General features: G+C 42.7%; 1 pseudogene across 1 annotated transcript; it reads left to right on the top strand.

The window, feature by feature from the left end:
* The first annotated feature begins 21,888 nt into the window (after positions 1 to 21,888).
* LOC311130976 (intestinal-type alkaline phosphatase 1-like) lies at positions 21,889 to 34,076 on the top strand (annotated as a pseudogene). The gene is made up of 11 exons: positions 21,889 to 21,936; positions 22,243 to 22,423; positions 23,152 to 23,267; positions 28,025 to 28,209; positions 30,778 to 30,954; positions 31,180 to 31,346; positions 31,698 to 31,773; positions 32,085 to 32,222; positions 33,044 to 33,276; positions 33,474 to 33,590; positions 33,812 to 34,076. The product of its transcript is annotated as an intestinal-type alkaline phosphatase 1-like (transcript).
* Positions 34,077 to 72,089: the final 38,013 nt, after the last annotated feature.

Raw genomic sequence — 72,089 nt, forward strand, 5'->3', positions numbered from 1 at the left:
GTATGGAACATTTCTGGGATATTTTATTTCAGCTCATGAGACATGGGACCAACACTTTACGTGTTGCGTTTATATGTTTGTTCAGTATATAACCACACCATGCACAATGGCTAAATGTGATTTCATATGGTTGATGATGCAGAGAGGACCAGGAGTGGACAGAAGGTAACAGGTAGACTAGCTAGCTATACCTAGGCTGAATGGATGGACTGGTTTTGCAAATGCAAAAATGAGCATTGCATACCCAAATACCTAAAAACCTGCCAATTGTTGGCAAATGATGAATGGACAACCTTAATTACATAACGTTGTTACGTCGTAGCAACAAAAATAGTATGTCGTGACAATATAATATTGTTTGTTTGGATGCAGTCATCGGTCAGCAGGTCTATGAGAAGATCAAGAATTCAAGTTCAGTAGACCCAGACACACCTTCGGGGCTAGTCAAAAAAAAGTAAGTTTCGATATCCAACTCCACTTTGGGAGGAGAGGCAACGAGGGAAACAAATTTAAAGCACGACTCCTTCTGCATAAAAGAATATGAAAACTATGCTACAATGATGTATAACGAGCAAACCAAGAACCATAAAGTAAGTCCCCAACAAGAGGAACAAGGAGAGCGGTCAGGGGTTCAAGTTTGAGCAGCCCAGAGATCGACTCTGTCCTGTCACATCACATCACTGAAGAAGTACCTCTCCCTTCTCCCCCCAACCCCCCCCGCCTTCTTTCTCCACCCGAAGTGAAACTTTCAGAGCAAGGAGAGAGTGTGGTTCACTCGAGAGTCCATGGGAAAAAACATACTCGCTACAATATAGCCCAAAATATGTACAGTGAGGGAAAAAAGTATTTGATCCCCTGCTGATTTTGTACGTTTGCCCACTGACAAAGAAATGATCAGTCTACAATTTTAATGGTAGGTTTATTTGAACAGTGAGAGCCAGAATAACAACAAAAAAATCCAGAAAAACACATGTCAAAAATGTTATAAATTGATTTGCATTTTAATGAGGGAAATAAGTATTTGACCCCTCTGCAAAACATGACTTAGTACTTGCTGGCAAAACCCTTGTTGGCAATCACAGAGGTCAGACGTTTCTTGTAGTTTCCAACCAGGTTTGTACACAATTCAGGAGGGATTTTGTCCCACTCCTCTTTGCAGATCTTCTCCAAGTCATTAAGGTTTCGAGCCTGACGTTTGTCAACTCGAACCTTCAGCTCCCTCCACAGATTTTCTATGGGATTAAGGTCTAGAGACTGGCTAGGCCACTCCAGGACCTTAATGTGCTTCTTCTTGAGCCACTCCTTTGTTGCCTTGGCCGTGTGTTTTGGGTCATTGTCATGCTGGAATACCCATTCACGACCCATTTTCAATGCCCTGGCTGAGGGAAGGAGGTTCTCACCCAAGATTTGACGGTACATGGCCCCGTCCATCGTCCCTTTGATGCGGTGAAGTTGTCCTGTCCCTTTAGCAGAAAAACACCCCCAAAGCATAATGTTTCCACCTCCATGTTTGACGGTTGGGATGGTGTTCTTGGGGTCATAGGCAGCTTTCCTCCTCCTCCAAACACGGCGAGTTGAGTTGATGTCAAAGAGCTCCATTTTGGTCTCATCTGACCACAACACTTTCACCCAGTTCTCCTCTGAATCATTCAGATGTTCATTGGCAAACTTCAGACGGGCATGTATATGTGCTTTCTTGAGCAGGGGGACCTTGCGGGCGCTGCAGGATTTCAGTCCTTCATGGCGTAGTGTGTTAACAATTGTTTTCTTGGTGACTATGGTCCCAGCTGCCTTGAGATCATTGACAAGATCCTCCCATGTAGTTCTGGGCTGATTCCTCACCGTTCTCATGATCATTGCAACTCCACGAGGTGAGATCTTGCATGGAGCCCCAGGCCAAGGGAGATTGACAGTGCTTTTGTGTTTCTTCCATTTGCGAGTAATCGCACCAACTGTTGTCACCTTCTCACCAAGCTGCTTGGCGATGGTCTTGTAGCCCATTCCAGCCTTGTGTAGGTCTACAATCTTGTCCCTGACATCCTTGGAGAGCTCTTTGGTCTTGGCCATGGTGGAGAGTTTGGAATCTGATTGATTGATTGCTTCTGTGGACAGGTGTATTTTATACAGGTAACAAGCTGAGATTAGGAGCACTCCCTTTAAGAGTGTGCTCCTAATCTCAGCTCGTTACCTGTATAAAAGACACCTGTCCACAGAAATGTTTCTGATTGAGAGGGGGTCAAATATTTATTTCCCTCATTAAAATGCATATCAATTTATAACATTTTTGACTTGAGATTTTCTGGATTTTTTTGTTGTTATTCTGTCTCTCACTGTTCAAATATACCTACCATTAAAATTATAGACTGATCATTTCTTTGTCAGTGGGCAAACGTACAAAATCAGCAGGGGATCAAATACTTTTTTCCCTCACTGTAAGGAAGACTCTGAAGCTCGCTCATACAAAAGTTATGATGCGGGCCTGGAGGCAAGGAAAATAATGTCTTTGAGTGGCCATTGGTGTGAGAGCTCACTCAGGAGTTTTTGGCAGCCTAACATGGAGAACAGAATGCGCTGGAGTACCATTTTAGCTGGCAACGATTTGAGTGGGATGTCCCATTTTCCGCCAAAGAAGAGACAAGCACTGGCTGTAACCAACCAGTGCCAGCACCATGGACAGTTCTTCCACTTGTGTGCCATCAACGGAAACGTCACTATTAACGTCACCAACTAGTTTGGTTAGCTTGGATTGGCCAACCATAATAGTTGTTGCCAATGTAGGCCTATTGGATATTTATTAAATCATTTATTGAATTTCTTGTCTCACATCATCATTGAATCTCTGCTAGCTAGCTACATGCCAATCATTTGTTTAGTATAGCAACATCGAATGAATAGAATGATTAGAATTAACGACTGGGTCAAAACATGAAAAATTAACTAATGACCAGCCCGCTTGGGTAGCAACTTCAGAATGCAAAAACAAATTTACTCAGCAGGAAGGTCTGATTTCACTATTATTAAAACAAGACCCAGATGGCAAATATTAAGATCCAGTCTATCATAAAGACTGGAGGCCTCTTACACTTCAATGTTGTGATGCAAAAATACTAGTGAAATGCATAGCACTCAGAATTAAAAAGGTTTTACCTGGTATTGTTCATCCTGATCAGACAGGTTTTTTACATGGACGATACATTGGAGATAATATACGACAACTACTAGAAATAATAGAACATCATGAAAAATCGAAGAAACCAGGCCTGGTATTTATAGCGGATTTTGAAAAGGCCTTTGATAAAGTAAGACAGGATTTTATTTATAAATGCCTGGCTTTTTTCAATTTCGGTGATTCTCTTATAAAATGGGTAAAAGTAATGTATAGCAACCCCAGGTGTTAAACAGTAAATAGCGGCTACTTCTCAGAGAGTTTTGAATTGTCAAGAGGAGTTAAACAAGGGTGTCGACTGTCACCATATCTATTTGTTATGGACATCGAAATGCTAGCTATTAAAATCAGATCAAATAACAACATTAGAGGATTAGAAATCCAAGTCTTAAAAACAAAGGCGTCCATGTATGCCGATGACTCAAGTTTTATATTAAGTCCACAAGCTAGATCCCTGCAATGTCTCATTGAATATCTAGATAACTTTTCTGGACTCTCTGGACTAAAACCTAATTATGATAAATGTACAATATTAGGTATTTGATCTTTAAAAAAATACAACTTTTACATTACCCTGCAGTTTACCGATAAAATGGGCTGACGGTGAGGTAGACATGCTTGGTATTCATATCACAAAATATATAAATGAGCTCTCCACAACGAATTTCATTAGAAAACTTGTAAAAATAGACACAATCCTGCAACCATGGAGAGGTAAATACCTGTCTATTTATGGAAAAATTGCCCTGATTAACTCCTTATTCATATCTCAGTTTATTCGCTTACTTATGGCGCTGCCTACTCCTGATGAATCGTTTTTCAAATCATATGAGCAAAAAATATTTAGCTTTATCTGGGATGCTAAACCAGACAAGATAAAGTGTGCCTATCTACAGTGGGGAGAACAAGTATTTGATACACTGCCGATTTTGCGGGTTTTCCTACTTACAAAGCATGTAGAGGTCTGTAATTTTTATCATAGTGTCACGCTCGTCATAAAGATTGGACAAAGGCGCAGCGTGATATGCGTACATCTTTTTAATAGTGTACTTTTCCAACACGATACAATAACAAAACAACCAAACGATACGTGAAGTCCTCGGTTAACAAAACAAACCTACACGGAACAAGATCCCACGAAACACAAGTGCACAACAGGCTGTCTAAGTATGGTTCCCAATCAGAGACAACAAGCAACAGCTGATTCTCGTTGCCTCTGAATGAGAACCACCCCGGCCAACATAGAAAACACATGAACTAGAAACTGAACATAGAACACAAAACATAGACCCTACACACCCTGGCTCAACATATAAGAGTCCCCAGAGCCAGGGCGTGACAGTACCCCCCTGGCTCTGGGGTACAGCAGCTGACCGGTACCTGACCAGGCACCGGTGAAACAGGCACGGGCTGTGCCGGACTGACGACGCGCACCACAGGCTTGGTGCGGGGAGCAGGGACGGGCCGGACCGGGCTGGCGACGCGCACCACAGGCTTGGTGCAGGGAGCAGGAATGGGCCGGACCGGGCTGACGAAGCGCACCACTGGCTTGGTGCGGGGAGCAGGAACAGGCCGGGCCGGGCTGACGACGCGCACCATTGGCTTGGTGCGGGGAGCAGGAATGGGCCGGACCGGGCTGACGAAGCGCACCACTGGCTTGGTGCGGGGAGCAGGAACAGGACAGGCCGGGCTGACGACGCGCACCATAGGCTTGGTGCGGGGAGCAGGAACAGGCCGGGCCAGGCTGGCGACGCGCACCATTGGCTTGGTGCGGGGAGCAGGAACGGGCCGGGCCGGGCTGGCGACGCGCACCATTGACTTGGTGCGAGGGACAGGAACAGGCCGGGCCGGGCTGGCGACGCACACCATTGGCTTGGTGTGAGGGGCAGGAACAGGCCGGGCCGGGCTGGCGACGCGCACCATAGGCTTGGTGCGAGGGGCAGGAACAGACCGGACCGGGCTGGTGACGCGCACCATTGGCTTGGTGCGAGGGGCAGGAACAGGCCGGGCCGGGCTGGCGACGCGCACCATTGGCTTGGTGTGAGGGGCAGGAACAGGCCGGGCCGGGCTGGCGACGCGCATCACAGGCTTGGTGCGAGGGACAGGAACAGGCCGGACCGTACTGGGAACACACACCACTGGCCTTGTGTGGGGATCAGGAACGGGCCGGACCGGACTGGTAACACACCTCAGTACCTCTCGCCGTGCCTCTACACTCTCCTTCCCTCTACTGACCAATGGCCCCCGTAACCTGGTGGCCTTCTCTCCTGGTCCACAAACTCGCCCTTTATCTGCCTCCAGCAGCCCCGTCGTCCATGCCGTGTGCCCCCCAAAATGTTTTTATTGGGGGTGCCTCTCGTCTGTCCGACGACGACACTGTTGGCGCCGTACCTCCTCTCTCGCCAGGGCTTTAACGTTAGCCCATGGCCCTTTGCCCGCGAACATATCCTCCCAGGACCACCATTGGCCCACCTGGGCCATCGCCAACCTCTCCAGCTCCTTACCCAGCGTTTGCTCCTGGAAACGCTGCTTGGTCCCGTTTTGGTGGGATCTTCTGTCACGCTCGTCATAAAGATTGGACCAAGGCGCAGCGTGATATGCGTACATCTTTTTAATAGTGTACTTTTCCAACACGATACAATAACAAAACAACCAAACGATACGTGAAGTCCTCGGTTAACAAAACAAACCTACACGGAACAAGATCCCACAAAACACAAGTGCACAACAGGCTGCCTAAGTATGGTTCCCAATCAGAGACAACAAGCAACAGCTGATTCTCGTTGCCTCTGATTGAGAACCACCCCGGCCAACATAGAAAACACATGAACTAGAAACTGAACATAGAACACAAAACATAGACCCTACACACCCTGGCTCAACATATAAAAGTCCCCAGAGCCAGGGCTTGACACATAGGTACACTTCAACTGTGAGAGACGGAATCTAAAAAAAATCCAGAAAATCACATTGTATGATTTTTAAGTAATTAATTTGCATTTTATTGCATGACATAAGTATTTGATACATTAGAAAAGCAGAACTGAATATTTGGTACAGAGACCTTTGTTTGCAATTACAGAGATCATACGTTTCCTGTAGGTCTTGACCAGGTTTGCACACACTGCAGCAGGGATTTTGGCCCACTCCTCCATACAGACCTTCTCCAGATCCTTCAGGTTTCGGGGCTGTCGCTGGGCAATACGGACTTTCAGGTCCCTCCAAAGATTTTCTATTGGGTTCAGGTCTGGAGACTGGCTAGGCCACTCCAGGACCTTGAGATGCTTCTTACAGAGCCACTCCTTAGTTGCCCTGGCTGTGTGTTTCGGGTCGTTGGCATGCTGGAAGACCCAGCCACGACCCATCTTCAATGCTCTTACTGAGGGAAGGAGGTTGTTGGCCAAGATCTCGCGATACATGGACCCATCCATCCTCCCCTCAATACGGTGCAGTCGTCCTGTCCCCTTTGCAGAAATCATCCCCAAAGACTGATGTTTCCACCTCCATGCTTCACGGTTGGGATGGTGTTCCTGGGGTTGTACTCACCCTTCTTCTTCCTCCAAACACGGCGAGTGGAGTTTAGACCAAAAAGCTCTATTTTTGTCTCATCAGACCACATGACCTTCTCCCATTCGTCCTCTGGATCATCCAGATGGTCATTGGCAAACTTCAGACGGGCCTGGACATGCGCTGGCTTGAGCAGGGGGACCTTGTGTGCGCTGCAGGATTTTAATCCATGACGGCGTAGTGTGTTACTAATGGTTTTCTTTGAGACTTTGGTCCCAGCTCTCTTCAGGTCATTGACCAGGTCCTGCTGTGTAGTTCTGGGCTGATCCCTCACCTTCCTCATGATCATTGATTCCCCACGAAGTGAGATCTTGCATGGAGCCCCAGACCGAGGATGATTGACCGTCATCTTGAACTTCTTCCATTTTCTAATAATTGTGCCAACAGTTGTTGCCTTCTCACCAAGCTGCTTGCCTATTGTCCTGTAGCCCATCCCAGCCTTGTGCAGGTCTACAATTTTATCCCTGATGTCCTTACACAGCTCTCTGGTCTTGGCCATTGTGGAGAGGTTGGAGTCTGTTAGATTGAGTGTGTGGACAGGTGTCTTTTATACAGGTAACAAGTTCAAACAGGTGCAGTTAATACAGGTAATGAGTGGAGAACAGGAGGGCTTCTTAAAGAAAAACTAACAGGTCTGTGAGAGCCGGAATTCTTACTGGTTGGTAGGTGATCAAATACTTATGTCATGCAATAAAATGCAAATTAATTACTTAAAAATCATACAAAGTGATTTTCTGGATTTTTGTTTTAGATTCCGTCTCTCACAGTTGAAGTGTACCTATGATAAAAATGACAGACCTCTACATGCTTTGTAAGTAGGAAAACCTGCAAAATCGGCAGTGTATCAAATACTTGTTCTCCCCACTGTATATAATGAATATGAATTGGGTGGATTGAGATTATTAAATATAAAAGCACTAAACCTCTCTAAAAGCGTCACTTATTCAAAAGTTTTACTTGAACCCTAAATGGTTCTCAAGTAGATTACTAAGAAAAGCTCATCCATTGTTTAAAAATTGCCTTTTTGCCTTTGTGCAGATTGCCACGTCACATTTTCGATTAATTGAAAATGATACTTTTTTCAAAGTATCTCTCTTTTTCAAACAAGCATTGCAGAGCTGGGTACAATTTCAATTTCATCCCCTGAAAAGATACATGAAATATTACAAATATTATGGCTGAACTCAAATGTGCTGGTTGATAAAGCCCAGTATTTATGGGAAAGATGTTTGAAAAGGGTATTTTGTTTTTAAATGATATTGTAAATTTGAATGGTAGAGTTATGTCTTTCATGGAGTTATCATAATTGTATGGGAAGGTCTGCTCAATCAAAGATTACAACCAATTGATTACAGCATTACCCCAGAAATGGAGGAGGCAGGTGGCAGTGGGAGGAGGTAGGGAACTGGTCTGTCTTTCCAATATAAAGGATCAAAACTGGCGGAGGAATAAAAATATCATGAATAGGAAAGTATACCAGTTTCATTTGAGGACCAGGATGTGCCATACAAATAGCCACATTTTTGATGTACCGATTCCATGGTACAGGGTGTATGAGTTGATATATAAAACGACTCAACATTCAAGACTTTTCAGCTAAAATTATTATATAGAATTCCTGCCACCAACAAAATGTTGAATATTTGGGGCATACAATCATCGAAGCTCTGCAGATTTTGTTGTGAGGATACAGAATCAATAGACCATATATTTTGGTATTGCCCTCAGAGTAGCCTGTTTCTGGTCTCAGGTTCAGGAATGGCTGAAAATGCATAACATTGATCTAAAATTGACCCTAGAAAGTCAATTACTAATGTACTAATACTCTTAGTAAAAGTATTTATCTTCAACTTGCAATCTGTGGATTCTATTCGATTAGAAAGATTGAAATTGTATGTTAAACATCACAGCAAAGTTGAAAGATACAGTTGAAGTCGGAAGTTTACATACACCTTAGCCAAATACATTTCAACTCAGTTTTTCACAATTCCTGACATTTAATTCTAGTAAAAAATCCATGTCTTAGGTCAGTTAGGATCACCACTTTATTTTAAGAATGTGAAATGTCAGATTTATTTCAGCTTTTATATCTTTCAGCACATTCCCAGTGGGTCAGAAGTTTACATACACTCAATTAGTATTTGGTAACATTTCCTTTAAATTGTTTAACTTGGGTCAAATGTTTCGGGTAACCTTCCACAAGCTTCCCACAATAAGTTGGGTGAATTTTGGCCCATTCCTCCTGACAGAGCTGGTGTAACTGAGTCAGGTTTGTATGCCTCTTTGCTCGCACACGCTTTTTCAGTTCTGCCCACAAATGTTCTATAGGATTGAGGTCAGGGCTTTTTGATGGCCACTCCAATACCTTGACTTTTTTGTCCTTAAGCCATTTTGCCACAACTTTGGAAGTATGCTTGGGGTCATTGTCCATTTGGAAGACCCATTTGTGACCAAGCTTTAACTTCCTGACTGATGTCTTGAGATGTTTCAATATATCCACATAATTTTCCTTCCTCATGATGCCATCTATTTTGTTAAGTGCACCAGTCCCTCCTGCAGCAAAGCACCCCCACAGCATGATGCTGCCACCCCGTGCTTCACGGTTGGGATGGTGTTCTTCGGCTTGCAAGTCACCTCCTTTTTCCTCCAAACATAACGATGGTCATTATGGCCAAACAGTTCTATTTTTGTTTCATCAGACCAGAGGACATTTCTCCAAAAAGTAATTTCTTCGTCCCCATGTGCAGTTGCAAACCGTAGTCTGGATTTTTTATGGTGGTTTTGGAGCAGTGGCTTCTTCCTTGCTGAGCGGCCTTTCAGGTTATGTCGATATAGGACTCGTTTTACTGTGGATATAGATACTTTTGTACCTGTTTCCTCCAGCATCTTCACAAGGTCCTTTGCTGTTGTTCTGGGATTGATTTGCACTTTTCACACCAAAGTATTTTCATCTCTAGGAGACAGAACGCGTCTTTTGCTGAGCGGTATGATGGCTGCGTGGTCCCATGTTGTTTATACTCACGTACTATTGTTTGTACAGATGAACGTGGTACCTTCAGGCGTTTGGAAATTGCTCCCAAGGATGAACCAGACTTGTGGAGGTCTACAATTTTTTTTCTGAGGTCTTGGCTGATTTATTTTGATTTTCCCATGATGTCAAGCAAAGAGGCACTGAGTTTGAAGGTAGGCCTTGAAATACATCCACAGCTGGGCGGGGGATGGAATGACGGTCAAAGATAAAAGTAAAGAATATATATATAACAAAATATAACAAAACAGTTTGAATGACACTGAGTGGCAGCGTTGTTACAGCTAATGCCTGTTTGTCTGAGGCTGATGCCGTGCAGGTGTTTGTACACATGCATATACACACACTCTCATTCAAATGCACACATGTGCACGTACACGGACACACACACACGTAAATAGTGCCATACATGCACTCAAACATATTCTGTTGGGCTTGCTGTTATGATTTTTGTTGTCCTTGATGTCTTTTGTTTTTTGCATTGTTGTTTTCTGTCTTTCTCTGTTGTTCATTTTGTTGGTTGTTGGTGCATTGGGGAAGGGGCTTGGGGACGGGGATCTTGGTGGTCTTGGTGGTGGGGAATGTCATTATTTCATTTTTCTCGAGGGGTGGGGGGGGGGGGGGGGGTTTGGGGGGCGGGATGCGGACTGTGGTGGGTTTTGGATCGCTGGTTCGTGTCCCCGTTTTTGACCTTGTGGTAGATGTGTCGACTTGCCCTTGAGCAGGGCGTTCACCCTGGTTAATTTTGTGTGTCGCTCTGGATGGGAGTCTGTCAGAAGAAAAACGTTTTTTAAAAACAACATATTTACTTGTTATAATAGTATTTTTTATTAAAAACATTTATTTGTATTTTTATAAATATGTTGGCAACTGTTTTATAAAAGCAATAATGCTCTCGAACCCAGCACAGGCCTAAGAACAGCCCTTGACTGAAGTTGTCACACGATCATTTCCAGATTCTCAGGCATTATTGCTTAACTCTTTTTTTGTTGTGTTGCTGATGTATGCACCTAAATCATTCAATAGGTAGGTGCATACATCAAGATGGCGCCGACAGACAGCTCTGCTTCTAGCTCCTAAGCAACTTTGCAATATTTTGTTTTTTTGTGTGTTATTTCTTACATTATTAATCCAGAACGTTTTTTGTGTTATTATTTAGTACAGCCGGAAAGAACTTTGGATATCAGAGCAATGATAACTCACCAGCATTACGACCAGGAATACGACTTCCCCAATTGGATTCTTTGTTCGTACCCCCCAGGGCAATTGAATTTATCCCAGAGGCTTGCTCCTCCCTTCCTATTGGCAGAAACTTAAACAGAAAGTACCCGTGCTAAGGTCTCCTGAGTGGCGCAGTGGTCTAAGGCACTGCATCGCAGTGCTAACTGTGCTACTAGAGATCCTGGTTCAAATCCAGGCTCTGTCGCAGCCGGCCGCGACCGGGAGACTCATGGGCGGCGCACAATTGGCCCAGCGTCGTCCAGGGTAGGGGAGGGAATGGCTGGTAGGGATGTAGCTCAGTTGATAGAGCATGGCGTTTGCAACGCCAGGGTTGTGGGTTCGATTCCCACGGGGGGGCAGTATAAAAAAAATAAAAAAAAATATGTATTCACTAACTGTAAGTCGCTCTGGATAAGAGCGTCTGCTAAATGACTAAAATGTAAAATGTAATGTAAATGTAAGGTCTATTCAACGCTGGTCTGATCAATCGGAATCCATGCTTCAAGATTGTTTTGATCACGCGGACTGGGATATGTTCCGGGTAGCCTCTGAGAATAACATTGACGTACAGTGGGGAAAAAAAGTATTTAGTCAGCCACCAATTGTGCAAGTTCTCCCACTTAAAAAGATGAGAGAGGCCTGTAATTTTCATCATAGGTACACGTCAACTATTACAGACAAAATGAGAATTTTTTTTCCAGAAAATCACATTGTAGGATTTTTTATGAATTTATTTGCAAATTATGGTGGAATTATTTGGTCAATAACAAAAGATTCTCAATACTTTGTTATATACCCGTTGTTGGCAATGACACAGGTCAAACGTTTTCTATAAGTCTTCACAAGGTTTTCACACACTGTTGCTGGTATTTTGGCCCATTCCTCCATGCAGATCTCCTCTAGAGCAGTGATGTTTTGGGGCTGTCGCTGGGCAACACGGACTTTCAACTCCCTCCAAAGATTTTCTATGGGGTTGAGATCTGGAGACTGGCTAGGCCACTCCAGGACCTTGAAATGCTTCTTACGAAGCCACTCCTTCATTGCCCGGGCGGTGTGTTTGGGATCATTGTCATGCTGAAAGACCCAGCCACGTTTCATCTTCAATGCCCTTCCTGATGGAAGGAGGTTTTCACTCAAAATCTCACGATACATGGCCCCATTCATTCTTTCCTTTACACGGATCAGTCGTCCTGGTCCCTTTGCAGAAAAACAGCCCCAAAGCATGATGTTTCCACCCCCATGCTTCACAGTAGGTATGGTGTTCTTTGGATGCAACTCAGCATTCTTTGTCCTCCAAACACAACGAGTTGAGTTTTTACCAAAAAGTTATATTTTGGTTTCATCTGACCATATGACATTCTCCCAATCCTCTTCTGGATCATCCAAATGCACTCTAGCAAACTTCAGACGGGCTGTTAAGGAGCCTTTTGGTCCTAGACTTGGCGCTCCGGTACAGCTTGCCGTGCGGTAGCAGAGAGAACAGTCTATGACTTGGGTGACTGGAGTCTTTGACAATTGTTTGGCTTTTTCCTCTGACACCTCCTAGTATAGAGGTCCTGGATGACTGGGCCGTACGCACTACCCTCTGTAGCACCTTACGGTCTGATGCCGAGCAGTTGCCATACCAGGCGGTGATGCAACCGGTCAGGATGCTCTCGATGGTGCAGCTGTAGAACTTTTTGAGGATCTGGGGACCCATGCAAAATCTTTTCAGTGTCCTGAGGGGGAAAAGGTGTTGTCGTGCCCTCTTCACGACTGTCTTGGTGTGTGTTATCATGAGTTTCTGGTATTGAGAAGATGCAAGAGAGTATGTTACACAGATGGAGATTGGATTCAGTCATTATTTAATGGTCACAATATTGGATTCAATGACAGGGGGTGGCCTCCTGCCTTCTGAACGACTTCCATACAAAATCTCTCAGCTTATATAATGCCCTTCCAATCTACTTTTATCTTACACAGTTGCTAACCATCATTGATTATCACTCATCTACCACCATATCATCCACCTCCTTCGTGTCATGTGGCACTGACCTTCTGTTACTCACTCATGACACCAATAACACGTCTTGTCCTTGTTCTCTGTCCACATACAGATTATGATCTCTCCATACATTAATGAATCTTGTATCACAAATCATCATAACAGTGTGTTTGGACCATGATAGTTCGTTGGTGATGTGGACACCAAGGAACTTGAAACTCTCGACCCGCTCCACTACAGCCCCGTCGATGTTAATTTGGGCCTGTTCGGCCCGCCTTTTCTTGTAGTCCACGATCAGCTCCTTTGTCTTGCTCACATTGAGGGAGAGGGTGTTGTCCTGGGACCACACTGCCAGGTCTCTGACCTCCTCCCTATAGGCTGTCTCATCTTTGTCGGTGATCAGGCCTACCACTGTTGTCTCGTCAGCAAACTTAATGATGGTGTTGGAGTCGTGTTTGGCCACGCAGTCGTAGGTGAACAGGGAGTACAGGAGGGGACTAAGCACGCACTCCTGAAAGCCCCCATTGTTGAGGATCAGCGTGGCAGACATGTTGTTGCCTACCCTCAGGAAGTCCAGGATCCATTTGCAGAGGGAGGTGTTTAGTCCCAGGGTCCTTAGCTTAGTGATGAGCTTTGTGGGCACTATGGTGTTGAACGCTGAGCTGTAGTCAATGAACAGCATTCTCACATAGGTGTTCCTTTTGTCCAGGTGGGCAAGGGCAGTGTGGAGTGCGATTGAGATTGCATCATCTGTAGATCTGTTGGGGCAGTATGCGAATTGGAGTGCGTCTAGGGTATCCGGGATGAGGCTGTTGATGTGAGCCATGACCAGCCTTTCAAAGCACTTCATGGCTACCGACGTGAGTGCTACGGGGCATGAATTATTTAGGCAGGTGACATTCGCTTCCTTGGGCACTTACAGACTCGGTCAGGGAGAGGTTGAAAATGTCAGTGAAGACACTTGCCAGTTGGTCCGCGCATGCTTTGAGTACACGTTCTGGTAATCCGTCTGGCCCCGCGGCTTTGTGAATGTTGACCTGTTTCAAAGGTCTTGCTCACATCAGCTACCGAGAGCGTTATCGCACAGTCGTCTGGAACAGCTGGTGCTCTCATGCATGCTTCAGTGTTGCTTGCCTCGACATGAGCATAAAAGGCATTTAGCTCATCTGGTAGGCTCGCGTCACTGGGCAGCTCGCAGCTGGTTTTCCCTTTGTAGTCCGTAATAGTTTTCAAGCCCTGCCAAATAGACACACACCCCCGCCCCTCGTCTTACCTGACGTAGTTTCTCTGTCCTGCCGATGCATGGAAAATCCCGCCAGCTCTATATTTTCCGTGTCGTCGTTCAGCCACGACTCGGTGAAACATAAGATATTACAGTTTTTAATGTCCCGTTGTAGGATATTTCTGATCGTAGATCATCAATTTTTTCCCCCCAATGATTGCACGTAGGCCAATAGAACGGATGGTAGTGGAGGTTTACGAATTCTCAGAAGGCAGCCCGATGTCCGCCCCCTTTTTCTCCGTCTTTTATTCACGCAAATGACGGGGATTTGGGCCCGTTCCCGAGAAAGCAGTATATCCTTTGCGTCGGACTCGTTAAAGAAAAAATCTTCGTCCAGTTCGAGGTGAGTAATTGCTGTTCTGATGTCCAGAAGTTATTTTCAGTCATAAGAGACGGTAGCAGCAACATTATGTACACAATAAGTGAACTTTTTTTTTTACAAACAACGCGAAAAAACTAACAAAATAGCACAGTTGGTTAGAAGCCCTTAAAACGGCAGCCTCCTTTGTCAGGTTTGTTTGTCTCTTTGTCCCTGTGTTTCTAAGTGTGTGTGTGTGTGTGTGTGTGTGTGTGTGTGTGTGTGTGTGTGTGTGTGTGTGTGCGTGTGTGTGTGTGTACAGTACGACTGCTTGTGCCTATTTCTTTCTCTCCATCTCATGAAACCACAGTGTCCCTATTCAGTTCCTCTGAAACCAATTCAAAGAAGAACCTTATAGCTGCAAAGACCCAATCTCTGACAAACCGACAGAATATACCTGACTGTCGTGTCCAAGAAGAAAGAGAACAATCAACAATCTGACTTCAAGTGTGCTGCTGTGGTGGAAAGAGAGATGGGGGGATGGGCCAGCTTGCTTTCAAAGTACTGGGATATTTCTGAAATGAATGTAATTTAAAAAATATATTTTAATTTTCGTATTGCTTCCTTTCCCTCTCTTTTATACAATAAGATGAGGGGCTAGGCATGGAAGTGGGGGGAAGGAGGCTAGCTAGTTTTTACGTCCACCATTTATGATTTCTGTATTCCCCAGCCATTGTTGTGGAAGGGGTTTTAAGAGGCAGATTGCAGGACTTGTGTTTAGTGTAACAGAGAGATGGACATAAGGATTAGGCAAAGAGAGGACCAAGAGACTCTGAGGACCAAGATATTGTACAGACCAAGATACTGTACGGACCAAGATACTGTATAGACCAAGATATCTATAGACGAAGATACTGTACTGTCCCAGGGAACAAGGGGCAAGATGAGGCTGGTGGCACTGTGCCTGCTAGTCATCAGTGGATGCTGCTGCTGCTCTGTGGATGGAGATTCAGGTGAGTGTTGCATCTTGGTTAATGTTTTAATGGGCACACAACCATACCGAATAGAAAACATGCTATTCTTAGTGCAGCGGAGAACACGTGAATTTCTAATGTGAGTATAGATACTGTAGAGGAAAAAGAGGGCAACTGAGAAAATAGTGTCATCCACGATATGGTGTTCACGTTATTATGATGTGCATTCAGGATGTACACACAGAACATATTGGGCTACTAAAATAGCTCAGCTGGTAGAGCACGGCGCTTGTAACGCGAAGGTAGTGGGTTCGATCCCCGGGACCACCCATACACAAAAATGTATGCACGCATGACTGTAAGTCGCTTTGGATAAAAGCGTCTGCTAAATGGCATATTATATTATATTATTATAAAATTAATGGGCACTTCCTAATAAGTCATAAACAAATTATGTATTTACAGTAATACCATGTTATCACACTTGATTATTCTCATGTCATAGTATGCAATGGCATCCAAAACAAACTATTAAGCATTATCACACACATCTACTGTAAGTTAACCTTATTAGGATGCAGTAGAACTCCACTGTAAACCCCAAGGCATTTTTAACTCAAATACTTCTAGTAAGTTGTACTCAAAGTCAATGAAAAGTAATTATTACTTAAAATGTTTATGTGCTACTGACTCAAAACGAATGAGAAGTCACATCAAGTAAATGTTTTAAAGTAATGATAACAAACTTTTTTTCCAGAATGCTTTACTTCAGGTAGATTTTTTGGAATTGTTTTTAATATGTATTTTTGCATGTACATTGATTGATTAATCTTATGCTACACAAAGATACATAACATACATTTTTCTAAACTAATCCAATCATTAAGTTTGGTTTTGTTGCACCCGTTACTGAAATGGTTGTTCCAGTTTATATGGCTTAGGTACAGTAGTCGCCTAAAGGAAGAACCACGGTATGACGCAACTTTTAAAGGAAGAACCACTGTAGTCGCCTAACCCTGGCAGTCACTATGAACTGTTGGATATCCTAACTCTGGCTGGATTCCAAAAGGAATTACACATCACGTTGCAAGCTAGCGTAATGTGCCTTGCAGGTAGAGTTGCAAAATTCTGGTAAGATTCCTGGAAATCCTTCAGCCAGGAGTTTTAGAAAATCTGGGAATTTTGGGAAAGTTACTGGAATTCTGCAACCCCACTTACAGGCCAGATGTGGGCTGTAAACCATGAGTTTCAGGCCACTGAGTTTGGGTATATTTAATGTAGACGCAGGGAGTCAGGAAGATTTTAGATTTTAGTCATTTAGCAGACGCTCTTATCCAGAGCGACTTACAGTTAGTGCATACATTTTTCATACTGGCCCCCCGTGGGAATCGAACCCACAACCCTGGTGATGCAAGCGCCATGCTCTACCAACTGAGCTACAGGAGGCCTGGTGCAGGTGCAGTTGGAGAGTTTAATATAAATGAACACGTAACGATTAAAAAAACAAGGACTGCGTCTGAACATGGAAACAGAGACAATAACACCTGATTGGAAATAACAACGGAGTGCTATAAATAGGGTGAGTAATCAGGGAAGTGATAAGTTCCAGGTGTGCCTGATGATGCGCAGGTGTGCGTAATGAAGGGTTGCCAGGACCGGTGGTTAGTAAATTGGTGACATCGTACGCTGGAGGTGAGGAGCAGGAGTAGACGTGAGAGTAAAGCTAGGGCTCAAGATAAGGCCTCATGAGATATGTAATGTAATAAATAGATTCATTATAATGATAGCATATGCCTAGAAACTCACTTGGTGAATGCCACAGGACTGAACATTTATGAATTCAACAACCATGTCTCTGTCACTAACGTATGCAGTCATGGGTTGTAACTCTACACTTCACTCAAAAAGGCAAGGCACACTGGGAAATTATATTGGAGGCGTGGCTTAGTGTGGGCATTATAAAAAAAATTCTCAAGCTGACACAACTAAAATCTGGACCACTACACAGTCACAGTGACTCTATCGGTTTAAGTAATGACTACAAAATCAGTTTAAGTAACTGTACTCAGATATATACTGAACAAAAATATAAACGCAACATGCAACAATTTCAAAGATTTTCCTGTTACAGTACATATAGGGAAAACAGTCAATTGAAATAAATTAATTAGGCCCTAATCTATGGATTTGACATGACTGGGCAGGGGTGCAGACATGGGTGGGCCTGGGAGGGCATAGGCCCACCCACTGGGAAGCCAGGCCCAGCCAATCAGAATGAGTCTTTCCCCACAAAAGGGCTTTATTACAGACAGAAATACTCCACAGCCTTTTGTTGACCCCAGCATTAGGTGCATCTGTGTAATGATCATGCTGTTTAATAAGCCTCTTGATATGCCACACCTGTCAGGTGGATGGATTATCTTGGCAAAGGAGAAATGCTCACTAACAGGGATATAAACACATTTGTGCACATCATTTGAGAGAAATAAGCTTTTGTGCAAATGGAAAATTTCTGGGATTTTTATTTCAGCTCACGAAACATGTTGCGTTTCCTCAAAGGTTTTGAGTAATGACAGCACATTTTCCTTCATGGGAACCACTAAACTCAAATCACTTCTGTAGCTCCTTAAGCCCTTAGACCAACCATTGTTTGATCTTGAGGAGTAGTCTCTTGCCTCTCAAAGTTTGGTGCGGGACTTTGCCTCTTGGTGCCTCTTTTATAATTGTCCACCAATCAAGCTCTCTTGCAGCTGTAAAAGTCCTCCTCTCTTTTACAAGCACCCAACTGTAGTATGGCCGTGAGATCTGCTGTCCTGCACATCAATGTCATTACGTCATTTATGGCCCCGTTTATTCGACTTATTGATTTGGATTTATGGCATTATTCATCTGTCTATTTAGGTGAATATGAGCGTCACCTCGTGACTGAGCCAAAATAGATCACAGACATCTGGGACAGGGGTTCGACTAATCATTCCAATAGCTCTCTGTTTCTCTCTTGCTTTCGCTTTCACTCACATTGTATCTTTCTCTCTCTCCATCCCTCTCCATATATCTCTCCGTTGCTCTCTCTTTCCCTCTCTATATACAGTGCTGCTTGAAAGTATGTGAACCCTACAGGGCTCGTAATTATTTTGCTATAAAACATTAAAATAAACATGAAATCCTTATCTAAACCCCAATTCGTAATAAAGACATTCCAAGTAAATGACAGAAACAAAAAATACATATTTTCATTGTTTATTTAACAAAAGTGGTTTAACATAAACTCTGATTTGATGTGTGCAAAAATATGTGAGCCCCTTCAGTCAATAGCTTGTGGCACCTCCATTAGCAGCGATAACTTGGACTCAATGTCTCCTATAGCCAGTAATCAGTCTCTGACATCTGTTTTGAGGGATTTTTGCTCCTCCTCCTTACATAACTCAGCCAATTGAGTGAGGTTTCAGGGGTGTCTGGCATGAACTGAATGCTTCAGGTCCTGCCACAGCATCTCCATTGGATTTAGGTCATGACTTGGCCAATCCAAAACACAAATCTTCTTTCTCCCGAGCCATTCTTTGGTAGATTTGCTTGAATGCTTTGGGTCGTTGTCTTGTTGGAAGACCCATTTTCGGCCCAGCTTTAGCTCCTTGACTGATGGCCTGACGTTCCGTTCAAGAATCTCCTGGTATACCTCAGAATTCATGGTTCCTTTAATGATGTGGAGTCATCCAGGTCCAGAGGAAGAAAAGCAGCCCCAGATCTTGATATTCCCACCACCATGCTTGACTGTTGGTATAATGTTATTTTTGGTGGTAGGCAGTGTTGGGTTTTCACCAAACATAGCAGTGTTGATTGTGACGTAAAAGGTCAATTTTGGATTCATCGGTCCAGAGAATGGACTTCCAGAAACCTTCAGGTTTGTCCAGGTGGTCTCTGGCAAAGTTAAGACGGACAGTTTGGTTCTTTTTTGACAGCAGAGGCCTCTTCCTAGCAACCCTCCTATGAATGGCATTTCAAATCAGTGTTCTGCTTATTGTTGAAGCATGCACAGTTACCTGAGATGCAGCAAGGGAGTTCTGCAAATCTCTAGATGTTATGTTTGGGTTGGCTTTTACTTGATTTATTATTGTTCTTGTGGCTTTTGGGGATATTTTGGAAGGGCATACACTTCTAAGCCGAGTTGCTGTCATGTTAAATGCTCTCCATTTGTAAATGATTTGCCTCACAGTGGACTGATGGAACTCAAATATTTTTTAGATTATTTTATAGCCTTCCCCAGACTTAAATGCTCTCACTACCCTTGTCCTGATGTCCTCTGAGATATCCTTTCCTCTCGGCATGGTGTGTTTTGCATTCACCTGGATGGGTAACACCAAACTAACCAGGTTTCTTATCTCTATTTATTAGAGTCCCACCCAAACTCTTTCCTAACAATCTCTCCTTTGATTGGTTCATTTGGTAGCTAATTATTTACCCACCTGATTCTACTTACCTACTTGATTTAACCAATGCAACTTGGGTTTCACTTATTTTTGCACCAGCACTAATTACTTTTTAGTTTTATTTTTCTACTACACGCATGATTTCTTCTACAACAACATATTGTATTGGTAAATATAAACCTGTTATGTCAGATCAAAAAGACCGGTTCTGATTAAATGAAGATTTCATGGTAAAAACTGAAAAAATCTGTAATTGCACAAGGGGTTCATATAATTCCAAGCAGCACTATATCTCTCCTTTTCTCTCTCCCTCTCTTACATACACACACACACAGACACTCTGTTTCATAATTTCGCTCTCCATCTGTCTTTTCATTGCTCTCTCTCTCTCACTCTTTCTCTCTTCATCTGTCTATCCTGCTTCCTTTCTTTGCCAACGTCTATTACCTGACAAACAACCTCCCTTTAACAATCTACTTCAAAAGAAGAAGAAAGGCTTTGCCCCATTGAAAAATTGATGTGTAGTTTGTCTGTGCTACCCACATCTATGGTCTGCCGACAACCTGAAACTAAACATTGTAACCAAGGAGCATAATCTGGCTAACCACTGTAATTCAAAGGATCGTAGGCCAGTACAATGTAATGTGGCAATTATCCACTGTAATTTTCCCCTACTTTTAATGGTGTCTACAGTGTACTCAGGTACTGTAATGGAGTTGTCAAAAGAAGTGTTGATAAGAAGTATAATTAGGTTTGTGTGTGTGCGTGCGTGAATTACTATCAATACAGAACAACTACAAAAAATACACACACATTCAGTTAGCTGACACTGAACATCAGTTGAGACACCTTAAATAACAAACAGCAATTCAGCTACTGTAACGACGGTTTATGTGAAACACGATACTTAAGTTAGTTTCCATGACAGCCAACTATGTCACTCTCCACAGTAATACACTGAGTGTACAAAACATTAGGAATGACAAAGACCAGCATTTCCCAAACTTGGTGCACGTTTTGGTTTTTGCCCTAACACTACACAACTGATTCAAATTATCAAAGCTTGATGATTAGTTGATTATTTGAATCAGCTGTTTAGTGCTAGGACAAAAAACAAAACGTGCACCCCTTGGGGTCCTGAGGACCAAGTTTGGGAAACCCTGACATAGACTGACCAGGCGAATCCAGGTGAAAGCTATGATCCCTTATTGATGTCACCTGTTATATCCACTTCAATCAGTATAGATGAAGGGGTGGAGACAGGTTAAAGAAGGATTTTTAAGCCTTGAGACATGGATTGTGTATGTGTGCCATTCAGAGGGTGAATGGGCAAGACAAATTATTTAAGTGCCTTTGAACGGGGTATGGTAGTAGGTGCCAAGCGCACTGGTTTGAGTGTGTCAAGAACTGCAACGCTGCTGGGTTTTTCACACTCAATAGTTTCCCGTGTGTATCAAGAATGGTCCACCACCCAAAGGACATCCAGCCAACTTGACACAACAGTGGGAAGCATTGGAGTCAACATGGGCTAGCATCCTCTGGAATGCTTTCGACACCTTGTAGAGTCCATGTCCCAACGAATTGAGGCTGTTCTGAGGGCAAAAGGTGTGCAACTCAATATTAGGAAGGTGTTCCTAATGTTTTGTACACTCAATGTAGACTCTTGAATCATGAGCATGTTGACAAGTTAATCATGATAGATTTACCACTGTAAGTCACCAGTCATCTGCTCAAGAAGTCAGACTCTTGATGACTGCAGTACTCTTCATATGCTTTAGGTAGAAAACAGCCTGCAAAAACGTCCTGAGTAAACATGCTTTCTAAGTAAGTATGACCGAGGCATAATATGATTGTGGAGAAAAAGCTCTGTTAAGACCGACAGGGCCACTGGTACACTTGTCTTGATGGAAACCCATAGACTCTCTCAGCAACCTCATAACAATGGACAGACGTGCCTCCACAAACTCAGAGACTCCAAAGTTTGCTCTGGTATTTTGGTTGGTTGTGCGCATAGAAATATAATTTCTTGAACAGACATCCTCCTCGTTCAAATCAATGTTCTGTGATACGTTACAGACAGTCTCCGCTACATCAAGGAAGAAAATTGCAACCCACTTTACATTCCGTTTACTTCCCATCAAAAACTGCCAAATTTACTGGATTATTAGTGAGTTTTTGGGTGAAAATGGACCATTTTCCAACATGAAAAGCACGGCTCGCATCATGACTCAATCATGATATCCCCAAGAATGAGAATGGTGTACTACACATTCTCACATCTGACTCTTTTTCCAGGGCAGAAATGAAAAGAGTATTTTGCGATTTGCATTACATCGATACCATTACAAATTGGGCAGCAGGTTTTCAATTGGGCAGCAGGTTTTCAAATTGGGCAGCAGGTATGTCTATGGCTCCGCGCTAAGTCTCCGCCCCCGAGCGCACCACACCAAGAACATCATCCTCTTCCTGTGGGATGGTAACGAGCCGGAGCCATAGACATACGATAACCAGATGGTGCTTGTGGAAAGCATGGCATTATCTGGCACTGCAGAGCACAGCGACTTTACTATATAGCACAGGTGTTTCTTTATCAATTACAGGAGTAAAAATTGAGGAAATCTGTTGGATAAATAATTAGAATTGTTGTTATTTTCATAGTTGTGAGGCTCAGGCATGCATCCAACGAATGTGTTTTAAAGAGAGGAGAGCTGCTTTGGGATGCACACTTAGAGGCACAAAAGGTCTAAGTGATGTTTTGTTGACAGGCAGATTTTCCACTCTGCACAAGGTTTACTTTATCATGAACTTCTTCTTCTTCTTCTTCTATTATTTGAGTTACCACTTCAATCTTCTAAAAGTACAATATTTTTTTCATCTATAGGTCTGTTGCTTTTTGTTCCCAATTATCACTTCTGAGGAGAGGTTTTGAGCAAAGCCTAAATGATTAGTTAAATAGCAATTCACTTCTTTGTCTCTTCAGATTGTATCATTTACCACAGCGTCAATATTAGGACATTGTTAGTTATCAAAAAACAGTGTCTGTCCTAATATGGATGCTGTACTTTAGAGGTTATTGATTGTGATTGAATTAAAAGAGCAAGAAGATTAAAAGATGAAGATGCCCTGGATTAGGTTTAGTTTTAGAGCACATTAATGAGGGTGAAGCCTATCAACAACATCATTGTCATCTCATTTGTCACTCAGGGATGGGTGTGTCCACTGTGTCAGCGGCTCACATCCTGCGGGGCCAGATGGAAGGAAGGTCAGGAGAGGAGCCAGTGCTTGCCATGGATACTTTCCCTTACCTCACCCTCTCTAAGGTTGGATGAATGCCTGCGCTATTTCACCCTAAACCCCCCACTATACATCCACTAATTTTCTCCCTCCTAGGCTGCGTTTCATTCGAGAAAAATGTTCTCTACCCTCTGCCCTTGTTCACTGCCCTTCACAGATCTGCTAGGACGGAATATGTCGTGCTAGGTGGACCTATTGCTTACACCTACCCAGTTGTCTCAGATCTGTGACTGATATAATATACAATATACTATCCTAAAAATATGCGGACAAAAGCACATATCACCGCATACTATACAGGTCGCGGAGGGAGCTACAATTTTGGGGGGGATAATGACTGTGAGAATGTCCGTTCTGGTGACTTTTCATTCTGAACAAAAATATATAATGCAACATGCAACAATTTCAAAGATTTTACTGAGTTATAGTTCATATAAGGAAATCAGTCAATTGAAATAAATTCATTAGGCCCTAATCTATGGATTTCACATGACTGGGAATACAGATATGCATCTATTGGTCACAGATATCTCCTCTTCAATGGCTGTGCGAAGATGCCGGATATTGGCGGGAACTGAAACATTCTGTCGTACACTTCGATCCAGAGCATCCCAAACGTGCTCAATGGGTGACATGTCTGGTGAGTATGCAGGCCAAGGAAGAAGTGGGACATTTTCAGCTTCCAGGAATTTTGTACATATTTATGTGACATGGGGCCGTGAATTATCATGCTGAAACATGAGGTGATGGTGGCGGATGAATGGGACGACAATGGGCCTCAGGATCTCATCACGGTATCTCTGTGCATTCAAATTGCCATCAACAAAATGCAATTGTGTTCATTGTCCGTAGCTTATGCCTGCCCATACCATAACCCCACTGCCACCATGGGGCACTCTGTTCACATTGTTGACATCAGCTAACCACTCGCCCACACAATGCCATACACGTGGTCTGCAGTTGTGAGGCAGGTTGCCAAGTTCTCTAAAACAATGTTTATAGTAGAGAAATTAACATTCCATTCTCTGGCAACAGCTCTGGTGGACACTACTGCAGTCAGCATGCCAATTGCACGCTCCCTCAACTTGAGACATCTGTGACATTGTGTTGTGTGACCAAACTGCACATTTTAGAGTGGCCTTTTATTGTCCACAGCACAAGGTGCATCTGTGTAATGATCATGCTGTTTAATCAGCTTCTTGTTATGCCACACCTGTCAGGTGGATGGATTATCTTGGCAAAGAAGAAATGCTCACTCACAGGGATGTAAACAAGTGTGTGCACAACATTTGAGAAAAATAAGCTTTTTGTGTGAATGGAAAATATCTAGGATTTGTTATTTCAGCTCATGAAACATGGGACCAACACTTTACATGTTGTGTTCATATTTTTGTTCAGTGTAAAAGGACATCCTACTCCAAAATGTATGAAAATATAATGCTGCTGACATCTAAAATATAATTTCCCCCTCCAGAAATGAGCCCAATATTAATGATTAGTCCATATTATCAGGCAGGTGTGTTATTTAGCGATAATTATTATCACCTGATGTAGCCCACCTGATGCAGCATAGTGGCTATAAATAAATAGTCTGAGGTTTGCTGATTTACCCCATTGGGCTAATCATTAGCTAGATCACAAACTCTAAAGTCTAAACATTAGGCTATCTTATTGCTAGTTATAGCAACATATTGATGACTTGAATGTCCCCCAAAAATAACATTCTACTGGCACTCAGCCAATCAGCAATCATGTACTGTGAATAATGTAGGCCTACCTGATACACCTGACCCGTGTTACATTTAACCCCGGTTGCCACTGCCATGCCCCTGCTAAAAACTCTGGTTCTAAAATGGTGCATTTTACTTTCTTGGATTTGAGAAATAAGTGTAGCCTAGTAACACTAGAAAGCTCAGTGATCCTCCTCTTTTAACAGTGGCCATCAAAACTGCTTTCAAAGGTGTGTTGTAGGCTACAATAACTGGGCATGTGTATTTCTCTCCATGTGCGGCACTTGCAATTTGATAGCGCCTCGAGAAGAATATTATTTTCTCACATAGAATGTGACAGGCTGAACAATTGAATAGGTAAATTATTGTACTATGTGGTTGTCTGATTTTGCTGTTGCTTAGCCTACTCATGTTGTTGACTGTGGAAAATTAAACGTGGACAACAATATTTCATTAGATAATTCAAATAGGCTAATGAAATAGGTGTGTGTGTGTGTGTGTGTGTGTGTGCGTGCATGCATGGTATGTGAGGTTTTGAGCAAAGCCTAAATGATTAGTTAAATAGCAATTCACTTCTTTGTCTCTTCAGATTGTACCATTTAAAAAAAAATTTAAATAAAAAAAACTTTTTTTAAAAAGCTTGCGCTTGTCTTTTCCTACTAGCACTGACTTTGCTGATAACTTCCTTATTGGGGAAAAATGGACTTACCGCGTCTGTGATATGTGGTTGTCTCACTTAAGATGAATACACTAACTATAAGTCAGTCTGTTTATTTTCAATGTGCAATCTGTAGAAACAATGACGGCGTAGTGTGGCGTAGTGTGTTACTGATGGTAGGCTTTGTTACTTTGGTCCCAGCTCTCTGCAGGTCATTCACTAGGTCCCCCCGTGTGGTTCTGGGATTTTTGCTCACCGTTCTTGTGATCATTTTGACCCCACGGGGTGAGATCTTGCGTGGAGCCCCAGATCGAGGGAGATTATCAGTGGTCTTGTATGTCTTCCATTTCCTAATAATTGCTCCCACAGTTGATTTCTTCAAACCAAGCTGCTTACCTATTGCAGATTCAGTCTTCCCAGCCTGGTGCATGACTACAATTTTGTTTCTGGTGTCCTTTGACAGCTCTTTGGTCTTGGCCATAGTGGAGTTTGGAGTGTGACTGTTTGAGGTTGTGGACAGGTGTCTTTTATACTGATAACAAGTTCAAACAGGTGCCATTAATACAGGTAACGAGTGGAGGACAGAGGAGCCTCTTAAAGAATAAGTTACAGGTCTGTGAGAGCCAGAAATCTTGCTTGTTTGTAGGTGACCAAATACTTATTTTCCACCATAATTTGCAAATAAATTCATAAAAAATCCTACAATGTGATTTTCTGGAATTTCTTTCTCATTTTGTCTGTCATAGTTGACGTGTACCTATGATGAAAATTACAGGCCTCTCACATCTTTTTAAGTGGGAGAACTTGCACAATTGGTGGCTGACTAAATACTTTTTTTCCCCACTGTACTTGTGTACTATTGTTTTTACAGATGAACTTGGTACCTTCAGGCGTTTGGAAATTGCTCCCAAGGATGAACCAGACTTTATTTGGATTTTCCCATGATGTCAAGCAAAGAGGCACTGAGTTTGAAGGTAGGCCTTGAAATACATCCACAGGTAAATCTCCAATTGACTCAAATGATGTCAATTAGCCTATCAGAAGCTTCTTAAGCCATGACATCATTTTCTGGAATTTTCCAAGCTGTTTAAAGGCACAGTCAAATTAGTGTATGTAAACTTCTGACTCACTGGAATTGTGATACAATGAATTATAAGTGAAATAATCTGTCTGTAAACAACTGCTGGAAAAATGACTTGTGTCATGCCCAAAGTAGATGTCCTAACCGACTTGCCAAAACTATAGTTTGTTAACAAGAAATTTGTGGAGTGGTTGAAAACCAAGTTTTAATGACTCCAACCTAAGTGTATGTAAACTTCCGACTTCAACTGTATGTGTATATAAACAGTACCAGTCAAAAGTTTGGACACACCTACTCATTCAAGGGTTTTACTTTATTTTTACTATTTTCTACATTGTAGAATAATAGTGAAGAAATCAAAAATATGAAATAACACACATGGAATCATGTAGTAACCAAAAAAGTGTTAAACAAATAAAAATATATTTGAGAATTGAGATTCTTCAAATAGCCACCCTTTGCCTTGATGACAGCTTTGCACACTAAAAATAAAGAAAAACCCTGGAATGTGTAGGTGTGTCCAAACTTTTGACTGGTACTGTATGTGTGTGTATATATATATATATATATATATATATATATATATATATATAGATATATATATATATATATATATATATATAGATATATATATATATATATGCGGGAAAAAAATATGGGGGATTGGAAGTGATGCAGACAATTACATTGATGGAAGTTACAATTATCTGCAATATTAAAGCTGATCTATTCCCTAAAATTTTACAAAATTTATATAAATAACTACAAGTCGGTCTGGATAAGATCGTCTGCTATATTACTAAAATGTAAAATGTTGTGGTGGGTGGGAGATAGGTGTGTGTGTTCTGCATGCTTTGTTCTCTTGACGTGTTGTATCTTGTCCCATTCCACCCTTCTCCAGCTCAGTACAGTCCTCTTGGTATTGTTGTGGGACAATGCTCCTACACAGCTTAAATTGCATTTGACATTTAAAATGAAAATGCAACCATTGTGGTAAAAGCAGGAAATACTGGAATTGGGTTTATGGTCAGATAGAGGTTAGGGTTCGGACTTGTAGCCAAACATAATCCCAAAATGTTTTCCTACTCAGTTGAATTCTCGAAATTTTCCGGCAAACAAAATAGTGACAGGGAGTCAATGACCCCCTCTTAGTGAGGTTCCTAGGTGTTGGGGAAAGGTCATTACAGTACAGATGTGGGACCTTAATTTGACCATTTCTCACAGCAGGAAAATAATCCTGCAACAACGGGAAATGTGAATTATTGTGTGGATTATAATTAATGGACATTTTTATAGGGGTTGATACATTTTTAGTTAGGGCAACAACAAAAATATCTGCAACAAAAGGATGATCAAATGAAGACCCTACACCTACGCCGACATTTGAGTGTGTATGTGTTTATGTTTTGTGGGCCTCAGTGCCAACGCAGTGGCCTTCGAATGCAACACCACCTTCGGTAATGAAGTGTACTCCGTGCTACATCACGCCAAAGCACAAGGTATGTTGTACTGCAGCACATACACACTAATTTTATACAGACAAGCAAAAGCAAAATACACACAAAACACACACACACAGCCACACCACACACATTCCAATGCACAATTGCCTTGCAATAAAGAAGCAAGGTTCACATCATAAAATTATCTCCTATTGCCTTGCATCCACACCCTCTGCCACTCTCTCTCTCTCTGCCTATAGTTTATGATGGTCAGATTACAATGTTATTTAAAGTGCAATGTTCTTAACTGATTATCTACAGTTACATTTAAGTTATTTAGCAGACACTCTTATCCAGAGCAGCTTACAAATTGGTGCATTCAATTTAGGATAGCCAGTGGGACAACCACCACTGGGGGGGGGGGGGGGGGGTATAGAAGGATTACTGTTAGACTATTCCAGGTATTCCTTAAAGAGGTAGGGTTTCAAGTGTCTCCGGAAGGTGGTCAGTGACTCCACTGTCCTGGTGTCATGGGGGAGCTTGTTCCACGATTGGGGTGCCAGAGCAGTGAATAGCTTTGACTGGGCTGAGCGGGAACTGTGCTTCCGTAGAGGTAGGGGGGCTAGCAGGCCAGAGGTGGATGAACGTAGTGCCCTCGTTTGGGTGTAGGGTCTGATCAGAGCCTGAAGGTAAGGAGGTGCCGTTCCCCTCACAGCTCCGTAGGCAAGCACCATGGTTTTGTAGTAGATGCGAGCTTCAACTGGAAGCCAGTGGAGTGTGCGGAGGAGTGGGGTGACATGAGAGAATTTGGGAAGGTTGAACACCAGACGGGCTGCAGCGCTCTGGATAAATTCTGGATCTACGGTGTCTCTGGGAGTAAACTGATCATCCGATAAGAAAGGGTGGGGCTAGTCAAGATGGAGACCCTTAAGTGAACTGGTTTATCATTTTGATTTCCAAACTCAGGCCGGGATTCATTCCAACATAGATTAATAATGACCTGCACACAGCTCAAAACTTTTAATGCAATTTCCCAGACGTTTGTGGGGATTGAGTTGGTTATACACTGCATATGTAGACTCAAGCAGAAATCACCTTTAAAAGTCAATCGCAGTGCACATGTCATTAATCTGAGTTTGTTTGAATCCCGGGCTAAATAGGATTTCATAAATCTTAACAGTCACTCTCTGTTGTCTTAGTGTCTGTCAATGTCAGTGAATGGTGTGCACCTGTCTATGGTGGTGGGGTTATGCTATAGGTTATGCTATGGACACCGTACTTCTCTGTGTTTGTCAATGGAATAGCTGGGTCATTCCACGAAAAGAGTGCCTTTTGCATCCCTTTGATATTTTAAGCAGAAATTGTGTACCAATATTGCATTTTAAAAGCCTGTTGTATTAAATGAAGTGCCCTTTAAAATAGTCCACATAGAGAGTTCAATCAATCAGATTTTTTTATATGAATAAATCAACCCTGTGTCATTTCTAGGAAGATTGTGACCCACTTAATACCAACATTTTCACCATTGTAAAGTCCTAGTTATTTTGTTGCTTTGACAAAGTCATTTCTGAAGATTATTATTTATTTCATGTGATTACTGATTAGTCTGTCCCTCATTTTAAGGTCAACCCTGTTATGTGAACTGAACTCTCGTTTTAATATGGGGAAACTATTCCTTAAAAAAAAAAAATTCTAAAGAAACATTGAACATCTATCTAATAGTAAAATCATAGAGTAAAAGCAGGTGAGCTGGTTCTACTCATTTTGGCCATTTTCTGGTGTTTTGGTGTAGAAAACTGAGCGGGTCGAGCATAAAACATTAACACTGTTACCCATAGATAGACAGGCTATAAATGTTTTAAAGGCCCAGTGCAGTCAAAAACGTGAATGTCCTGTGTTTTATATATATTTCCACACTATGAGGTTGGAATAATACTGTGAAATTGTGAAAATGATGATAATGCTCTTTTACTAGCTGTTTGAAAAGACCGACTGAAATTTTTGCCTGTTTTGGTGGGATGGAGTTTTGGCCTGCCTGGTGACATTACCAGGTGGTAAATTAGTAAATAGACCAATAAGAAAGAGTTCCAAACCCCTCTGCCAATAACAGCTAGTTCTGAGTTTTCCACTCCCCACAGACCACTCCCAGACAGTCCTAGCAAAATTCTTGCTTGAGAAATGGCTCCTTTTTAAGAAGCTATTTTATTTTATTTTAGTCCCTTCTAATTGAAAACAATCACAGTAAGGCGCTTAATTGTTACCCAGAAATGATTTGATATTGAGATAAAAATGGCTGCATTGGACATTTCATTGTAAGCTTGCATTCAATTGCCACTCCCTGTTGCACACAACAAGCTTTCACAAGGGAATTTATGGCTGATTTAAGAAGAAATCATCAACCCTGTTACGGTCAACCCTGTTTCTTTTTTTGGCACTTAATAGGCACTTACTATATATCTTTTTTTTTTATTTAACCTCTTGTATTAAGTTGAACATGTGTTCTTTATGACATACTGTTAAATTTAGGTGAAATTTAAAAAAAAATGTTTTTTTAACCAAGTTGCACTTCTCAAAAAGCACCACATTGGTGGAATGACCCACCTACAGTATGGTTTTGTGTTCCAGGGAAGTCAGTGGGTATCGTGACCACCACTCGCGTCCAGCATGCCTCTACTGCTGCCGCCTATGCCCACTCAGTGAGCCGCAGCGGGTACAGCGACACTGACATTCCCTCTAGTGCCCACAGACAGGGCTGCGTCAACATCGCCACACAGCTGGTGACCAACATTGACATCGATGTAAGTCTTCATAGTATATCTCATGATAGAGGCCATATAGTATCACAGTATTTCTATTCTATATGATCAGTTTAGACTGTATTTCGCTATTACCTGGTGTTGTATTTAAAGCATGTCACACACATGGGTCACCAATGCATCAATCTTTTACCATTCATTTTTAATGGAGTATTCTACTACTGCGGACTGGGTGTACACAGCAGTAATTAGTATCTATCTGGTGCAACAGGGGATCCTGGGTGGGGGGGGGGGCGAATGTACATGACGCCAAAGGGAACACCAGACCCTGAGTACCCCACTTCCTCGTCCCGGAAAGGGGATCGCAAAGACAAGTGGAACCTCATTGACGTGTGGATGAAGGCATTGATTCTGTCCTTGGTTGGCCACTTTGAAGGGGTATGGTGTGAGCCTTTACATGTAAGGGTTTGCTAGTGTTCAAGAACCTGTTGTCTAGTTACAATCCCACAGAACTTCAGCGAGTTCCCTTCTGAAAATGGCAAATTAATTGTCAGGGTCATTTTCATTAGGGCACACGATGGGAAACATTGTCACAAAATTAAATTGAGCATTTCTTATTGAACAAAATCCAGGAAGTTCTTCCCTGTTTCAGTGTGTTTTCTTCTGTGTGTTGCCCACTAAACATGATGATGTAATATATAGCTTAGGTCTTCTCTCTACTACATAATTGTCAGTATAATTGTTAGGCGTAACTGATGTTGTCTTATTTCTGTGATGTCTTTGTTTCAGGACAAGAATTCCCAGTATGTTTGGCACAGGAAGCATGTTGATGAGATCAATATAAAGACTACTGACCGTCTCCTCGGTAAGCTGGTTTTAGCTGGATAAGCTGGAGGGCTTATCAGATCTTACCACTTATCTGGTACTGTATGCCACCCATTCGTGAATGTCACCCATTCTACTGAAGTACAGTTTTGTCTGACAACTGAAAACGTCCTAATATAGATGCCGTACAGTGGGGCTCTGCGTTTTTGTCAACAATATAACTTCACCAGGAAAATGTTACTGTCTCCACAAGTTGAACTGTTTTCCCCAGATTTCAAACGTGTTTCTTTTCTTTTCTTTTCTTACTTACCTGCTCCTTCTCCCTCTTTCTTTTCCTTCTCATGGCGCCAGGTCTTTTTAAGCCAAAGGACATGCGGTTCGAGATTTCCGGAATGCCACACGTGACCCGTCCATCGTCGAGATGACAAACAAGAACATTCGGATCCTCAGCAAGAACCCCAAAGGCTACTTCCTCTTTGTGGAAGATGAGTACCTCCATTTCATCAGAGCACATACACTGAGTATACCAAACATTAGAAAAACCAGCAGCGTTGCAATTCTTGACACAAACCGTTGCGCCTAGCACGTACTACCATACCCTGTTCAAAGGCACTTAAATCGTTTGTCTTGCCCATTCACCCTCTGAATGGCACACACACAATCCATGTCTGATTTGTTTCAAGGATTAAAAATCATTTTATAACCTGTCTCCTCCCCGTCATCTACACTGATTGTAGTGGATTTAACAAGTGACATCAATAAGGGATCATATCTTTCACCTGGATTCACCTGGTCAGTCTAGCAGGTTTTCTTAACGGTTTGTATACTCAGTGTATAACTACTGTAGCATGATATACTACAGTACCCATTATGCTGTATCCTTACCAATACAGATACAGCAAGAAATGCTGAGATGAGGTATTTACCCTGGCTGCCTTCTGTTGAATATTGTTGATATTGTAATTATTGACAGTATGTGGACATGGGGTTGTAATGGCAGCTGAATTGTTTTTCATTAGTTAAAGTGAAGTTCAACTCGATTTTGAAACAATATTGTTTATGAAGGGTCAAGTCCTAACTTGAGAATCTCAGATGTTCATGCAAATTTCACAATTAATGATTCATGCAAATCTGTTACGTGTGCGGATCTCAAGTTAGGATCCAATGATAAAGGAGTAGACAAATGTACAGTGGACATTTTAGGACACACTCAGTCTTATGCCTCACCCCTCCTTGAGTCAATCATCAACTCTCCTTGAGTCAATCGTCACACCTCAACCTTGACACCAAAGGGTCAACTCTGAGTTGAGTTGTTCTTTACGAGGGGGAATTGACCACAGGCACCACGATGGTATTGCCAAGCTGGCACTGACCGAGGTTCTGATGTTTGACCAGGCGGTGCAATGAGCTTCCAGGCCCACTACAGATTCAGACACCCTCACTGTCATCACCGTAGACCACTCCCATGTCTTCACCTTCGGAGGAAACTCCCCCTGTGGAAACTCCATCTTTGGAATGGTCCAAAACACAGTCATAGGCTCATGTGTATACAGACAGTACAGTGCACATTTTAGGACATCCTCAAGCGTTACAAGGATGTCCTAAAATGTACACCATATTTTAACTACAGTCAAGGGGGGCAATGTTTGTTGTTGTCTTTTCGCTTCAATGTGATTTATTTTTGTGTCCAGCATATAATGTAATGTTCCCTGTTCTGTTATGTCAACCATTTTGTGTCAGGTTTGGCACCCAAGAGGGCAGATGATAGGATGCCATTCACCAGCATCCTGTATGCCAACGGTCCTAGTTATGTACATGTGAATGGGATGAGAGGAAACATCACATTTGTGGATTAATGTAAATACAGTACAACTATTATGGTAGTACAGGTGATGGCTGTTGAATGTATGTGTATGTGAATTAGCTTGTGTGTGTGTGTGTGTGTGTCCGTGCATGCATGTGTGTACCTGTGGATGTGCACATGTTCCTTTTTCATACACGTTTTTGTGTAGATTTGTACGTGTGTGTATAAACATGTACACAGATTGCGCTTTAACCACTAAATCTCTCTTTCTCAGACGATGAGCAGTACATACTGCAGTCCCGCTGGACTCTGAGACCCACAGCGGGGAGGACGTGGCCATCTATGCCAAAGGCCCCATGGTCCACCTCTTCCACGGGGTCAAAGAGCAGAACTACATCTCCCACGCCATGGCCTACGGAGTCTGCATTCAGCCCTACACAGACTGCCACCCACATCCACCCGCCTCAGCCGGACACACACAGACCCTCTCTGGGCTGCTTCTCTGTCTGGCCAGCCTCCTCTGGCTCCTGTTCAGATGATGACACACAATCCGACACACACTGGGTACAGTGTCCATATTAGGACAGTCACACGTCCATTGAAGTTGTGTCAGATAGTGGTTTTGGACAGACATTGGGGGAAAATGGGTTCTCGTACTGACTTATCCAGCAAGGATGATAAAATAACGGGGCAGTTCCAGGTTAGACATTTTGCAGTAGTGATGTGCCTCTAGAAAGATATTTCAGCAAATTTGGGGGGTAGTCCTGACAGGGACTTGAACCTGGGTCCAGGGACTGTCAACCCCAACATCTTAGCCAATACGCCAAGAGAACCAAATTGGGTGATGGGTTAAGGTTGTTACACTAATGTGGTTTGCAGTGAAACCTGGCAAGCTGGAACGCCACCAAAATATAGTTCCTAGTGGAAGGAGGGCTTACTGTACACCCCAAGAGATCACTATAGCTGGACTAAGCCAATGAGATGACTGTGGTGACCGAAGATCTGGTGGCTTAAATAGTATGGTCTGGTATCCCAGACACAGATTAAACCTAGTCCTGGACTAAAATAGCATGTTCAATGTGCTTCTTAGACCAAGGCTTAATATGTGAACGGACAATACAGCTCATTATGATTTTATCAAAGGCTTTTACTCTGTTATTAGTTTGATCCCTTGACTTGGTCAATGGCCAAAGGAAGTCAAAGGTTGCTCTATTGTTGTTCGGAGAAAGTTTAGGAAGAAATGCTCGCGCTGAACTGTGTTATGAAAACAGTTTACAAGTAAACAGGATGCTCGGCTATGAAAAGCCAACTGATATTTACTCCTGATGTACTGACCTGTTGCACCCTCTACGGATATGGTTCTTGTCGGGCCCTAGAAATCGAGAACCCATCCCCACCCTTTCTATGTGTTGTCTTGTCTCTTTCCCCCTCCCATAGCAGTAGAGAGTCCATTAGAGGGGTTGGCAGAGTAGACCAGGGCCAAGGGTGGGTCCCATATTGTGTGCAGCACCAGAGCGAGATTATAGTGCCTTCCACCATATCATTTGCAGTGCCTTCCCTTAGAATAACTATCTTGTTGTAGTGCCATATCTGAATAATTCACTGTGTGCAGTGGAGTGAGATTTGCAGTGCCTTTCACCATATTGTTTGCAGTGCTTTCCCTTAGAATAACTGTCTTATTGCAGTGCCATATCAGAATAATTCAGTGTGCAGTGGAGTGAGATTTGCAGTGCCTTTCACCATATTGTTTGCAGTGCCTTCCCTTAGAATAACTGTTTTATTGCAGTGCCATATCAGAATAATTCACAGTGTACAGTGTAGTGAGATTTGTAGTGCCTTTCACCATATTATTGCAGTGCCATATCAGAATAATTCAGTGTGCAGTGTGTTGCAGTGTGTCCCTTTTGCATTCTCGATTGAGCTCAGGTGCATCCTGTTTCCATTGATCATCCTTGAGATGTTTCTACAACTTGATTGGAGTCCACCTGTGGTAAATTCAATTGATTGGACATGATTTGGAAAGATACACACCTGTCTATATAAGGTCCCAAAGTTGACAGTGCATGTCCAAGGTAGGGGAGGGTTTGGCCGGCAGGGATGTGGGATGTTTCTCACGGGGGGCCAGTATGAAAGAAAAAAAAAACATGTATGCATTCACTAACTGTAAGTCACTCTGGATAAGTGTGTCTGCTAAATGACTAAAATGTAAATGTAAAATGTCAGAGCAAAAACCAAGCCATGAGGCCGAAGGAACTGTCTGTAGAGCTCCGAGACAGCATTGTGTCAAGGCACAGATCTGGGGAAGGGTACCAAAAAATGTCTGCAGCATTGAAAGTCCCCAAGAACACAGAGGCCTCCATCATTCTTAAATGGTTTGGAATCACCAAGACTCTTCCTAGACTCTTCCTAGAGCTGGCTGCCCGGCGAAAACGAGCAATCGGGGGAGAAGGGCCTTGGTCAGGGAGGTGACCAAGAACCTGATGGTCACTCTGACAGACCTCCAGAGTTCCTCTGTTGAGATGGGAGAACCTTCCAGAAGGACAACCATCTCTGCAGCATCTCTGCAGCACTCCACCAATCAGGTCTTTATGATAGAGTGGCCAGACGGAAGCCACTCCTCAGTAAAATACACATGACAGCCCACTTCGAGTAGAAAATTGTACTTATTTTTAATAAAAACCAAAGTGTTTCCAGAGTTTTTGTAGAATTAAGATAGACTTTATTGCAATTTAGATAAAGCCAAGGTGGTCTGCAGAGCTTCTAAACTCCCAACACTTGGCCCTCAATTTATATACTGTTCTATTCCTGCACATTTTACATACTTTTTGCGTAATCCCTCCCTCCTTGGTTCCCCCACCACTGTCTCCAAATCTCCATCTTTTGACCGCTCCGCCCACTCTCTTAATTTATGATAGTGCCGAATTCTGACTTCTCTTCCTCCTGTGTAGTCAGATTTTGGAAACAATAGTGGCAGGACCAAGCTGTCTCATGCAAAAAATAACAGAGCCATCTCTTATCATTCAGGAGAAGCCTTGAGGTTATGGAGTGCACACACTCCTGCAGCCTGTCCCAGTTCACACAGTATTCCAGCCACAAATACATTTGCACATAAAACATCCCATCTAACCCATAACACATTATAAAATATATCAATCAATACTTAAACATGGTTTAAACATGTCATGTCCATAACCCATTCTCAACCATATACATTTAAGACATTCCTAACCTGGACCTTGAGCCACTATGGTTTCTTCTTGTGTCTATGGTTATGTGGCTATGTGTGTCAGGTCATAGCGCACAAACAAGTGATAACACTAGTTCTGTTGCTACTCCTATCTTCACACAGCTGCACCCTTGGAAGATAGTTCAAGACAGGATGAACTGAAAAACTGTGATTACTCTGAGGCTCTTTGTCTAGGATGAACTGAAAACCCTGTGGTCATTCTGAGGCTCTTCGTTTTAACTGTGGGACCGGGTTATTTTGAAGCAACGAGAAACAATATAGGTCTATACAGGTCTTATCTGTTCCTGAAGTTTATCTGTTCCATTCCATGTCCTTGACTACACACCCAGACCAGCTGCAGGGAGCTAGAGGGAACCATCCTTTCTCAGAAGCACAGCATTTGCACTAAAGAAATGTCTCTACCATGTTCAAGCATATTATAATATATGTAATGGAAAAATACCTATAGAGCCATTTCATCATGGCTCTGTTTTAACCCTTTAATTGGTTCTTAATCCATAAGCATATAAGGCATATAGGCGTTTCATTCTACAACATGCATAATTCATATAATTGGTTTGTTATGTTGTCTTATAGTCGTTTCATTCTACAACATGCATAATTCATATAGTTTGTTTGTTATGTTGTCTGCCCTTAAGTGAGACAGAGTAGTTAACCAAAAATTCCCAACAGGAGCAGCTCATGGGCACTTAGCGGTAAAGTGCCTTGCTCACGTGCACAACAGCATGAGGTAGTATACAGAGATATGGTATCTGGTAACCCTCTGGCTGATGGATCACTCCCTGCAGATTTCCCCGCAGGCAGCTTGTGGGTTTGAATATCGGCCTGCTTTTCTAACCTTGAAGCTGCTGCTGCCCCTATTAATTTAGCTCTTTCCTCACTCCCTTGCCTTTGTTCAACCATTTGACCTGGCTTATCAACCCTCCCCACTAAGTATTTAATTTATGCTGAACAAAAATATAAACGCAACATGTAAAGTGTTCGTCCCATGTTTCATGAGCTGAAGTATCTTTGTCTGTAATAAAGAAAAAATATTTCTGATTGGCTGGGCCTGGCTCCCCAGTGGGTAGGCCTGGCTCCCAAGTGGGTGGCCCTCGCAGGCAAGAAACAATCAAGTTATTCACTAAACATTAATCTCTCCAGATCCACCAGGTGACATCGCTTCAAGACTTCTGCCAGTGGTCCTCCCAACACCAGTCTACAAGATAGGCAGGAAGACATTCCGACCCAGCTTTAGTGAGACCAGAAAGTCCTTCATTGAATTGCAGCCTGTAAGTTTAAATAGTGGATAGGCATATGGAGATTGATGGGGAAATTAGATTATGGCATTTTGTAAACCTTGAATGAAAGGAACAGCATTCCAAACTCTGTTACACATAACTGCAGACTCCAAGACATTAGGTAGGTTTCCATCCAATTTGCGACAGATTTTCATGCGAATATTGTAAAATCTTCATAAAACAATATGTGCATTTTCTCACCAGAGATGTTTCCAGCAAATTGACTTTTTGCAGATAAAAGGCTGTGCGTAATGACATAGTGCACATAAAAATAACTTTTGCCTTTAAAATACAAGTTAAATGGGTTTCCATCGCATTTTCAATTCTACTGATGGTTTTGTCATAAACTATTGCGTTATATAGCAAATGTGCCCACTCTGGTCTTGGCACAACAGCTTGCACATACAGTGGGGGTAGGCTATCTACATTATGAGCGTATTATGGATAAGAGCGATATTATTTGTATTTGTCAAACGGCAGCCAATCATCGATCATCATGTCACCAGAATAAGACCCTCAATATTTATTGGAAAGGAGTATCAAGCTCATCACCTTGTAAATTCACCATCCTGTGAAGTTCATCATAATTTATTTAATCTGTAACCTAATAAACTGCATGCTTTCCCGAGTTGTAGTGGGAGGACCACACACCATATCATCGCGTGACTCCAAGTTTACTTCGATGTGATGGTTATTATATCAATATTTGCTCTTAAAGGAGTTTCCACCGTCATATCTCGCATAATTAATTTTAACTGCACAAAAAGATCCCACCATGTCGAACGAACAGATTGTATGTAGGCATTTATAAAATTGTACCAGCATTTCATGTTTCCATCAGCCCGGTCATTACTTTTTGAATGTGTCAGGTAATTCATCTGCATTACATGGTTGAATGGAAATGTGGTTAGTGTTGTGTAAATTAACCTATGAGCCCCAGCCCCAAATGAATGGAAGATATAGGCATCAAACAGGGATTGGGTGTTGATTGATGTAAATGGCTATAAAATATACAAAATAAATTGTCAGTGTGCCTCCATGCTTTGCGCAAGTCCTCATATTCTAAAATCTAATTATTTCTCTAACAGGTTGGGACCAACATGGTTGAGTACCTACACCAGCCGGAGGTGACCAGATGCTACCCATTTGTGTTGGCTCTTGGGGACTGCTCACAGGTGTTTACAATCATTAGTGGACCAGCATTGGAGCAAGGTACACTGCTTGGGGCACTGGATGTGTGCTTCAGCCCTATTATGTGTTTGATATCAACTTTCCCACCGTGCCCCAGCATGGGAATTCCTACAGACAACGATGTATCAGCTGCCAGTAATGGAATCCCCCACAGTAAGACTGTTGCGAGCATGTCTTTTTTCGACTGAACAATAGTGGATAAGTATCTTCTCTTGTATGTAGTGTGAGAAGTGATAGGAGGATGCGCAGCCCTCCGGCTGATGTGTTCCTGTGAATTAATAGATCAATAGATGGATGAGCCATGAGTGTCTCATTCCAATGCTAATATATTCTTAAGGCACTATTTATAGCTCTTTTAAATTGACTTTTAGTTAGTTTTTTAATGCATTTGTGCCTGCTTTTTGCCTTCAGTATGGGATGTGGCTCGTTTGCCTTTAGTTCAACTACTGAAGCGTGTTCTGGTACGCTTTCATTCTATCACAACAATTTATTTGAATTACAAATGTTACATTTTGGGGATTGTGAAAAGTGCTTTATGAATGAAATACAGTTATTAAGTAATGAGTCATTAGTCCATGTCCTTAGTAGAGTGACCTTCAAATGTTACACTTGTTTTGTGTAACAATGTTTTAACTCGACTCAAATGTAGACCATTATTTTATGGCAAAACAGCATAGTGTGTGAGTGTGTGTGTGCTGTCACCTAAGATTGCCGAAGCTTGTCAGTGAATGTGAATATCTATGAATTAGCTCTGTCACTGTCTGATAGACAGATCCGTGTTAATACCACTTAAGACAGACAGTGTCACACGCACGCATGCTTTGTTTTTCTCAGATTGCAATATGAGTGTGCACATCAAGTTCAACTGAGGCTTTAGTCTGATGTTTGGACTGTTTGGTTCATGAAATAATATAGATACATTCTAATAATCAATCCTAACTTATGAAATCGTATCTTGTGAAATAATACATATTTAGACAATAGAGCTTTGTTTCAATGTGCTATTTGTGCTATTTGACGTGATGTAAAATCAAATCAAATTGCATTGGTCACATATTTAGCAGATGTTATTGAAGGTGTAGCGAAATGCTTGTGTTCCTAGCTCCAACAGTGCAGTAGTATCTAACAATTCACAACAATACACACAAATCTAAAAGTAAAAGAATGGAATTAAGAAATATGAATATTAGGTTGAGCAATGTCAGAGTGACATTGACTAGAATACAGTAGAATACTGTATATACATATGAAATAAGTAAAACAGTATGTAAACATTATTAAAGTGACTAGTGTTCCATTATTAAAGTGACCAGTGATTCCATGTCTATGTACATAGCGCAGCAGCCTCTAGGTTGAGAACCTAGAGTTCAATGTGTCAAATCGGAGGGCCTGTTGTCTGGACCTCTGGCCGTCTCTATGGGGATGCCACAGGGTTCAATTCTCGGGCCGACTCTATTCTCTGTGTATATCAATGATGTCGCTCTTGCTGCTGGTGACGCTCGGATCCACCTCTATGCGGACGACACCATTTTGTATACATCTGGCCCTTCATTGGACACTGTGTTAACAAACCTCCAAACGAGCTTCAACGCCATTCCGTAGCCTCCAACTGCTCTTAAACACTAGTAAAACTAAATGCATGCTCTTCAACCGAACACTGCTTGCACCCGCCCACCCGACTAGAATCACTACTCTCGGCGGGTCTGACCTAGAAGAATGTGGACAACTATAAATACCTAGGTGTCTGGTTAGACTGTAAACTCTCCTCACAGACTCACATTAAGCATCTCCAATCAAAAGTTAGATCTAGAATTGGCTTCCTATTTCGCAACAAAGCCTCCTTCACTCACGCTGACAAACATGCCCTCGTAAAACTGACTATCCTACCGATACTTGACTTCGGCGATGCCATTTACAAAATAGCCTCCAACACTCTACTCAGCAAATTGGATGTAGTCTATCACAGTGCCATCAGTTTTGTCACCAAAGCCCCATATACTACCCACATTATGCTCTTGTTGGCTGGCCCTCACTACATATTCGTCGCCAAACCCACTGGCTCCAGGTCATCTATAAATCACTGCTAGGCAAATCCCTGTTTTATCTTAGCTCACTGGTCACCATAGCAACATCCACCCGTAGTATGCGCACCAGCAGGTATCTCTCACTGGTCATCCCCAAAGCCAACACCTCCTTTGGCCGCCATTCCTTCCAGTTCTCTACTGCCAATGACTGGAATGAACTGCAAAAATCTCTGAAGCTGGAGACTCTTATCTCCCTCACTAACTTTAAGCGTCAGTTGTCAGAGCAGCTTACCGATCACTGCACCTGTACACAGCCATTCTGAAATTAGCCCACCCAACTACCTCATCCCCATATTGTTATTTATTTTGCTAATTTGCACCCCAGTATCTCTATTTGCACATCATCTTTTGCACATCTATCATTCCAGTGTTAATACGAAATTGTACAGTGGGGAAAGAAAGTATTTAGTCAGCCACCAATTGTACAAGTTCTCCCACTTAAAAAGATGAGAGAGGCCTGTAATTTTCATCATAGGTACACGTCAACTATGACAGACAAAATGAGAGAGAAAAATCCAGAAAATCACATTGTAGGATTTTTAATGAATTTATTTGCAAATTATGGTGGAAAATAAGTATTTGGTCAATAACAAAAGTTTCTCAATACTTTGTTATATACCCTTTGTTGGCAATGACACAGGTCAAATGTTTTCTGTAAGTCTTCACAAAGTGTTCACACACTGTTGCTGGTATTTTGGCCCATTCCTCCATGCAGATCTCCTCTAGAGCAGTGATGTTTTGGGGCTGTCGCTGGGCAACACGGACTTTCAACTCCCTCCAAAGATTTTCTATGGGGTTGAGATCTGGAGACTGGCTAGGCCACTCCAGGACCTTGAAATGCTTCTTACAAAGCCACTCCTTCGTTGCCCGGGCGGTGTGTTTGGGATCATTGTCATGCTGAAAGACCCAGCCACGTTTCATCTTCAATGCCCTTGCTGATGGAAGGAGGTTTTCACTCAAAATCTCACAATACATGGCCCCATTCATTCTTTCCTTTACACGGATCAGTCGTCCTGGTCCCTTTGCAGAAAAACAGCCCCAAAGCATGATGTTTCCACCCCCATGCTTCACAGTAGGTATGGTGTTCTTTGGATGCAACTCAGCATTCTTTGTCCTCCAAACACGGCGAGTTGAGTTTTTACCAAAAAGTTATATTTTGGTTTCATCTGACCATATGACATTCTCCCAATCCTCTTCTGGATCATCCAAATGCACTCTAGCAAACTTCAGACGGGCCTGGACATGTACTGGCTTAAGCAGGGGGACACGTCTGGCACTGCAGGATTTGAGTCCCTGGCGGCGTAGTGTGTTACTGATGGTAGGCTTTGTTACTTTGGTCCCAGCTCTCTGCAGGTCATTCACTAGGTCCCCCCGTGTGGTTCTGGGATTTTTGCTCACCGTTCTTGTGATCATTTTGACCCCACGGGGTGAGATCTTGCGTGGAGCCCCAGATCGAGGGAGATTATCAGTGGTCTTGTATGTCTTCCATTTCCTAATAATTGCTCCCACAGTTGATTTCTTCAAACCATGCTGCTTACCTATTGCAGATTCAGTCTTCCCAGCCTGGTGCAGGTCTACAATTTTGTTTCTGGTGTCCTTTGACAGCTCTTTGGTCTTGGCCATAGTGGAGTTTGGAGTGTGACTGTTTGAGGTTGTGGACAGGTGTCTTTTATACTGATAACAAGTTCAAACAGGTGCCATTAATACAGGTAACGAGTGGAGGACAGAGGAGCCTCTTAAAGAAGAAGTTACAGGTCAGTGAGTGCCAGAAATCTTGCTTGTTTGTAGGTGACCAAATACTTATTTTCCACCATAATTAGCAAATAAATTCATAAAAAATCCTACAATGTGATTTTCTTGAGAAAAACATTCTCAATTTGTCTGTCATAGTTGACGTGTACCTATGATGAAAATTACAGGCCTCTCTCATCTTTTTAAGTGGGAGAACTTGCACAATTGGTGGCTGACTAAATACTTTTTTCCCCCACTGTAACTATTTTGCACTATGGCCTATTTATTGCCTTACCTCCGTAACTTACTACATTCGCACACACTGTATATATATTTTCTGTTGTATTTTTGACTTTATGTTTTGTTTACCCCATATGTAACTCTATGTTGTTGTTTTTATTGCACTGCTTTGCTTTATCTTGGCCAGGTCACAGTTGTAAATGAGAACTTGTTCTCAACTGGCATACCTGGTTAAATAAATGTGAAAAAAAAAAAAAAAAAAAAACGGGTGGTAGCCGGCTAGTGATGGCTATTTAACAGTCTGATGGCCTTGAAATAGAAGCTGTTTTTCAGTCTCTCGGTCCCAGCTTTGATACACCTGTGCTGACCTCGCCTTCTGGATGATAGCGGGGTGAACAGGCCGTGGCTTGTGTGGTTGATGTCTTGATGAACTTTTTGGCCTTCCTGTGACATCGGGTGCTGTTGGTGTCCTGGAGGACAGGCAGTGTGCCCCCAATGATGCGTTGGGCAAACCTCACCACCCTCTGGAGAGCCCTGCGGTTGCGGGTGTTGCAGTTGCCGTACCAGGGGGTGATACAGCACGTCAGGATGCTCTCAATTCTTCACCTGTAAAAGCTTGTGAGGGTCTTAGGGGCCAAGACAAATTTCTTCAGCATCCTGAGGTTGAAGAGGTGCTGTTGCGCTTTCTTCACCTCACTGTCTGTGTGGGTGCACCATTTCAGATTGTCAGTGATGTGTACGCTGAGGAACTTTCTCCACTGTGGTCCCTTCGATGTAGATAGGGGTGTGCTCCCGCTGCTGTCTCCTGAAGTCCACGATCAGCTCCTTCGTTTTGTTGACGTTGAGGGAGAGGTTATTTTTCTGGCACCACTCCGCCAGGGCCCTCACCTCCTCCCTGTAGGCAGTCTTGTCATTGTTGGTAATCAGGCCTACTACTGTTGTCGTCTGCAAACTTGATAATTGAGTTGGAGGCGTGCATGGCCACGCAGTCATGGGTGAACAGGGAGTACAGGAGGGGGCTGAGCATGCACCCTTGTGGGGCCCCTGTGTTGAGGATCAGCATAGTGGAGGTGTTGTTTCCTACCTTCAAGAACTGGGGACGGCCTGTCAGGAAGTCCATGACCCAGTTGCACAGGGCGGGATTCAGATCCAGGGCCCCGAGCTTAATGATGAGCTTGGAGGGTACTATGGTGTTGAAGGCTGAGCTGTAGTCAATGAACAGCATTCTTACATAGTTATTCCTCTAGTTCCGATGGGCATTGTGCAGTGTGATGACGATTGCATCGTCTGTGGATCCATTGGGGCGGTATGCAAATTTAAGTGGGTCTAGGGTGTCAGGTAAGGTGGATGTGATATTATCCTTAAGTAGCCTCTCAATGCACTTCGTGATGACAGAAGTGAGTGCTAAGGGGCGATAGTTATTTAGTTCAGTTACCTTTGCTTTCTTTGGTACAGGAACAATGGTGGTTTTTAAGAGCTTCTGGATATCAGAACAGTGATTACTCACCTCGAACTGCACAAAAAAAGTGTCTTTAACGAGTCTGACGTGAAGGATATACTGTTTCTCCCGGACCAGGCCCAAATCACCGTCATTCACATGAAAACCCGGATAACTGGGTTGGCTGGGTTTTCCGTGCATCGGCAGGACAGAACAGCTACGTCCGGTAAGACGAGGCGTGGTGGTGTGTGTCTACTTGTCAGCTGGTGCGCAATAATATTAAGGAAGTCTCGAGGTATTGCTCACCTGAGGTAGAGTACCTCATGATAAGCTGTAGACCACACTATCTACCAAGAGAGTTTTCATCTATATTTTTTGTAGCCGTCTATTTACCACCACAAACCGATGCTGGCACTAAGACCGCAGTCAACGAGCTGTATAAGGCCATAAGCAAACAAGAAAATGCTCATCCAGAAGCGGCGCTCCAAGTGGCCGGGGACTTTAATGCAGGCAAACATACATCCGTTTTACCTAATTTCTACAACCATGTGCAACCAGAGGGGAAAAAAACTCTAGACCACCACTACTCCACACACAGAGACGCATACAAAGCTCTCCCTCGCCCTCCATTTGGCAAATCTGACCATAATTATATCCTCCTGATTCCTGCTTACAAGCAAAAACTAAAGCAGGAAGTGACTCGCTCAATACGAAGTGGTCAGATGATGCGGATGCTACGCTACAGGACATTTTGCTAGCACAGACTGGAATATGTTCCGGGATTCATCCAATGGCATTGAGGAGTATGCCACCTCAGTCACCAGCTTCATCAATAAGTGCATCGACGACATCGTCCCCACAGCGACCGTACGTACTGTACATATCCCTAGCAAAAGCCATGGATTACAGGCAACATCCGCACCGAGCTAAAAGCTAGATCTGCAGCTTTCAATGAGCGGGACACTAATCCAGACGCTTATAAGAAATCCTGCTATGCCCTCAGACGAAACATCAAACAGGCAAAGCGTCAATACAGGACTAAGATTGAATCCTACTACAGCAGCTCTGACGTTCGTCGGATGTGGCAGGGCTTGCAAATTATTACGGAATACAAAGGGAAACTCAGCCGCGAGCCTACCAGACGGGCTAAATGCCTTTTTATGCTTGCGTCGAGGCAAGCAACACTGAAGCATCCATGAGAGCACCAGCTGTTCCGGATGACTGTGTGATCCCGCTCTCCATAGCCGATTTGAGCAAGACCTTTAAACAGGTCAACATTCACAAGGCCGGGGGGCCAGACGGATTACCAGGACGTGTACTCAGAGCGTGCGCGGACCAACTGGCTTCACTGACATGTTCAACCTCTCCCTGACCATGTCTGTAATACCTACAGTACGTTTCAAGCAGACCACCATAGTCCCTGTGCCTAAGAAAGCGAAAGTTACCTGCCTAAATGACTACCACTCCGTAGCACTCACGTCGGTAGCCATGAAGTGCTTTGAAAGGCTGGTCATGGCTCACATCAACACCATCATCCTGGAAACCCTAGACCCACTCCAATTCGCATACCGCCCCAACAGATCCACAGATGACGCAATCTCAAATGCACTCCCCACTGCCCTTTCCCACCTGGACAAAAGGAACACCTATGTGAGAATGCTGTTCATTGACTGCAGCTCAGCATTTAACACCATAGTGCCAACAAAGCTCATCACTAAGCTACGGACCCTGGGACTAAACACCTCCCTCTGCAACTGGATCCTGGCCAACTTCGGTAGCGTTTTCCTCAAGTTTGCTTTGTTAAAGTCCCAAACTACAATAAATGCGGCCTCAGGATATATGGTTTCCAGTTTGCTCGAAGTCCAGTGTAGTTCCTTGAGGGCCGTCGTGGTATCGGCTTGAGGGGGAATTTTTACGGCTGTTACTATAACCGTAGAGAATTCTCTTGGGAGGTAATACGTTCGGCATTTAATTGTGAGGTATTCTAGGTTGCGTGAACAGAAGGACTTGAGTTCCTGTATGTTATCACAATCACACCATGAGTAGATAATCATGAAACATACACCACTGCCATTCTTCTTCCTGGATAGTTCTTTATTCCTGTCTGCACAATGTACTGATAACCCAGCTGGCTGTATGGACGGGGACAGTATATCCGGCGAGAGCCATGATTCTGTGAAACAGAGTATGTTACAGTACCTGACATCTCTGTGGAAGGAGATCCTCGCCCTGAGCTCGTCTACTTTATTGTCCAGGGACTGACCGTTAGAGAGTAATATACTCGGAAGCGGTGGATGGTGTGCACGCCTCCTGAGTCGGACTAGAAGTCCACTCCGAATACCTCTTCTCCGCCGGCGGCGTCTTGGAGCAGCCTCTGGGATAAGTTCAATTGCCACAAAGGATCCAATTCGGGAAAGTCGTATTTCTGGTTGGAATACGCCGCTCTGATATCCAAAATATATTTCTGGCTGTATGTAATAACACAAAAAACAAAATACTGCAAAATTGCTTAGGCGCTAGAAGCAGAGCTTTCATGTCTGTCGGCGCCATGTTCTGAAATGCAGGCAATAAGAATTAATTATTTGTAATTCAACATTGTATCTTGATTGTGTGTGTAGAAAAGGGAGGGGTGGGATGGTAGAGAAGGCAAAAATATGCAAGCAAAATTGAAATTAGGATGACACTGAAAATAACCCAAGGATTACATAAAAAAATGACCCAGCTGCTCGGTCAATCCCCCAACCCAATGTGCTGGTTTTATGTCTCAACCCAACACACTGGGTTGTTATAACCCAGCAATATAGTCTAATTTACCCAGCAGTTGGGTCAAGGGCTCAGCCAAGGCACTGGTTTAGAAGCAAAACCCAAACCCACTGGGTTGAGTTAACCCAATGCTGTGTTTGCCAATATTGACCCAGTGCAGGGTTGTCGAAATTACCCAAATTGGGTTATTTTTAACCCAGCATTTTTTGGGAGTAACATTTCATTTTGGAAAAATAATATGAATTGCCATATTAGGCATAACTCCATTTCTACCTTATTAAGATTGTTTTCAGTATCCTTATTTTGTTTTGTTTTCTGATTGTTTCAGTGCATGCATTCAACAAGCTTTGGACGAAGGACTTCCAAAGTTCACTCAAAAAGGCATTAGTTCTGAACTGGGTTTGATTTAGTTTTTGTTGTTTTAATTATTAAAATTTTTTAACCTCTACTGGATGGGTGTCCCAAAATCGGGACATTTGTTGCTCAATACAGATAATGTGACTACAATGACGTTGTAAACAAAAGCAAATTTTCACGGACACATACGTCTTATATAGGCAGAAAGCTTAAATTATTGTTAATCTAACTGCAGTGTCCATTTCACAGTAGGTATTACAGCGAAAAAAATACCATACTATTGTTTGAAGATAGTACACAACAAAAAAGTTTCACGGCGACAGGTTTGATACATTCACATCTGAAGGTAAATAATGTTTTTAAATCAGTAATCATGCTCTGATTTGTCATCCTGAGGGTCCCAGAGATAAAATGTGTAGTTGTTTTGTTTGATAAAATCAATTTTTATATCCTAACACGATCCATGTTGTATACAGAGTTTTGCCTGCGACTCGTTCAACTTGCAACAAAATATTTAGACATAATATAAACTCTACACCTTGTTTCACCCAGTCAAGTTCGTTTCTTCTGCGATCTGCGATCCTCAGATACTCAAGAAGGGAAATTATGTGGATATATTGAAGCAACATCTCAAGACATCAGTCAGAAAGTTTAAGCTTGGTCGCAAATGGGTCTTCCAAATGGACAATGACCCCAAAAATACTTCCAAAGGTGTGGCAAAATGGCTTAAGGACAACAAAGTCAAGGTATTGGAGTGGCCATCACAAAGCCCTGACCTCAATCCTATAGAAAATGTGTGGGCAGAACTGAAATAGAGTGTGCGAGCAAGGAGGCCTACAAACCTGACTCAGTTACACCAGCTCTGTCAGGAGGAATGGGCCAAAATTCACCCAACTTATTGTGGGAAGCTTGTGGAAGGCTACCCGAAACGTTTGACCCAGGTTAAACAATTTAAAGGCAATGCTACCAAAGACTAATTGAGTGTACGTAAACTTCTGACCCACTGGGAATGTGATGAAATAAATCAAAGCTGAAATAAATCATTCTCTCTACTATTATTCTGACATTTCACATTCTTAAAATAAAGTGGTGATCCTAACTGACCTAAGACAGGGTATTTTTACTAGGATTAAATGTCAGGAATTGTGAAAAACTGAGTTTAAATGTATTTGGCTAAGATGTATCTAACCTTCCAACATCAACTGTGTATATATATATATATATATATATATATATATATATATATATATATATATGACTTGAGGCATGCAATGCATTTGTATAACCTGTGTGTACGTTATGGTGGTGACATGTTGTGGTGTGAGTTTATTGTTTGCTTACAACCTATGGGGTATAGGATGTTGGGAATAGTGGCATAGGAAAGTCTGAAATGAATTAAATACCCTAACCGTAAGCTATGTTCACTGTCAGCAGCATTTTCCAGTGAGAAATGCTCAGTCTGAAGCCATACGGCTATGGGTTTCACAGCCCTATAATAATGATACAAGTTATATCAGCTTAACTATAGTGATTGTTCCCCATACTTTATATAATCCCCCACCTATTCAAAACGTAGGACCTGGATCCTCCAGTCTGACCCCTTGGCTGTCTCTACCTCCACACCCACCCCGCCCGGCCATCTAGATGTTTGAAGTTAGTGTCTTATTTAGGGAAGCTAATGATCCATCATGTATGACATTCCTGGGAGTGTGTAAACTTTAATTTTGTATTACCATAGCATTTTTGTATGTTCTCTATAGATATGTACTTGAAAATGTATCAATTGACCAATTCGGCCACTTAGGTAAATTTGGCCAAAGTCGGAAGGGACACCTTGGAGTCTTCATAGAAAATATTATGCTGTCTTCTCACTTTTCAAAGAATCAGTCTGAAACGTTGCACACACAAATCTGCCATCTTGTGGACAACATCTAAATTACACCTAAAATCATTTATCTTGCATTTAAAAGATTTCAACATGTTTTTTGGTTTGTATTATCTTTTACCAGATCTAATGTGTTATATTCTCCTACATTAATTTAACATTTGCACAAACTGCAAAGTGTTTCCTTTCAGATGGTATCAAGAATATGCATATCCTTGCTTCAGGTCCTGAGCTACAGACAGTTGGGTATGTCATTTTAGGCGAGAATTGAAAAAAAAGGTCTGATCCTTAAGAGGTTAATGGTCTTTTAACCTTCTATTGGAAAAATGTATTGTTCAATTATCACTTGGCTCATGTAAATCATTCTGTAGTTATCCTTTAAAACATCCGAAGGTCAACATCCCAATAGTGTTCACACTTCTCTCATGTAAATGTTGTAGCTACATTAAAATATACCTTTTTTTATTTGGGATATATCCAGTCTTTGCTATTTTCTTCATTACCATGCTGATGATTTCAAGTTGTATTGCATACATTTTTCTGTTAAAGACTTTGAATACATGTTGTTTAGTATATTTACTACATTTAGTATGTTTATTTTTTTCTCTCTGTGAAGTAAGTTCGTTTAAAGTTATATGATTGTTTATGTCGATACATTTCAATGTTGTTTAACACACTGTAACCAAAACCTGATCTAATTTGCATATTCATACTGAGTTTGCCCTAAACAGAATGTTCGCCACAAGTTTCCCACAATTGTTTGCCAGAAGTTCACAAGTTGCAGCAAATTTACCGCAACAGTTTGCAAAAAACTAATTTGCATGTGAAAATATGAGCTTGCCGCAAATTCGCGGTAAATTTGCCAAAGATTTGCCACAACTGTTAGCCAGAAGCCTGTTTTTTCGGTAAGGGTTCAACACTCCTAACTTATACTTAACAAAAATATATAGGCAACATGTAAAGTGTTTCATGAGCTGAAATAAATTATCGTAGAAATCACAAAAAGCTTATTTCTCTCAAATGTCGTGCACAAATCTGTTTACATCCCTGTTAGTGAGCATTTCTCTTTTGCCAAGATAATCCAGCCACCTGACAGGTGTGGCACATCAAGAAGCTGATTAAATGGCATTATCATTACACAGGTGCACCTTGTACTGGGGACAATAAAAGGCCATTCTAAAATGTGCAGTTGTCACACAACACAATGCTACAGATGTCTCAAGTTTTGAGGGAGCGTGGAATTGGCATGCTGACTGCAGGAATGTCCACCAGAGCTGTTGCCAGAGAATAGAATGTTCATTTCCCTACCATAAGCTGCCTCCAACGTCATTTTAGAGAATTTGGTAGTACGTCCAACCGGCCTCACAACGGCAGACCAATCAATCAATCAATCAAATGTATTTATAAAGCCCTTTTTACATAATCAGATGTAACAAAGTGCTATACAGAAACCCAGCCTAAAACCCTAAACAGCAAGCAATGCAGATGTAGAAGCTCAGTGGCTAGGAACGTGAGAATATTTTATAAAAGTTATTTCAGACATAAGGTTTCACTTATAAAGATGAGTATGATATGTACCTTGGTAGAGTGGTATAACTGACCCATGTACGCTGAGTGGGATTTAAGGAGGAAGGAGAGCAAAGAAACCAATGGAGGTTCTATTTTTGTAAATATTCAAAACAAGTTTTAAAAAATGCATAAAAATACATTAACAAGATCTGCATAAAAATATATATTAATTGTCAAAATCAACAACTAAAAAAATTTATAATGCTATTGTGAGGTACAATCTGAGGATGACAATTAAAATGGTTTCAAAAAGGTCAAAATACAACCTTAACATTTTTGCTAAATGGCAGTTAACTTCAATCAATCAATAAAATTCATCTATAAAGCCCTTTTTACATCAGCAGATATCACAAAGTGCTATACAGAAACCCAGCCTAAAACCCCAAACAGCAAGCAATGCAGATGTAGAAGCACGGTGGCTAGGAATATCTCCCTAGAAAGGCAGGAACCTAGGAAGAAACCTAGAGAGGAAGCAGGCTCTGAGGGGGGGCCAGTCCTCTTCTGGCTGTGCCGGGTGGAAATTATAAGAGTACATGGCCATTAAGGCCAGATTGTTCTTTAAGATGTTCAAACGTTCATAGATGACCAGCAGGGTCAAATAATAATCACAGTGGTTGTAGAGGGTGAAATAGGTCAGTACCTCAGGAGCAGTGGCGGCTCCTGAAAAAATTCTCAGGGGGGGCAATTTTTCTGATGATTTAGGTGACCTACACACATTTTAAAAAAGATATGTCCAGCAACAACATGAAGACAGGGGCAGCATATAAGTCAATACCAGAAGCATTTATTGACTGATCTCAAAAGTGTTGGCTTACCAGGGTTGGTGGAGCCCTCAGTTTCATCTTTGCCTCGCAAAGCTAACTCAAACACTCCGCAAAACTTCACACACTGGATTAGCCGGCTGAGGATGTGGCGGTTCTTGCTAATGTCGTAGTAAATATATTTGTTATAGTGAATATGGAATATGATATGTTGAGTAAAATGTTGTGCTAAGATCTATTTAGGTCAGGAGCTGGTTATAAGTTCTGTTCCTATCCAATAACAATGGACAAAAGGGTCCTATCTTGTCAGCCTTGTCAGTTTCAGTTCTCCAGTAAACTTGTGATTATCAACACTAACCTCATCGTTGTGGCGGCGGACAGCTAGCCTGTATCCCTCATCCAGTTGAGTGGGAATGTTCACTCTCCCCAAAGCAGACAATCTCAAACAGCTATCCATGTGGGTCTTTGACAGCTCATGTTTCTTAATCTTTCCTGAAAGATGGTGCATGTCCGTTACACACCAGTCGCTGTCCAAGCGGTGCTGTCTGCCGTGCCGCCTTCAGGGTGAAAGAGTAAGCAGGGGGTAGCAGAAGACTGCATTAGCTACATCGCAGCCTGCTAGCCAGGTTTTTCGTTCGTACCAATTTTTGGAAAATCCTCGGGTGTAGGACTTCCCCCCTTTAGTAGAAACCTGTTGAATTATTAAATTTGGTCTGGGAGGTCCTAATTGTTTCGTTGCCAATTTATCTTCATTTGTTCGCCGACAAAAAGGAACTTCTTTCAAAGACACAATCGAGTTGCACTGAAGCCTAGCCATTTTCACAGTAGTAGTGAATTGATTGATGAGGCTACCCGCTCTTTTCTTAGTTACGTTCATGGTTATGTTACGTATGACGAAAGCGCGTAAGTGCAAGCCCTCAGAAACCCATAGAGATTGTATTGAAAGCTCTGATATTTGAAAAAAATAGATTTTACATGGGAGTCTATGACAGACTTCTGGGCGATTTTCAACCTGACTGAAATCGCCCCAAAAGGGGGGGGGCCATTTGAAGCACGACTTTAGCCTGATTGGACATTTAGTGGCACTGTGGCAGATCAGACGTCTAGATTACAACACTGATAACTACTGTTGCCGTGATATAATTGATTAGAAAAAAAATCCCTTCCTTTTCCCGTTTGGCAGTGCGTCGCCCATATCGCCCTATTGAACACACCGCCCCTGCTCAGGAGTAAATGTCAGTTGGCTTTTCATAGCCGAGCATTCAGAGGTCGAGACACATCAAATCAAATCAAATTTTATTTACCTCATGCGCCGAATACAACAGGTGTAGTAGACCTTACAGTGAAATGCTTACTTACAAGCCCTTAAACAACAATGCAATAAAAAAAAAGATTTAAAAAAAGTGTTAAGTAACAAATAGAAAATAGCAAATAATTAAAGAGCAGGAGTCAAATAAAATAACAGTAGGGAGGCAATATACAGGGGGTACCGGTACAGAGTCAATGTGCGGGGGCACTGGTTAGTCGAGGTAATTGAGGTAATATGTACATGTGGGTAGAGTTAAAGTGACTATGCATAAATAATAAATAGAGTAGCAGCACCGTAAAAGAGGGGGGTGGGGGGGCAATGCAAATAGTCCGGGTAGCCATGATTAGCTGTTCAGTAGTCTTATGGCTTGGGGGTAGAAGCTGTTAAGAAGCCTTTTGGACCTAGACTTGGCGCTCCGGTACCGCTTGCCGTGTGGTAGCAGAGACAACAGTCTATGACTAGGGTGGCTGGAGTCTTTGACAATTTTTAGGGCCTTCCTCTGACACCGTCTGGTATAGAGGTCCTAGATGGCAGGAAGCTTGGCCCCAGTGATGTACTGGGCCGTACGCACTACCCTCTCTAATGCCTTGCGGTCGGAGGCCGAGCAGTTGCCATACCAGGCGGTGATGCAACCAGTCAGTGTGCTCTCGATGGTGCAGCTGTAGAACTTTTTGAGGATCTGAGGACCCATGCCAAATCTTTTCAGTCTCCTGAGGGGGTATAGGCTTTGTCGTGCCCTCTTCACGACTGTCTTGGTGTGTTTAGACCATGATAGTTTGTTGGTGATGTGGACAGCAAGGAACTTGAAGCTCTCAACCTGTTCCACTACAGGCCCGTCAATGAGAATGGGTGCGTGCTCAGTCCTCTTTTTTTCCTATAGTCCACAATCATCTCCTTTGTCTTGATCACGTTGAGGGAGAGGTTGCTATCCTGGCACCACATGGCCAGGTCTCTGACCTCCTCCCTATACAGTGAGAGAAAAAAGTATTTGATCCCCTGCTGATTTTGTATGTTTGCCCACTGACAAAGAAATGATCAGTCTAGAATTTTAATGGTAGGTTTATTTGAACAGCGAGAGACAGAATAACAACAACAAAATCTAAAAAAACGCATGTCAAAAATGTTATAAATTGATTTGCATTTTAATGAGGGAAATAAGTATTTGACACCCTCTCCATCAGAAAGATTTTTGGCTCCCATGTGTCTTTTATACAGGTAACGAGCTGAGATTAGGAGCACACTCTTAAAGGGAGAACTCCTAATCTCAGCTTGTTACCTTTCGTTATTGTCCCTAGAAATTCTAGGGACAATAACGAGGCCTGCTTCTTGTGACCGTAGCGTACGTGTAGGTATGTACGGCAGGACCAAATCAGTGTCAGTTTACCTAACGTTAGCTAACTTTCTTCTTGTCACTTTCCCCTCCCCTCGTGTGTCACCATTGCATATAAAGAAAACATTTTGAATAATGAAATGATCAATTAAAAGTAAATCGGCGACAACTTGATCAAGCCTATGAATATGCAAAACCATTGCACATTAACAAAGGTAGTTGAGGTTCTTTTTTGAGCAGTGAGATTAATTTCTCCTCCCTTGGCCTTATGTTACTGCTCTGTTCTTCTCAGGTTGAAGCACATCCCACCACATCACCCAGACAGATGTAAAGAACATGTGAACCTCCCGTCCACCAGGAAAATCACCCTATCCCAGGAGTTTAGTCAGTGTGTGACATCACTATGTTAGAAGTAGATCTACACGTAATTCTATCACACAGAATTGTCAGCTCACTGTAACATATGAAGCTCAATCTAAAATACAGATGTCGGTGATTTCTACCCCAGGGTTCTGCACTGCGTAAGTTTTTATTCCTGCCCAGCTAATCCCATTTTAAACTATTTCTTTTTTACAATTTAGACCACAATTAGTTGAATAAGGTGTTAGTGAAAGGCTGGAAGAACTCCTATCATGTGTATAAAAAATTTACATTTACAGTTACGTCATTTAGCTGACGCTCATATTCAGAGCGACTTACAAATTTGTTTTTTTGGGGGGGGGGGGGGGGGGGGGGGTTGGGGTAAGGGGGGGATAGAAGGATTACTTTATCCTATCCCAGGTATTCCTTAAAGAGGTGGGGTTTCAAATGTCTCCAGGAGGTGGTGAGTGACTCCGCTGTCCTGGCGTCGTGAGGGAGCTTGTTCCACCATTGGGGTGCCAGAGCAGCGAACAGTTTTGACTGGGCTGAGCGGGAACTATGCTTCCGCAGAGGTAGGGGAGCCAGCAGGCCAGAGGTGGATGAACGCAATGCCCTCGTTTGGGTGTAGGGACTGATCAGAGCCTGAAGGTACGGAGGTGCCGTTCCCCTCACAGCTCCGTAGGCAAGCACCATGGTCTTGTAGCAGATGCGAGCTTCAACTGGAAGCCAGTGGAGTGTGCGGAGGAGCGGGGTGACGTGAGAGAACTTGGGAAGGTTGAACACCAGACGGGCTGCGGCATTCTGGATGAGTTGTAGGGGTTTAATGGCACAGGCAGGGAGCCCAGCCAACAGCGAGTTGCAGTAATCCAGACGGGAGATGACAAGTGCCTGGATTAGGACCTGTGCCGCTTCCTGTGTAAGGCAGGGTCGTACTCTCCGAATGTTGTAGAGCATGAACCTACAGGATCGGGTCACCGCCTTGATGTTAGCGGAGAATGACAGGGTGTTGTTCAGGGTCACGCCAAGGCTCTTCGCACTCTGGGAGGAGGACACAACGGAGTTGTCAACCGTGATGGCGAGTTCATGGAACAGGCAGTCCTTCCCCGGGAGGAAGAGCAGCTCCGTCTTGCCAAGGTTCAGCTTGAGGTGGTGATCCGTCATCCATACTGATATGTCTGCCAGACATGCAGAGATGCGATTCGCCACCTGGTTATCAGAAGGGGGAAAGGAGAAGATTAGTTGTGTGTTGTCAGCGTAGCAATGATAGGAGAGGCCATGTGAGGATATGACAGAGCCAAGTGACTTGGTGTATAGCGAGAATAGGAGAGGGCCTAGAACTGAGCCCTGGGGGACACCAGTGGTGAGAGAACGTGGTGCGGAGACAGCTTCTCGCCACGCCACTTGGTAGGAGCGACCGGTCAGGTAGGACGCAATCCAAGAGTGAGCCGCGCCGGAGATGCCCAGCTCGGAGAGGGTGGAGAGGAGGATCTGATGGATCACAGTATCAAAGGCAGCAGACAGGTCTAGAAGGACAAGAGCAGAGGAGAGAGAGTTAGCTTTAGCAGTGCGGAGAGCCTCCGTGACACAGAGAAGAGCAGTCTCAGTTGAATGACCAGTCTTGAAACCTGACTGGTTTGGATCAAGAAGGTCATTCTGAGAGAGATAGCAAGAGAGTTGGCTAAAGACGGCACGCTCAATAGTTTTGGAGAGAAAAGAAAGAAGGGATACTGGTCTGTAGTTGTTGACATCAGAGGGATCGAGTGTTGGTTTTTTGAGAAGGGGTGCAACTCTCGCTCTCTTGAAGACGGAAGGGACATAGCCAGCGGTCAAGGATGAGTTGATCAGCGAGGTGAGGTAAGGGAGAAGGTCACCGGAGATGGTCTGGAGAAGAGAGGAGGGGATAGGGTCAAGCGGGCAGGTTGTTGGGCGGCCTGCCGTCACAAGTCGCAAGATTTTATCTGGAGAGAGAGGGGAGAAAGAAGTCAAAGCATAGGGTAGGGCAGTGTGAGCAGGACCAGCAGTGTCATTTGACTTAACAAACGAGGATCGGATGTCGTCAACCTTCTTTTCAAAATGGTTGACGAAGTCATCCACAGAGAGGGAGGGGGGGGGAGGATTCAGCAGGGAGGAGAATGTGGCAAAGAGCTTCCTAGGGTTAGAGGCAGATGCTTGGAATTTAGAGTGGTAGAAAGTGGCCATAGCAGCAGAAACAGATGAAGAAAATGTAGAGAGGAGGGAGTGAAAAGATGCCAGGTCCGCAGGGAGTCTAGTTTTCTTCCATTTCCGCTCAGCTGCCCGGAGCTCTGTTCTGTGAGCTCGCAATGAGTCATCAAGCCACGGAGCTGGAGGGGAGGACCGAGCCGGCCGGGAGGATAGGGGACATAGAGAGTCAAATGATGCAGAAAGGGAGGAGAGGAGGGTTGAGGAGGCAGAATCAGGAGATTGGAGGGAGAAGGATTGAGCAGAGGGAAGAGATGATTGGATGGAAGAGGAGAGAGTAGCGGGAGAGAGAGAGCGAAGGTTGCGACGGCGCATTACCATCTGAGTAGGGGCAGAGTGAGTAGTGTTGGAGGAGAGCGAGAGAGAAAAGGATACAAAGTAGTGGTCGGAGACATGGAGGGGAGTTGCAGTGAGATTAGTAGAAGAACAGCATCTAGTAAAGATGAGGTCAAGCGTATTGCCTGCCTTGTGAGTAGGGGGGGGGCGGTGAGAGGTTGAGGTCAAAAGAGGAGAGGAGTGGAAAGAAGGAGGCAGAGAGAAATGAGTCAAATGTAGACGTAGGGAGGTTGAAATCCCCCAGAACTGTGAGGGGTGAGCCATCCTCAGGAAAGGAACTTATCAAGGCGTCAAGCTCATTGATGAACTCTCCAAGGGAACCTGGAGGGCGATAGATGACAAGGATATTAAGCTTAAATGGGCTAGTGACTGTGACAGCATGGAATTCAAATGAGGAGATAGACAGATGGGTCAGGGGAAAAATTGAGAATGTCCACTTGGGAGAGATGAGGATTCCTGTGCCACCACCCAGCTGACCAGATGCTCTCGGGGTATGCGAGAACACATGGTCAGACGAGGAGAGAGCAGTAGGAGTAGCAGTGTTTTCAGTGGTAATCCATGTTTCCGTCAGCGCCAAGAAGTCGCGGGACTGGAGGGTAGCATAGGCTGAGATTAACTCTGCCTTGTTGGCAGCAGAACGGCAGTTCCAGAGGCTGCCTGAGACCTGGAACTCCACGTGGGTGGTGCGTGCAGGGACCACCAGGTTAGAGAGGCGTTTGTGTAGCCTGTGCGGAGAGGAGAGAACAGGGATAGGCAGAGGCATAGTTGACAGGCTGCCGCAGATGGCTACAATAATGCAGAGGAGATCGGAATGAAAGGAACTAAACATCTGGGAAAGGAGAGAGCGGGGCCTCCCTCACCACAACTCCGAAATATAACTCTCCCAACTTCCACCTCAGAAACTATAATTGTTGTAAACTACAGCGGTTCAATGTTTTCTAGGAATAGACTAACTTAGTTTATTCAGCTAGCTAACTAGGTGCAGTATTATTCCGTGAAAATCGTCCAGGCACTTAGTCATAAGACGCCACAGCCAGCTAGCATGCACAGACACAGGAAAACCAATAAAATATTTATTAAAAATGCCAAGTTTTGATATCTCCCCATGGTTCTGGTTTTGAGGCTTGGGCATCTGGGGCTGCAGTTCATAATTTTACAATGGTGTATTCATTTAATTTAATATATATCCCTGTTTGATATGCATGCATATAATTAAATCGGACATGTTCTCCTTTATAATATGGCAGTGTTTGTTTTGTATCCAATGCATTTAGCTTACATAAGGATGAAGTAGTCTAGGCCTTCTAAACTAGTTGTATTGCATAATATTGCCCATTAGGTGAATATAAAACCAAGTTACTGTATCTTGAACATCAGTGTCATTTAATAATATGCATGGGTGTTTATCACAATGCAAGCCTGCTTATTGGAAATACAACACTAGCAGTCCTAATGCAATGCAATATGTGACTCGTTTCAGGAAACTAGGCATATGTCATGTGTCACTACTTCACAGGAGAGCCATTTGAAAGTAAACTTTTTTTTTTTTTTATCAAAATGTGTTTTTTGGCAAAAAATGCCTTCTGGAACATGTGAACTTTCATGTGCCTTAATAACAAACGTGTATGCCATCTCTAAATATGAATCAAATTGTTAAATTGCAAGCTAGTTGGTTAGGGACAGAAAAAGACAGGAACCTTCCCGCTAGCCATGATTAGCTGAAATAATGGGTGTGCTGGACATGCCGAGAGATGATTTCGGATTGGTCTGCCATGTAGCACGCTTCTGTCTATAACATGAGCTGGTCAGCAATAGGTAATTGTAGGTAATCCTTTCTAACGCTGCTTTAAAAATATATATTTCACATAGTAGAACTGCAAAAGTGTTGCTCTCCACTTTCTGGAGGATCGAATTTTGAAATCAGTGGAATGCCCGGTGGAATTAGAGTATGATAGCTAAGGAGAAAAGTCTGGCGTTTGATTGCAAATATGCAGAGGGAGTCGAAAAGAGAACACACCAAAGGCTGTTGTAGAAAACACCTGTCTCCGGATTACATCTTCAAACTAAGGGCAACCATGGCATCCGTGACAGACAGGGAGAAGCGTCCATCCATGTATACGGGTAAGATAGTCTAGTTAGCTATATTTTCAGATATTACACATTTCTAATTTTGTCAGGAAGTCGTTTTCATTTCAAGTTCAAGCTAACGTTAGGTGTATGATCTGTGCAGTAATATTATTCGTATCTCAGAGCCATTTGCATTGCTATTTATAGCCTAATGTTAGCTAGCTAGCTAACATTGAACCTGGCTGGATAGTTACCTGCAGATTCATGCAGGGTAGTAATGTTAATTGTTTAGCTAGCTACATGTCTAAACAAAAGACTCCACTATGCAAGTAACCATTTCAATAGAAATGTTAATGATGTCACTGTGACAACTGTCGATAGACATAGCTGGTAAATTTGCTCTGGCTATCTACTCCAATTTCAGAGCACTCTCGTCTGAGTGTGCCAGAGCACAGAATAACTGATGAATTTACGAACGCTCAACACCCGTTGAATATGGCCAGTGTCAGGAAACGTTGGCAAAAAAGCGTAATTAAATTGTTGCCAGCAGCACAGTTACAGTCACCAACGCTCTGGATAACATAAAAACAGCCTAACCAGCTCTGCTAGGGCGAGTAAAATGGTCAGAGTGAGCTGTCCTCTCATTTGTTTCTGGAAGTAGCTAGCAAGCTAGCCAACGTTAGCTTGGGTGCTTGACTGCTGTTGTTAGGTCAGAACATTCAGATCAACCCTACTCCTCAGCCAGAGCGTCCAGTGTATGCTCCGAGAGCAAAACGCTCAGATTTCTTTTTTTGGGGGGGATGCCTGTTTTGCATATTATTTTGGCATTAATACGTGTCACATATCAGTTTGCAAACAATGTAATTTATTTGTTATTTTTATGGAGTTTTTATTCAGCATACAAACTTGGTCTCTTTTTTGCTTTCTTGAGTAAGGCAGCTCCAAAATGCAGGTGTTTCAGCCTAGCTCAGTGCTTTCCGTGGTGGTGGGGCAGCCAACAGAAAATACAGAGCGTAGGGGTTGGTAGCGTTCTCTAATTGAGCCGTGATTGGCTCAGTGTGCTGTCACTCATGGGGACACTACGTCACCACCAAATCTAACGGTAGTGCTTGAAAATTCAAGTCCCTTGGGTGCTGCCATAGAGTTACATTAGAAGTGCCCATCCAAGAAGGCTCAAGGTCATTGGCCACAGGTAAAATGAGGTCAAATCACGTTATATCTACAGCAGCTTTGATTGGACTGATCATGTCAACATCATACTTTCAAAATCTTAGCTAGCAAGCTAGCAGTCATCATCATGAATCAAGTCGACAATCTACTGGCAAATCCTTTTTAATCCTTGTCATATGAAGATAAATAACGAAGAGAAATTATAGATAAAACTTATCGGTGCTCATCGGCATTGGATATAAACATTACACAACAAGTTGGAAATCGCAAATTCAATAATGAGTGGTTTGGAAGGAATCAGTGGCTAACTGCAAGCATTGCAAAGCAATCACTAGCCTGCTATTCAGTGGAGGTGGTGTGTGGTCCCAAGTCTGGGTTTAAGGGTCTCTTTTCCAAGCTTAAAAGGATAAACATTCAACATTGGCCCTGGTGTCAATCCAGCATGACTTCTGCCACGCTCAAAACAACTGGAATCTGTGAACTGGGAAATCTGATTTCAGTGAGTTCAAGACCAAAAAAACGAGCTCCGACTGGGAAAATACGTTTTGAACAGTCATACAACTCAGAATTGCAAGTCGGGAACTTGGGCCTCTTTCTAGAGCTCCGACCAGAAGATCACTGATATCATCATGATTCGACCTTGTTTTTTTCCGAGTTCCCAGTTGTCTTGAAAGCACCACAAATCCAGAGAATGCCAGACTTTGATGTCAAAATCTGCCCACGAAGGACCGCTGCGCCACCTTCCTGTTCAAGTGAGCACAGCACAACAAGGTGAGTCCAAAAATGTATTGTATGGTGCTGCATAGATGATGTATTATGCAAGGGAGATATGTATACTGTAGCTAAGAAAGTAATACTAAGTGTATGTTGTGCAGTAAGCTGTTTGTAGCCCATGTGCCTCATCCTAATCATTTGGTCCTGTTTCCCCTCCTAATTTCACCTACTGTTCTGACTTGGTGGTGCACATGTAGCCTATAGCCCAGGGGTGTCAAACTCATTTTAGCTCAGGGGCCACATGGAGGAAAATCTATTCCCAAGTGGGCCGGACCGGAAAAATCATGGTATATATAACTTAAAAACAACAACTTCAGATTGTTTTCTTTGTTTTAATACGATCAACATACAACATAAAGCTGGAGCCTGAGGACAGTGTGTCCAAAATAGTATAAGCACAACATCACTATTAATCATAAAACACGTCAAGTTTATTTGAAAATTCGAAAGAAAAAGAACACACAAACACACAATGCCTCAGTGATTAACAGAACTGTTTCACAGATCACAGAACTATATCAGGGTGTCATTTCTCAGGCAGAAATGTAGATAAAAATAATGAAATCCTGTTCCCCAAACAAGTGCAAGAACCACAGAGTCAAGAATAGGTTAAATATACAAATAAAATAAAAACAATTAAAAACAATAGCACATCAACATATAAACATAAAGCTGGAGCCTGAGGACAGTGTCCAAAAGCACAACATCACTATTAATCATAAAACACCTCAAGTTATTTGAAAGTTCTGAGGACAAAGAACACACAAACACACAATGCCTCAGTGATTCACAGAAGTATATCACAGATCACAGAACTATATCAGGGTGTCATTTCTCAGGCAGAAATGTAGATAAAAATAATGAAATCCTGTTCCCCAAACAAGTGCAAGAACCACAGAGTCAAGAATAGGTTAAATATACAAATAAAATAAAATCAATTAAAAACAATAGCACATCAACATAAAAACATATAAACATAAATCTGAAAGCGTTGCTCAAACTCCCGTAACAGTCCAGTTATTTTATCTTTGAACCGCTTCATGTCTGCCACATGTTGGGTCGCGCACACATTTTTCAGACAGGGGAAGTGAGCTGCATCACCACCGGCAAGTTGCATCTCCCACAATGACAGCTTCAACTTGAAAGAACGTATGCTGTCATAATACTGCGTGACAACTTTGTTGCGCCCTTGCAGCTGTTTGTTCAATTTATTCAGGTGCTCTGTAACATCCACCATAAATGCAAGGTCCGGCATCCATTCTGCGGAATGAAATTCTAACACTGGTTTGCCCTTTTCTTCCATGAACTGTTCAATTTCTTCTCGTAAATCAAAGAAATGCCTCAGCACAGCACCTCGGCTTAACCATCTTACCTCAGTGTGGTATGGCAGGCCATAGATGTGGTCTTTCTCTCTGAGAAGGCTGTCAAACTGACGGTGATTCAGGCTTCTGGATCGGATGAAATTAACAGTTTGGATGACCACCTTCATGACGTTATCCATCTTTAATGACTTGCAACACAAAGCCTCCTGGTGCAAAATACGGTGAAAAGTCAAAAAATCACGTCCTCCATTTGCAGATTGCACTTTCTCTCTGAACTTTGTCACAACGCCTGCTTTTTTCCCGATCATTGAGGGCGCACCATCTGTAGCCAGGCTGAAAGCGCGGGACCAGTCCACTCCGACCCTGTCCAGCGCGCCGACGAGTGCGGTAAAAATATCAGCTGCTGTCGTTGTATCTGTCATCGGCACCAACTCCACGAACTCCTCGGTGACGGTCAATGTGTCATCAACTCCGCGGATGAAAAAATGGCCAGTTGTGCAACATCTGTAATGTCCGTGCTTTCATCAATTGCAACCGAAAACGCAATAAATGACTTTACTTTTTGCTTCAACTGGCTGTCCAAATCCACTGAAAGATCGGAAATCCTGTCTGCAACTGTGTTTCTTGTCAGGCTGATATTTGCAAAAGCCTGCCGCTTTTCAGGGCACACAATCTCCGCTGCCTTCATCATGCATGTTTTTACAAATTCACCCTCACTAAATGGTTTTGAAGCCACTGCGATTTCATTAGCAATGAGGTAGCTAGCTTTCACTGCAGCGTCACTGATGTCTCGGCTGTGAGTAAACACAGACTGCTGTTTCTTCAGACCCGCCAACAGTTCATTCACCTTCTCTCATCTCCGCTGTCCTTGAAAGTTGTCATATTTGTCAGCATGAAGACTCACATAGTGGCGACGAAGGTTATATTCTTTCAGCACTGCAACATGCTCTGAACACACCAAACATACAGCTTTCCCATTCAATTCCGTGATTAAATAGGATGACCATTTTTATTGGAACACTCTGCACTCTGCGTCCACTTTTCTCTTTTTTGACAGAGACGTATTGGGGCAATGAGGGTGCCAAAGCACATAATGTTAAAAGTAGAAGCCGTAATAAATATCGCGGGCAAAACAAAGTAGCTCATTGGCTGCACGTGCATGACCTACTTGCTCTGCCCCGGTATAAACAGTTTGCTTGCTTAACACAATTGCTATTGCGCCATCCAGTGGACGCAATTGGAACAGCAGTTTATTTTATTGAAAAATTGCAGCGCATTTTTATACTTTTTTTTTGTTGTTTTTTTTCAAAATCATCTCGCGGGCCGGATTAAACCCGTTTGCGGGCCTGATTCGTCCCGCGGGCCGTACGTTTGACACCCCTGGTTTAGACTACTGAGATGCAGCCTGGTTGTACTACCATGTTTTAAGATAGACGTCTTGGGATATTAATCTGCATGCTTTTGGTGATTATCACAAGTACATGGCAATTTAAGTGTTTAATCTCTCATTTATTGATCATTTTAAAGAAATCTAATGTTGAGGTATTTTAATAATCCAAACTGTTTTTATTAAATTCTCGCATTTCATTTAAAATATCAGTGGGAAAAATAATCCAACACATGGTTCAAAATCAAGACCACCTGTAAAGAAAGGAACGAAATACAAAACTAAAATTAGTGTCAAATTAAATAAGGACAGTTTGAACAAAATAAACAGTCTCATTGCAGGGTTGAAAATGCTGACCAACCAGAAGTGAAAGGAATACTACGGGGTGATGTCCACATGGCAGGTGAAGAGGAAGAGGGGGCTGGGGGTGCACCTTCTCTACAGGGCTGTGCAGATCTTCCTGGCCGAGGGGGAAAGGCAGCTCAGGCCTCTTGATATCAGGGCGGGACAGTAGTGACCCCCCAGAGGTGAGAGTTGGGTACTGCATCTTCTCAAAACATGCAACAGAAAATGACAAATATTTGTTTACATTTACATTTTTACATTTTAGTCATTTAGCAGACGCTCTTATCCAGAGCGACTTACAGTTAGTGAATACATTTTTTTTTTTTTTTATACTGGCCCCCGTGGGAAACGAACCCACAACCCTGGCGTTGCAAACGCCATGCTCTATCAACTGAGCTACATCCCTGCCGGCCATTCCCTCCCCTACCCTGGACGACGCTGGGCCAATTGTGCGCCGCCCATGAGTCTCCCGGTCGCGGCCGGCTGCGACAGAGCCTGGATTCAAACCAGGATCTAGTGGCACAGTTAGCACTGCGATGCAGTGCCTTAGACCACTGCGCCATTCAGGAGTTTGTTCTTATTGGACAAGGTCAAGATAGCACATCCCGTTTCATTTAGTTTGGGATTGTTCCGTTTCATGACTAGTGAACACGACCATGCCAACAAGAAGGGAGAGACTCATTATAGAGTATGTCTATGGAGAGATGGCACTGGCAGCTAATCTGTCGCTTTATGGCAGGGATTGGACAGGCTTTTGTTCCAGTCCAGCTTTAATACACTTGTTTAAGCAAAATGTGGTCTAAATTGAAGACTGTGTGTGAGTTTAATGAGGTGTGTTAGTGCTGGGTTGGAACAAAAGCCTGCTCACACTGGGTTTGTCCTCCCCTACTGGGAGATGATACGGATGATGATAATCTCTGTTAGACAGACGCACGTAACATAAATGGTAGAAGTGTCTGTCGACAGACTGGGATGTGACGACTAACGAAGAACTTTGTTCCGGTACGCAGATTTTTCGCCACATCATTTGGACAAATCAAGATTTCACAGGGCTCGCATTTTTTTTTTTTTTCGGAAGGGGAGGGGACATTAGGCCCATAGACTTACCCAAAACTGTCCGTTGAGTTTCTGTTTAGAGGGGTGGAGAATTTGGTAGTCTAGTTAGTATCTTTTCAAACACAACTCCCCCAGAACTTAATTGAGCATCTGATGCAATATTTGTCACAGGAACGCCAAAAAGATCATCAAGGACATCAACCACCCGAGCCACGGCCTGTTCACCCCGCTATCATCCAGAAGGCGAGGTCAGTACAGGAGCATCAAAGCTGGGACTGAGAGACTGAAAAATAGCTTTTATCTCAAGGCCAGCAGACTGTTAAATAGCCATCACTAGCGGGCTACCACCCGGTTACTCAACCCTGCACCTTAGAGGCTGCTATGTAATGTTTACATACTGTTTTACTCATTTCATATGTATGTACTGTATTCTGCTGTATTTTAGTCAATGCCACTCAGACATTGCTCATCCTAATATTTCTATATTTCTTAATTCCATTCTTTTACTTTAATATTTGTGTGTATTGTTGTGAATTGTTAGATACTACCGCACTGTTGGAGCTAGGGGGGCCAGTATGAAAAATAAATAAATAACTGTAAGTCACTCTGGATAAGAGCGTCTGCTAAATGACTAAAATGTAAAAAGACTCTTCCTAGAGCTGGCCGCCCGGCCAAACTGAGCAATTGGGGGAGAAGGCCCTTGGTCAGGGAGGTGACCAAGAACCCGACGGTCACTCTGACAGGCCTCCAGAGTTCCTCTGTGGAGATGGGAGAACCTTCCAGAAGGACAACCATCTCTGCAGCACTCCACCGACCAGGCCTTTATGGTAGAGTGGCCAGACGGAAGCCACTCCTCAGTAAAAGGCACATTACAGCCCGCTTGGAGTTTGCCAAAAGTAGCCTAAAGGACTCTCAGACCATGAGAAACAAGATTTTCTGGTCTGATGAAACCAAGATTGAACGCTATTTTGTTGTGTATAAAAAATATTGTGAAAACCAATGTATGTCTATGGTCAAAACACTGGGTAGAAGAAAATCACATTTACACAGGTTTTGAGGATTGTATTGCAGCTTCTGTTTTGTCTAGTGATATATAAAAATTATTTGTTGGGTGATTAATTTAGCAAGATTTCATGTTTTGTCATTTACCTCCGGGTCGAATCAATTTACAAAACACTAAATCTTACTATTTCCCTTTACCTGTTGTGTGACAGCTAAATTTCCAATCTGACCCTCATACCTTCATGGCCACCTAATCATCCCCAGCTTCCAATTGGCTCATTCATCCCCCCTCCTCTACCATGTAACTATTTCCCAGGTTGTTGTTGTAAATGAGAATGTGTTCTCAGTCAACTTACCTGGTAAAATAGGGGTTAAATAAATAAACAAATAAAATATAGTAATATGATAAATGCCTAGGTAAAATTAAGGTTTATTTCAATACCAGTAGCTACAGTGCCTTCAGAAAGTATTCACACCCCTTGACTTTTTTAACATTTTGTTGTTTTACAAATTGGGATTAAAATGGATTTCATGGTATTTTTTTTACGATCTAATGTCAAAGTGGAAGAAAATGAATATTTTATAAAGATTAATTAAAAATAAAACACTAATCTTGATTAGATAGGTATTCAAACCCCTGAGTCAATACATGTTAGAATCACCTTTGGCAGCAATTACAGCTGTTTGGGTAAGTCTACATTTTTAAAAATGTATTAGTCATTTAGCAGACGCTCTTATCCAGAGCGACTTACAGTTAGTGAGTGCATACATTCTTTTTAAAAAATTTCATACTAGCCCCCCGTGGAAATCGAACCCACAACCCTGGCGTTGCAAATGCCATCCTCTACCAACTGAGCTACATCCCTGCCGGCCATTCCCTCCCCTACCCTGGACGACGCAGGGCCAATTGTGCGCCGCCCCATGGGTCTCCCGGTCGCGGCCGGCTACGACAGAGCCTGGAGTCTAAGAGCTTTGCGCACCTGGATTGTACAATATTTGCCCATTATTCTTTTTTAAACTCTTCAAGCTCTGTCAAGTGGGTTGTTGATCATTGCTCGACAGCCATTTTCAAGTCTTGCCATAGATTTTTAAGCAGATTTATGTAAAAACTTTAACTAGGCCACTCATGAATATTAAATGTCGTATTGGTAAGAAACTCCAATGTATATTTGGCCTGCTGAAAGGTGGATTTGTCTCCCAGTGTCTGTTGGAAAGCAGACTGAACCAGGTTTTCCTCTAGGATTTTGCCTGTGCTTAGCTCTATTCCGTTTATTTTTATCATCCCAAAAAAATCCATAGTCCTTGCCGATGACGAGCGTATCCATAATGATGCAGCCACCACCATGATTTAAAATATGAAGAGTGATGTGTTGGATTTGCACAAAACATAATGCTTTCGGGCAAAAGTTCATTTCTTTGCCACATTTTTTTTTACAGTATTACTCCAGTGCCTTATTGCAAACAGTATGCATATTCTGTACATTTTACTCTGTCATTTAGGTTAGTATTGTGGAGTAACTACAATGTTGTTGATCCATCCTGTCTTCTCCTATCATAGCCATTAAATTCTGTAACTTTTAAAGTCACCATTGGCCTCATGTTGAAATCCCTGAGTGCTTTCCTTCCTCTCCGGCAACTGAGTTCGGAAGGACAGCTGTATCTTTGTAGTGATTGGGTGTATTGATACACCATCCAAAGCGTAATTAATAACTTCACCATGCTCAAAGTGATATTCAGTGTCTGCTTTTTATTTTTTTGATCTACCAATAGGTGCTCTCCTTTGCAAGGCATTGGAAGATCTCCCTGGTCTTTGTGGTTGAATCTGTGCACCACTTGACTGAAGAACCTTACAGATAATTGTATGTGTGGGGTACAGAGATGGGCTAATCATAAAAAAATCATGTTAACCACTATTATTGCAGTCCATGCAATTTATTATGTGACTTGTTAAGCAAATGTTACTCCTGAACGTAATTAGGCTTGCCATAACAAAGGGGTTGAATACTTACTGACTCAAGACATTTCAGCTTTAATTATTTTTTATTTTTTTTAAATTCCACATTGTGTGTAGATCATTAGCACAACATCTACATTTAATCGTGCTTTCACAGTGGGGAAAAAAGTATTTAGTCAGCCACCAATTGTGCAAGTTCTCCCACTTAAAAAGATGAGAGAGGCCTGTAATTTTCATCATAGGTACACGTCAACTATGACAGACAAAATGAGAGAAAAAAATCCAGAAAATCACATTGTAGGATTTTTAATGAATTTATTTGCAAATTATGGTGGAAAATAAGTATTTGGTCACCTACAAACAAGCAAGATTTCTGGCTCTCACAGACCTGTAACTTCTTCTCTAAGAGGCTCCTCTGTCCTCCACTCGTTACCTGTATTAATGGCACCTGTTTGAACTTGTTATCAGTATAAAAGACCTGTCCACAACCTCAAACAGTCACACTCCAAACTCCCAGAACCACACGGGGAGATCTAGTGAATGACCTGCAGAGAGCTGGGACCAAAGTAACAAAGCCTACCATCAGTAACACACTACGCCGCCAGGGACTCAAATCCTGCAGTGCCAGACGTGTCCCCCTGCTTAAGCCAGTACATGTCCAGGCCCGTCTGAAGTTTGCTAGAGTGCATTTGGATGATCCAGAAGAGGATTGGGAGAATGTCATATGGTCAGATGAAACCAAAATAGAACTTTTTGGTAAAAACTCAACTCGTCGTGTTTGGAGGACAAAGAATGCTGAGTTGCATCCAAAGAACACCATACCTACTGTGAAGCATGGGGGTGGAAACATCATGCTTTGGGGCTGTTTTTCTGCAAAGGGACCAGGACGACTGATCCGTGTAAAGGAAAGAATGAATGGGGCCATGTATCGTGAGATTTTGAGTGAAAACCTCCTTCCATCAGCAAGGGCATTGAAGATGAAACGTGGCTGGGTCTTTCAGCATGACAATGATCCCAAACACACCTAGCTGATGTTTCGGCGGTGGAACTGCGTTGGAGCTGTCAAATCGGTGAGCTGCTGCTGCTCTTGTGATCCTTGTCACGAAGCTACACCCGTCCCACTCGTGTTAGAAGTTCAGAACAAAAACCTATAAATAAAGTCTATAAAAAAAACTGAACAAGAAAGTATAGGCTACATAGAAAAAATTACGCTCAAATTGAAAAACAAATAATGAGGATTTCTATCAGTCTAATGGAGGTGTAGATTACATCTCACATTCCAGTGTTCGAACTTGTAAACAAGGCTACATGGGATTTCTCTTAATGCTAACCCAAAGGCCGGCAGATGCCGATATTGAGTGGTTTAATCTTAGTGTCCAAAGGGAATCTATGTACATGGCTATACACTCGTATCCCGTGGACCGGTTCGTACATAAAACATTATTCATTCAGGCTGCAAAGGCAGCTATTTCCTCCTTAACTCGATTTAATGGCGAGAAGGCAATAAATAGCGGGGGAAATATACATACTATTTTTGCATACTTTATCTGACTCTGTGCAGCCAATGGCAATGTCCGCTTTAGTTATAATGCCGGGTAGCCTATGCGGAGTCCCCAGAAATCGCTAACATCCGGTTTTCAGGGTACAGTATTTTCAACCTGACTTCAGTATCCCCTGAAAGTGGGAACTCAGCTCAGGCGTCTTTCAACACCTGCTATATTAGGTTAAATGCTGGAAGCCTTGTTGATTTGACAGCTTTAACGCAGTTTCACCTCCGACACAGTCAAAACATCAGCTATGCAGATGTCGGCTAAAGAGGATCTGATTGAATTTGGCACTTATGATCTCTATGGCAGAAACAGACTGGCCCCCAGGCTAAGTGTTTGTGCCAGTGTGCTAACCCTTCCACTGCAGTCAATTGAGGGTTATCTATTGTACTTATCACAGGAGGTTGGTGTCACCTTAATTGGGGAGGACGGGCTCATGGTAATGGCTGGAGCGAAATGAGTGGACTGGTATCAAATAAATCAAACACATGGTTTTCATGTGTTTTATGCCATTCCATTCTCTCCATTCCAGCCATTATTATGAGCCGTCCTCCCTTCAGCAGCCTCCACTGGTACTATTGCACATGGAAACACAAATTTACTTAAAGTAATCAAATTCTAGGCACACTATTAACCATTTGGAATTCTTATGACCTGCCATCCTCCTTTGTTTTCACTGTATATTTGTGTATACATTTATTATATAATGCCTACTAAATACCGTAATCACTAAGGGTGGGGTTGTGGGATGGACTTACTGTTTCTCCAAGACGATTAGTGGGGCTATTGCCTTCAGGACATATTCTGTCCCCGATCTGTCAAACTAGACAAACTTAGTGCTATAATCTAATAGTCTTACAGTAGGCGCATGTGAGCTATATTTGACAGTCGTCCACATCATGAAGGAGTGATGGGCTAAAACAAGTCTTCAGATTTTCAGTTAAAGTTATGTAAACTATGGTGGTCTTTAAACCTTGGTAAGAACTGTCTATGGTTTATTTTTATTTAGCTTTTATTTGTCTCATTGAGATAACATTTGTATATATTTAGCAAGAGAGACCTATAATATCTGCCTTTCAAAATCCTTATGACCCTCAGTCAAAAAAAGAAAGCCACAGAATCATAGCATCATACAGATGGTTAGAAATATCCATTTTATTCCCCCCTCTCCCATACCCACATAAGAAAGCTCCAACAAGCATGAACAAGATTTGATATGATAAAATGTCTACTTACATTCTCCCTACAAGCCTGTGGGGGAAATACATAATATATATACAAGAATCAGCATATCAGGACGATATACCCTCTGACGTTTGGTCGGCGCGGAAATCTGGGACACAGTAGCATTCATTGTTCAGCGAGCTTTTCCACTTAGTTAAACCCACCGACAGCAATGAATGTTGATTGTGACCTTTGCTGCGGTTCGAGGCTGGAGGATTTCTTCGGGAGAGTTTTTCAGAAGGAAAGGATATATTGTTTGTTCGTGTGTGTGTATTTAGGAGGGGGTAGATGTGGAGGGGTGGAGAGGCAGATAGGACCATAGTGTTCATCTTCCTTTTTCTTCTGGTCATACTGAGACTCAGTAGCCGTGTGCATTGTTCGTCAAGCGACAAGGGCTGGCCACAGGGTACACTCAACGGCCGATGGTTTTTGTCAATTTAGCTCAAACTCACCGACAGCGTTGAATGTTCACCGGGGAAAACAGGGCCTGATGGTGAGCCGGGCTGACAGTCTGCTGCTTCGAGATGAGGAGAGATGAGGAGGAGAGCAGTAGGCAAGGCCGGATTACCGAATGGAGGTCGGGGCCCCCCAGATAGCATATGA

The sequence above is a fragment of the Coregonus lavaretus genome (assembly GCF_964263955.1).
Source record: "Coregonus lavaretus genome assembly, chromosome: 6".
Classification (NCBI taxonomy): Eukaryota; Metazoa; Chordata; class Actinopteri; order Salmoniformes; family Salmonidae; genus Coregonus; species Coregonus lavaretus.